This window comes from Chiloscyllium punctatum, chromosome 22 (genome assembly GCF_047496795.1).
Source record: "Chiloscyllium punctatum isolate Juve2018m chromosome 22, sChiPun1.3, whole genome shotgun sequence".
In the NCBI taxonomy this organism is placed as follows: domain Eukaryota; kingdom Metazoa; phylum Chordata; class Chondrichthyes; order Orectolobiformes; family Hemiscylliidae; genus Chiloscyllium; species Chiloscyllium punctatum.
The window spans coordinates 45,629,524-45,701,612 of record NC_092760.1 but is presented as its reverse complement, the minus strand read 5'-3'; the positions used below and the strand labels follow the sequence as shown (position 1 = coordinate 45,701,612).

General features: G+C 40.1%; 1 protein-coding gene across 1 annotated transcript; it reads left to right on the top strand.

Moving 5' to 3' along the window:
* Window positions 1-28,882: 28,882 nt before the first annotated feature.
* Window positions 28,883-71,222, top strand: LOC140493362 (uncharacterized). Its single transcript, XM_072591760.1, has 4 exons — window positions 28,883-29,116; window positions 43,243-43,340; window positions 61,705-61,889; window positions 68,857-71,222. The coding sequence occupies exons 2-4, from the start codon at window positions 43,253-43,255 to the stop codon at window positions 69,703-69,705; spliced, it is 1,122 nt and encodes a 373-aa protein (XP_072447861.1). The 5' UTR covers window positions 28,883-29,116; window positions 43,243-43,252; the 3' UTR covers window positions 69,706-71,222.
* The last annotated feature ends 867 nt before the right edge of the window (window positions 71,223-72,089 follow it).

Genomic DNA, 72,089 nt, shown 5'->3' with positions numbered 1-72,089 from the left:
TGCTTGACCGGGAGGTCAATCCCAGGTGGTCAGAACAACCTTGAGGAAAACATACAGGGAGGCATCACTGAACCATGGGACCATTTATAGTCATAGCGTCAAATAACTGTAAGCACGGAAACAGAAGACCTTCCTTTTTGTAAGTAATCCTATTATTGTATTAAATTAAGCAACTGTTCCTTTGAAGACATTTTTAATATGTGCAGGTGAAGTATTTGCCCATTTAAAAGTTCTGCTGAAGGAACAAGTGATTCGCTAAGAGAAAAACATAAGTTGAAAGATCTGTTATTCTCTTGAGCACACTTCAGGATATAAGTCACAGCACAAGTTTGGTTTAGCTTCACTTTAGCTGATCTGCAACATCTTGAATTACTTTCAGCTCCATTAAAAGGAGATTTCCCAGGAGAATTATACATCCACTTTTGAAGTTGCTTGAAGATTTCATTTGGGAAGAGATCATAAAAGCAGGAGGTGAATTTAAGATTCCTCGTAATCTTTGGTGCTCCTTTCTGCCTTAACGTTTCAAAAATGTAAGGGTGATAGTGAACCTTGACTCTGTTGGGAAGTGTTTTACTTACCTTTTGGCTGGCTCAGACTGCTGAACGACACGACGCAAAGCTAACCCACACTTGCCTCATCCGTGAGATGACAAATTTATGTGAGGGCCCTTAGCAGGATTAAACTTCTAACTTATATATTCAAGCCTAACATCTTTTAGGGTGCATAACTGCGGTAGGGCACTGAGCAAAAGCTGAAGCACATCTATTTTGTTTTAATTCTTTCAAAACTTCAAGGTCTACAAATTTTTGTTTCTTTTTAATTGACTTTCAAGTTGATAATTTGAGACAACCATCTCCAATGCATAATGTGCGATTTACTTTAAAACTATTCTGTAAACATGCATAAATGTGGGATGTGTGGTATTTGAATGCCACAGGATCTTTTACATGTATTTGAAAGAACATATTTAATCTCGTTACCAAAGTTTGTTGCTCCAGTAGTACAATGCTGAACTGTCAACCTAAATTACATTCTCTTGGGTTGTGTGTAACCAATGAGCACCTGACGTAAAGCCAACATTGCTATTGTTAAGCCAAGTATGCCACATTGTATGATATCAATGTATTAGGTACCATTGAACACATTATCAGCTGTTTGGATGTGATATTTGAAGTGTATTCAAACTCAATAATGAAAACAAGCAATTTGTTGAAGGAGTTTTGAGTTATTACTGTAATGCATCTTTTAGATGATACACACCTGCTGCCATTGGTGGTGGACAAAATTAATGTTGAAGGTGGTAGATGTGGTACCAATCAAGTGGACTGCCTTGCCTTGGATTGTATAAAGTTACTTAATTATGATGGAGCTGCATTCATCCCAGCAAGTGAAAAGGAACACATCACACTCTTGACATGCACTTTATAGACAGTGGACGGGAATTAGGGAAACAAGAAATTAGTTAATTGCCACAGTGTTCCTAGCCCCTGTGACCTACTCTTGTGGCCATAATATTCATATAGCTTTTCCAGTTCAGTTTCCAGTTAATGGTAATCTCTGGGATATTGATAGTGGAGGAATCAGTGGTAATGCCATTGAAGATCAAGAGGGACAACAGTTAGATTCTCTCTTCTTGGAGATGGTCATTGTTTGGTATTTATGTGGTGTTACTGTCATACACCACTTATCAGCCTAAGCTGATATTTATCCAGGTTTTGCTGTAGAAGGACACAGGCTGAGAAGTCACCATTAATGCTGAACATTATGAAATCATTGGTGAATAAACCCACTTTTGACTTTATGATGGAGGGAAGACCATTGATGAAGTAGCTAAAGATTATTTTTAAACAACTGAAGTTCTGACAGAATGTCAGTAGATTGCCAATCAATGGTTTGCTTTCCATCTTCCTTTTTTATAGGTTTATGCTCTCTTAAAAATGCCAATATAAAGATCTATATTGCAGAGCAGTGCCTTACCTCTGTTTTTCTTGACTTATCTCTTTCTTCTCTTATTATCTGATGCTGTTGCTTTAAAAGCTGCTGCACCTTTAAAGATGGCAAGTCTGTACCTATGTTTGTTATTTGTGCTTAAAAACATGAGTTATGTCATAATATGCACCTTTCCTCTTCCACACCTTTTCTGAGGGTCAGGATGCAGAACCAACTGATAACTGAACAGGTAGGCTTTTTTACTGTAGAAAATTGATTTTTTTTCAGTATTCTTTTCTGTCTGTCTTTTGTTCAACTAACACTGTTTCTTTATCAGTCCCTTTTAACAGCCTTTTTGTTTAGAAATTGGATCATGAAACACCTCTCATTTTTGTTTCACTGTGCTTTAACACAAGCTTGTAGCCTTTTGGTTTAGTTATAGCATTTTGATTTGGTTGTAGCTATAACTTCAGCTCTGAACTTGACCTGATTGATGGATAAATGTTAGGTAAAGACTCTTTGCAATTGCTACACTGTTGTCAACTTCTCTGCCTTTAACATCAATTTACTGACAGTAAGTAGCTGTCATGACTGCTTTTAGCAATCACTTACTGCCACCATGATACATTTTGTGGTTTTCTATGCTAATCTGCTCAACACGTACCACAGAAACGCAAGTCCTTATTGAGGCAGGTGTCATGAAGCTTATTAAAAACACTATATACTTACATGGCTACAATATCACAGACTTACACACATTTTGTCTGGGCTCTGTGCAAACTTATATTACTGTACGTTACACACAGTTGACTGAATACACCATATTGACTCCATGACACACAGAACAACCAAAGGTGAGGCGGGTATCTTTTATCCTGGAATGTCACATGGTATGGCACCTTTAAAGGTACAGTGCCTGCGTGGTCTGGAATCTATGCAATAATACAACAAGCTACATCTCTGACACTTCCAGCGGATGGTAGGTAGGATCTTGAAAGAATATTCTGTTCTATCTCTGATCTGAGTGAGAGAAGGACAATTTTATAATCCTGGCCAGCTAAATCTGAGAATAATTTTAATATCTGAAATCTTCCAGTTTGATTTCAAAGGGTCTTGGCTGCATCAGAAGAAGTGGAGAACATTCAGTGTGAGGCAAACCGGGAAGACAATCGTTTAATGATAAGAGTGAAAGACCAGCAACAGACACAATAAAACCTTGTCTCTGTGTTTTAAAGTTACACACCAGAGAAGTTGACGATAAGACGAATGCCTCAGTATTTCAGGATTACACTGCATCAGGCATACTTGGCAAAGATAGGATTTGGATTTGCAGCTCAGTTTTTTTTTCTTTTTTTAGTGAAGTCTAACATTCTGTTGTAGGCGGACTGTTTGAGTCACTGAGTGCTGTTCAATCTAATTTGCTTAAAGATGTGAGTCATCTTCATACCAAATATTCCACGCACCGATAGCTTTCCACATCTTAGAGCAGGTGAGAACTGCTTGCCCTGGGCTGGAATTAAGTAATAGGACCAGAGGCAAAAAGGAGATTATGACCAACTGTATCACTCAGTTCAAAGGTTTTTTTTCTGGAATTTGTTGCTGTCAGCTGTTTTTAATGTAAATATATATGATTTGTTTGCTTGTTAGATGAAGGGTTTATGGACATAGGCAGAGCAAATATCTGATGTTCTGACCCAGCTTCTAATCTGGCTGTAATCAGGAGTGAAGGGCATGCCACTGTCAGTATTAATGGTGCTGAGGTGGAGATGGTCCAGAGCGTCAAGTTCCTGGGAGTGATGATCATCCATCCATGGTGACACTGTAGTCAAGAAAGCATAGCAATGCCTCTACTTCCTCAGGATTAGATTAGATTAGATTAGATTCCCTACAGTGTGGAAACAGGCCTTCGACCCAACAAGTCCACACCGACCCTCCAAAGAGTAACCCACCCAGACCCATTTCCCTCTGACGAACGCATCTAATTTAGCATGGCCAATTCACCTGACCTACACATCTTTGAACTGTGGGAGGAAACCGGAGCACCCAGAGGAAACCCACGCTGACACGGGGAAAATGTGCAAACTCCACACAGACAGTTGCCTGAGGCTGGAATTGACCCTGATGCTGAGGCAGCAGTGCCAACCACTGAGCCACTGTGCTAAGGAAATTTGGGACTCCCAGAGAGACTCTTACAAATTTTTATAGATGCATCATATCTGGATGTATCTCAGCATGGTATGGTAACTTCTCTTCCTAAGACTGAAAGAAAGTACAGAGAGTCATGAACACAGCCCAGTCCATCATGCAAACCAGCCTCCCCTCTATTGACTTCATCCAAAATTCCAACTGCTTTAGGAAAGCAACCAACATAATCAAAGACCCCCTCCCACTCTGGTTATACTCTCCACCACTTTCTTCTGTCAGACAGAAGATATAAAAGTTTGTATACATGTATGAACAGCTTCAAAAACAGCTTCTTCCCCACTGTTATTAAACTTTTCAATGGATCTCTTAAATGTTAATGCTGATCTCTCTCTGCACCTTCTCAGCAGCTGTAATACAGTATCTTGCACTTGTTTGTTACCCTGATGCACTTGAATAGAATGATCTGTCTGTAAAACATGTAAGAAAACACTTTTCATTGTATCTGGGTACACGTGAGAGTAATAAATTAAATCAAATATTTCTGCAAAGAATACAAGCTGTGAATTTGCCTCTTATTATATTGAAGGTACCTCCCCATGAATCTGATTGAGATTTTGAAATAGATTACAATTTTTCACAGCCATGCTTTTAACTCTAGAATCCAGGCTCCTATCCTTTCACAGGCTGTATTGTGTTGATGAAGCTGTTGGATTTTTTTTGTGGGTGGTACTAACATCATTGATAAAGGGGAGTTGGTGGGCATGGTGTAATTCGTTTTTAGAAGGCTTTTAGTAAGATCTTGCACAGGTGACTGGTTAGCAAAATTATAACACAATGGATAGGAATTTGATGTACTAGTTTGGATTAATAATGGACCAATAGGCATAAAAGGAAATAGGAATCAACTGGTCATTTGCAGGTTAGCAGGCTGTAACTTGTGGAATGCTGCAAGGATCAATACGTGGGTACTGGCGGTTCATTATTTCTATATGTATACATTCGCTATATCAGTATTATCATGACCATCTATATCCATTAGTTGGACAATGTAATACTTCCAAGTTTGCAGTCGACATTAAGTGAGGTGAGAATGTTGCAGTGAGACACCAGGCTAATTGAGTAGGGGCATGACAGATGTAGATGAATAATGTAGATGTAAGATTATCGACTTTAGTAGGAAGAACAGATGTGCAGAATACTTCTTACATTGTCAAATGTTAGAAAGTGTAGATGCACAAATGAACCTAGATTTCCTTGATATTACATTGCTGAAGGCCAGGTGCAGGTGCAGCAAACTGTTGGTAATGCTAATGGTGTGTTAACCTTTTATTGTAAGAAGATTTGAGTACTCAAGTAGCAATTGTATGGAATCTTGGTTAGATAAAACCTGGATTACTGTGTCCTGTTTTGTTCCCTTACTACCATTGAGGGAGTGCAATGAAAGGTACCAGGCGTATTCGTGCAATAGCAGGATCATCTTGTGAAGGAAGGTTGGGGAAGCTGGGTCTGTATTTTCCAGAGTTTCAAAGGCTGAGAGGTGGACTTGCACCCAAAATCCCTCAGTATATCAACGCTCCTAAAGGTCCTACCATTTCCTCTATACTTTTTCTCTTGCACTTGATGCCCCAAAATGTATCATCTGACACTTGGCCAGATTATACCCCATCTGCTATTTCTCCACCCAACTTTCCAACTGATCTATATCCTGCTGAATCCTTTGACAACCTTCCTCTCTAAACATAACTCCAATGATTTTTGTTTGGTATACAAACTTAATAAACAGACCACCTAATATCTTCATTCAAATTTAAATATATATTACAATAATAGAGGTTCCAGCACTCATCCTTGCAGAACGTCATTAGTCACAGGTATTCAGTCAAAAAAATCCCCTCCACAATTACCCTGTCCTCTATGACCAATCCAATTTTGTATCTAACTTACCAATTCATCATGGATCCCATGTGAATTAATCTTTTGGACCAGCCTACCATGTGGGACCTTGTCAAATGCTTTAGTAAAGTCCTTAAATGCTTCAGACAATGTCCACTGCCCTACCCTCCATCGTCTTCGTCACTTCCTCAAATACACTCAGTCAAGTTTGTGAGACAAGACTTTACTTGCATAAAGCCATGTTTCCCAATAATCATTCTTTTCCAAATACAAGTCAATCCTGTTTGTAAGAGTCTTTGCTAATAATTTCTTAACCACTGTTACAAAACTCGCCCATGTATAATTTCCTGGATTATCCCTGTTGCTTTTCTTAAATAAAGGAACAGTATCAGTAATTCTTTAGTCTTCTGGGACCTTTCCCATGGCTAAAGAAAATACCAAACTCTTTGCCCCAGCAACCTCCTTCCTTGCCTCTCTCAATATCCTGGGATAGACCCTATCAGACGCTGAGGATTTATGTGCCTTAATGTTTTTCAAGACACCCAACACTTCCCCCTTAATTACAACAAACTCTAGAAAATCACCATACCCCTCCCTAATCTCACCATTATCCATGTCCTACTCCTTGGTGAACATAGATGTGAAGTACTTAAAAAGGACCTAACCTACTTCTCTTCACTGCACACACAAATTCTCTTCTTTATCCTTGAGTGGACCTACCCTTTCTCTAGTTAACCTCTTGCTCCTAACCTACATATAAAATACCTTTTGGATTCACCTTCATCCTACTTGCCAAGGACATTTCATGGTTCCTTTTAGCCCTCCTTACTCATTGCTTAAGTTCATCACTGGTCTCATCCAGGGTTCCTGAATCTTGCAATCAGCAGGGATATCACTGCAGGAGTTCCTTAGGGTGGTGCCCTTGGCCCAACCATCTTCAGCTACTTCATAAATCACCTTCTCTCCACCATCAGATCAATTTGGGGATGTTTCCTGCTGATTACAAAATGTTCAGAACCATTTGAATCTCCTCAGATACTGATGGAGGCGATTCCATGTCCAAATACAACAAGATCTGGACAATATTTAGGCTTGGACTTGAAAAGTGACAAGTAACATTCATACAACACAAATTCCAGGCAATGACCAGAAACTGAACTGGGCTCACCATATAAATACTATTGCTACAAAAACAGGTATAAGGCCAGAAAACATGCAGAAAATAACTTCCCTTTTTACTTATCAAAGTCTGTTCACCAAGTCTAGTCCATTAAATTCACAAAAACAAATCTAACTGAGCCTATCACTAATGTTATCAATCTTCCATTATTTTCTGTAAAATGATGGATGAATTAATCAACAATATTTTAAAGTGACACCTACTCAATAATAACCAGATCACTGAACCAGGTACAGGAGCTCAACATAATAAGAGGGAAGGGTAGCTTGCCTTTAACATCAAGGTATTAATCAAATGAAGAAACATGAGTAAAATTTTTCATAACAGTCAAAGGACCAATCTTCAGGAGTTCATATTATAACTGTTTCAATCTTGTACTTCTGCAACAGTTTCTAAGGAAGATTTCCTCAGGCCAACCACTTACTGCCTTCAAGGCTCAGGAGAAGAGTGTGCAGTGAGTCTTGGTGCCATTGCAATAATGTTCAAAATACTCAAGGTTAAAAATCACATAAATCCAGGTTATAGTCCAAACAGGTTTAATTGGAAGCACACTAGCTTTCATCAGGTGATTGTGGAGGGCTCAATCGTAACACAGAATTTATAGCAAAAATTTGCAGTGTGATGTAACTGAAATTATACATTGAAAAATTGATTGTCTGTTAAGCCTTTCATCTGTTAGAATACTGTGACAGTTTCACTTCTTTCATGTGTAAATCACAAAATCCTTTTTTTTTAAAAGTTGCATTCTCAGGTTAGCTGTTAACATATTGTCTAGATATCACCATTGTTAACAGCTAACCTGAGAATGCAACTTTTTTTAAAAAAAGGATTTTGTGATTTACACATGAAAGAAGTGAAACTATCACTGTATTCTAATAGATGAAAGGCTTAACAGACAATCAATTTTTCAATGTATAATTTCAGTTACATCACACTGTAAATTTTTGCTATAAATTCTGTGTTATGATCCAGCCCTCCACTATCACCTGATGAAGGAGCGTCGCTCCGAAAGCTAGTGTGCTTCCAATTAAACCTGTTGGGCTATAACCTGGTGTTGTGTGATCTTTAACTTTTGTACACCCCAGTCCAACATCGGCAACTCCAAATCAAAATGCTCAAGTTCATGTCATTGGCATCAATGTCTACTCTCACTTCTCCACATGTAAATATTGCAGAGCATTTCTGTTTTAAGAAGAAAAAAACATAGCATGATGATGTTGAAAAACAGTTGAGCACAAACTACCAAAACCAGACAAGATGCTTTGGTAGTTTAGCTGACTAAACTGTATTGGTCAATCCTGGTGTGTGGTAAGACTACTTGTATATTGTTATCACCAGTCCCTAGGTGAGCTTATTTAGTTGTTTTGGTTCCAACTGGGATACTGTAAATCATTAAGGTCTTGGATGAGGAGATACAAACTGTCTATCTTTGGTTATTGACCCACCCCTTCAGTTGGTTACAACATGGTTAACTTCAAAAGGGTTTTTTCCATTGTGGATACATTTTTTTCCTGACCCAAATGAACCTAAGTTTAAAAGCAGACAATTTAACCAGCATTTTTTGTGTTGGCAAAAGAATGAGTTTATTAACTAAATGCAAGAAGAAATGCAACAGACATACGGTTGAAATAAGAGGTGACTATAAAGATAAAAATTAAAATAAATCAGCCTCTGAATTGTTCATGAACAGCAGATAAGACAATATTGTGACTGATATTGGGTGATACCAATTGCCTTGATTTTGACTGAGATTATTGTTTTAAGGTTGGTAGAAATTCTTTTGTTCTGATTCCTTTTGACAGTGGCTAAATTCAAGAATTTAGGATAAAATTACATTTCTTATAACCAACAGTGTAGGGGTCATAGAGTCATAGAGTTATAGAGATGAACAGTATGGACACATACTGTTTGGTCCAACCCGTCCATGCCGACCAGATATCCCAACCCAATCTAGTGTCACCTGCCAGCACCTGGCCCATATCCCTCCAAACCCTTCCTATTCATATACCCATCCAGATGCCTTTTAAATGTTGTAATTTTACCAGCCTCCACCACTTCCTCTGGCAGCTCATTCCATACACGTACCAATCTCTGTGCGAAAAAGTTGCCCTTTAGGTCGCTTTTATATCTTTCCCCTCTCACCCTAAACCTGTGCCCTCTAGTTCTGAACTCCCACACCCCAGGTAAAAGACTTTGTCTATTTATCCTAACCATGCCCCTCATACCTTTGGAAACCTCTATAAGGTCACCCCTCCGCCTCCGACGCTCCAGGGAAAACAGCCCCAGCCTGTTCAGCCTCTCCCTATAGATCAAACATCTTTCTGATAGGAAGTAGACCAGAATTCCACGCAATATTCCAACAGTGGTCTAACCGATGTTCTGTACAGCTGCAACATGACCTTCCCAACTCCTGTACTCAATACTCTGACCAATAAAGGAAAGCATAACAAATGCCTCCTTCACTATCCTATCGATCTGCAGCTCCACTTTCAAGGAGATATCAACCTGCACTCCAATGTCTCTTTGTTCAGCAACACTCCCTAGGAACTTACCATTAAGTGTATAAGTCCTGCTAAGATTGGCTTTCCCAAAATGCAGCACCTCACATTTATCTGAATTAAACTCCATCTGCCACTTCTCAGCTCATTTGGCCCATCTGGTCAAGATCCTGTTGTAATCTGAGGTAACCCTCTTGGCTGTCCACGACACCTCCAATTTTGGTGTCATCTGCGAACTTACTAACAATACCTCTTATGCTCACGTCCAAATCATTTATATAAATGACAAAAAGTAGTGGACCCAGCACCAATCCTTGTGGCACTCCACTGGTCACAGGCCTCCAGTCTGAAAAACAACCCTCCACCACCACCCTCTGTCTTCTATCTTTGTGCCAGTTCTGTATCCAAATGGCTAGTTCTCCCTGTATTCCATGAGATCTAACCTTGCTAACCAGTCTCCCATGGGGAACCTTGTCGAATGCCTGACTGAAGTCCATATAGATCATACCTACCATTCTGCCCTTACAATCCTCTTTGTTACTTCTTCAAAAAACTCAATCAAGTTTGTGAGGCATGATTTCTCACGCACAATACCATGTTGACTATCCCTAATCAGTCCTTGCCTTGACAAATATATGTACATCCTATCCCTCAGGATTTTCTCCAACAACCTTCCCACCACCGACGTCAAATGCACCGGTCTATAGTTTCCTGGCTTGTCCTTATCACCTGCTTAAACAGTGGCACCACGTTAGCCAACCTCCAGTCTTCCGGCTCCTCACCTGTGACTATTGATGATACAAATATCTCAGCAAGAGGCTCAGCAGTCACTTCTCTAGCTTCCCACAGTGTTGTCTGGTGCCCCTGATCAGGTCCTGGAGATTTATCCACCTTTGTGTTTCAAGACATCCAGCACTTGCTCCACTGTAATATGGACATTTTTCAAGATGTCATCATCTATTCCCCTACATTCTATATCTTCCATGTCCTTTTCCACAGTAGAAACTGATGCAAAATACTTGTTTAGTATCTCTCCCATTTTCTGCGGCTCCACACAAAGGCCACCTTGCTGATCTTTGAGGGGCCCTATTCTCTCCCTTGTTACCCTTTTTGTCTTTAATGTATTTATAAAAATCCTTTACATTCTCCTTAGTTCTATTTGCCAAAGCAATCTCGTGTCCCCTTTTTGCCCTCCTGATTTCCCTCTTAAGTATATTCCTACTTCCTTTATACTCTTCTTAGGATTCACTCGATCTATCCTGCCTATATCTGACATATGCTTCCTTCTTTTCCTTAATTAAACCCTCAATGTCTTTAGTCATCCAGAATTCCCTGTACCTACCAGCCTTTCCTTTCACCCTAACAGGAATATACTTTCTCTGGATTCTCATTATCTTATTTCTGAAGGCTTCCCATTTTCCAGCCGTCCCTTTACCTGTAAACATTTGCCCCCAATCAGCTTTTGAAAGTTCTTGTTTAATACCGTCAAAATTGGCCTTTCTTCAATTGAGAGCTTCATCTTTTAGATCTTGTCTATCCTTTTCCATCACTATTTTAAATCTAATAGAATTATGGTCACTGGTCCCAAAGTGCTCCCCTATTGACACTTCAGTCACTTGCCCTGCCTTGTTTCCCAAGAGGAGATCAAGTTTTGCACCTTCTCTAGTAGATGCATCCATGTACTGAATCAGAAAATTTTCTTGTACACACTTAACAAATTGTTTAATATCTTCTCAAAACTCTGGGCCTCCCAATATTCTAGTCCATACTTAAGGACATCTGGTCAATAACAAACACAGGCTAATGTTGCGATCTGTGTTTAATCCTTCTTTTGTATATTCCTGTAGGGCAAAACAGAAATGTCTGTTAGGTGGCTATCTGCTGAGTGTGGAACAGTCATCTCCCTTTATTATCTCTCCTTGTTAAGTTTCACCCTATTTGAAGTTTTCCTGACACATTATGGGATTGACATTCCATGGCCATCATGAAGGACTTTGTCAGCCAGTCATTGAATTTACATTCACGGTTTGTATTTTCTGTGGTAGCTCTTTTTTGTGAAAAAAACACACTTTGAAATGTAATGGAAAAAGAGTCTATAAATACGTTTGAATATTGATCCATCAATAATACACTTGCCTACAAGTCAAATGAAATTACAGAGAAGAAAAATAGAAACATTTGCATTCACTCACTTGTTCACTCACACGTCTTTAAGCCAGCCATGTGTGCACTCATGGTAGTACAGGTAACCCCCGTTATCTGACAGTAGAGAATTCTCAAGAAACTTTTCACAAGCTGAAAATGGTGTAAAGCAAAGGTGCATGATTTATATGGGAAAAATTATCGCCGTTTTTCATAAAAGCAAAAATCCTCTTCGGATTTGTGAAAACAGGTACTAATGTAGCAGTTTTGTAAAAACGAAATTGCATAAAGTGGGGGTTACCTGTATATTTGACTATTGCTTTTAAAGTCTGATGGTTCTAGCAACCCCTGTGATTGTGGATGACCCATTCAATACTTCCACTCAGTCACACTCAGATGATCCATGAATTCCTGGACTATTTTGGACATGAAATTTGAACTCCTGATCTAGCTGGATCTCAGTTGGCAGACTGTGCTGGGTGAAGAACTGATTCGATTCCCTGACCACTGTTTAGGCAGATATGGTTCTCAAAGGAACATCCTCTAGGAAACTGGTAGCCATATCCATAATGGAAATATCATTAGCTCCCTCTCTTGCTTTGGGCAGGGGTCCCCCACAGTCCACTAAAACCTTGCTGAATAATTCTTCAAAAGCCAGGAATGAAATCCTAAGTGCAGGAATGGCAGGTTCTCTAGAACCTTATTTCATCCTTGTGAAGCGTTGGTCAGTAAGACAAATTAAGACGGGAGTCCAAAATAGTGAGTAAAAAAACATCGGTCTCAATATTGCTCATGAAGACTAGATAAGAAGACACTGTAGCCATTATTGGATGACAGCGGTAGCTTTAGTGTTGACAGTTGAGCAGTCGGATTTGAGATTCTTGGTTTTGCAGGTTGCGAGAAATTCTGTTGATCTGATTCATATGGACAGTGAGTGAATTCGAACGTTCAGAATGTGACTGAGATTTTCTCTTTGGTCTTACCTGCAGTGTGAGCTGTTCATGATGGAGGTTCTCAAAACTACGACTTTACAGCACTCTAGACCATACTCTAGGATATCCAGCCAATAACTCACACACATTCAAGTGTCGTAGTAAGTTTTTAATCCCTATTTTTGTGTGTTCCTGGATAAGATAGTCATGTCTGCAAGAAATGAGATTTTACTGAAAGGGAGGATAGTTGCACCCCTCCATATCACATCTTGCTGAGATTCTCCCTGCTTGACGCTTCCCTAACATTCTTCAGGTGCGATGTTCCATGTGCCTGAAAAATGCACTGAATAAATCAGCAATTTCTTTGCAGTCACCATCTTTTGTGGAAAAAAAATTACAACTTATAAATATTTCTAAATCATTGTCATAACATTTAGACTGTACAGATTTCATTCAGATAAAAGTCAGAATTTAGAACAATGAGGATCAAGACATTGGAACCTGATTTTAACCTATTCAAACTTAACCACTTCTGTAGTGTTAAAGCAAAGCCCAACAATGTAATACAATAATGTTTGAGTCCCTTCAACATAAATATTTCTGTCAAAATCCTGGAACTCTTCCTAATTACTTCATAGGTTTATCTACAGAGCATGGACTTCTGTGCTTCATGAAGGTGGCTCGCCACCAACTCTAGGGCAATTGGAGATGAACAATAAATGTTGGCCCAGCCAGCAAAGCTTAACTTTTGCTGAACAGATAAATAAAGATGGAACCAGAGAGTATATTTTAAAAAATCACTCGATAACAACTGAATATCACCCACCTAAATAAAGTCTGATGGCAACAGATGAGATTTTTCACACTTCTTTTGCCCTAGCTTCACATCAGCGTAGCTTTTGACCTATCCTGAAACATGCCAGATAAATTACTTTTTATTAAATACACTAGAGTCATAGAGTCACAAAGACGTAAAGCATGGAAACAGACCCTTCAGTCCAACCCGTCCATGCCGACCAGATATTCCAACCCAATCTAGTCCCACCTGCCAGCACCCGGCCCATATCCCTCCAAACCTTTCCTATTCATATACCCATCCAAATGCCTTTTAAATGTTGTAATTGTACTAGCTTCCACTACTCCCTCTGGCAGCTCATTCCATACATGTACCACCCTCTGCGTGAAAAAGTTGCCCCTGAGGTCCCTTTTATATCTTTCCCCTCTTGCCCTAAACCTCTAGTTCTGGACTCCCCCACCCCAGGGAAAAGACTTTGTCTATTTATCCTATCCATGCCCCTCATAATTTTGTAAACCTCTATAAGGTCACCCCTCAGCCTCCGACACTCCAGGGAAAACAGCCCCAGCCAGTTCGGCCACTCCCCATAGTTCAAATCCTCCAACTCTGGCAACATCCTTGTAAATCTTTTCTAAACCCTTTCAAGTTTCACAACATCTTTCCAATAGAAAGAAGACCAGAATTGCATGTAATATTCCAACAGTGGCCTAATCAATGACCTGTACAACCGCAACATGATCTCCCAACTCTGTACTCAATATTCTGACCAATAAAAGAAAGCATACCAAATGCTATTCTATCTACCTGCAACTCCACTTTCAAGGAGTGATGAACCTGCACTCCAAGGTTTCCTTGTTCAGCAACACTCTCTAGGAGCTTACCATTACATGTATAAGTCCTGCTAAGATTTGCTTTCCCAAAATGCAGCACCTCACATTTATCTGAATTAAACTCCATCTGCCACTTCTCAGTCCATTGGCCCATCTGATCAAGATCTTGTTGTAATCTGAGGTAACCTTCTTCGCTGTCCACTGCACCTCCAATTTTGGTGTCATGTGCAAGCTTACTAACTGTACCTCTTACGCTCGCATCCAAATCATTTATATAAATGACAAAAACTAAAGGACCTAGCACCGATCCTTGTGGCACTCCACTGGTCACAGGCCTCATGTCTGAAAAATAACCCTCCACTACCACCCTCTGTCTTCTACCTTTGTGCCAGTTCTGGATCAAAATGGCTAGTTCTCCCTGTATTCTGTGAGATCTAACCTTGCTAAGCAGTTTTCCATGGGGAACCTGGTCGAACGCCTTATTGAAGTCCATATAGATCACATCTACTGCTCTGCCCACATCAATCCTCTTTGTTACTACTTCAAAAAGACTCAATCAAGTTTGTGAGATATGATTTGACTATCCCTAACCAGTCCTTGCCTTTCCAAATACATGTACATCCTGTCACTTAGGATTCCCTCCAACAACTAAGCTACCTGGATTTGTTTGATAGCTTTCAGGAAAGGCCTGTTTCATAATGGATCCATTTAATGAGTTTCAGATTAGATTTATAAATATTTAGGCACCATATAGTCAAATGAACCCCAAATATTTTCACTTTAAGCAGCAAATTCAAGCAGGTTCTGAATAATAGCCACAATTCAATAAATGTTCAAAGGAAGTAAACACAACCATATGATAATTTATCTTTTTCCTAACCATATTTAGAATTGTTTGTGTTGACAAAGAATAAGACAAAGCTTACTGTAATTTAAAAAAAAATACTGTGCACATATAACAAGGGGCATATTAACTATCAGATAAAGTCATTGAGTGTTTATTAGAAGGCATTTTGATTGGCTGCTCACAGTTTCCATAACAACCATTGCTGGACTGACTGCAATTGACAGTTGCCATGGAAAAGTTTGGAGCTGCCAGTGCCAAAACTCAGATAATAGAGATTTTAGATATTAAACATGTTGTTACCAACTATATTTAAAATCTTACACAGAAATGTTACTAGATCTTAAGGATCAGAAGAAGGAGGGGTGGAAAAAACTAAGCAGCAACGGAAGATTTTGACTGAAGAATTTCAGTCAACTGGACTGAAATTATTTTTGTAGAATTTACGACGTTTGTTTTTCAGCTATTTATATGGATTAGTTGTAGTGGATACTCTCCTTTTTTACCTTCTGCATGTTAAGTACTAATTTGAACTCTGGGTTGTAATTAGGTGGGCAAGTCCTGAGATTGACTACAAACTGTTCTCACTTTGCTAGGCCAAACAACAGAAGCAAATGTGCTGGACAGACAACCAACCTAATCCCACAACCAGTCCTGGCACAATCGATCTGTGAAGGGGTAGACAACTAAAGCACTAACAGGAGGAAGATGTTTCCTAAACAGCCTATTTGAGTACCACTCCATTTACTGCCTTCAATAATCCCTTCCTCTATCATCAATGTACAGCAGTGTGCACCAACTACAAGCTGCATTGCAATGATTCACAAAGGCTCCTTCAAACAAACCAAACATCTAACTTCTGCCACCTTGAAATGCCAGAGTGGCTGATACATTGGAACACCATCATCTGCAAACTCTCCTCCCAAGCCACACACCATCCTGACTTCCAATTATAGTGCTGTCATTTCACTGTCACTGGGTCAAAATACTGGAATCCTCTCCTTAACAGCACTATTGGTGTACCTACAATGGTTCAAGAAAGCTGCTCACTACTACCTTCACAAAGGAAATTAGAGTTGGGCAATAAATTTGGCTTGGCCCATCTCCCATGAACTAATAAAAGAAAAAGATGAAAATGGGAAGCAGTAACTAGTTACAAAGCAACAAGGTAATTTCTGTGTGGCTGTGCTGTCTGCCAATCATAGGAGGAAAGGCACCAATTTGCTGCAGATCCCAAAGGTCAAAATATTTTTAAAAATTAAACTTTACCTCTCTAGATATGGCTCCTCATCTTGCTTAGTGGATCTGGTAACTGACAATTAAGTATTCCCCCATTCGAGAGCCTTGGTCAATGTAGTGCACAGATCCTAAAGTTGTCATCAGATTCTGACCTGCATATTTGGAGAAGGCATCTGCTAGTTTTCAGCCAACGGTGACACCTGCTTATCTCCGTAAGCCACAGTCATAGCTGAGGATATCAGCAACCGAGTCCCACAGGAACCATTAAATGTCCAGCCACCCACTTAATGCCAAGTGGGCAAGATTGAAAACCTCTTATTATCGTGAATCTTAATCTCTACACCAGCAGAGACTGTGCCAGGAGCTGTTGAAACTCTAAGCTCTGGATCTTCCTTTGGTAGATTCTCTCATCATTGCTTAATGGTTCTCTTTAAAACCATTTTATGATCTAACATCCCTTGATATGACTCAATGTCAAATGTTTATTTTATAGCCTTCATGGTGGAGCACGTTGAAAATTTTCATATGTTAAAGATGCATTAAATACAAGTTATTGTTAATATCTTAATGAGGGGATGCATTGATACCTGTAAACTGGACTACTGAGTTGACATGGCATGAGCAAGGAAGAGACTTCCCTCATTTTTGTCAACACATCAAGAAAAGCAGAAGTGCAAATAAAAATGTAATACTTTTTATAAAAATGACCAATGTTTCAGCAATCATTGCTGTCAGAATTTGTTCCAATGAATTATCTTAAATCATTCTCAAAATAATTATCTTTTTTATCCTTTTAGATAAACTTATGCTTGTCATGTTGCACGTTTACAGCAATGTGAAACCTTTCCCCACTTAGTACATTGTGTCAATATTAAAGATTTTAAATCCAGTATTACTAGGTCTAGATGTAAGCCAAAACCACCTCTCTAAAATCTACTTTACTTCAAGCTCAATACAATTTCCAGCCCTTGCCAATTTGTTGTAATTATGGACAATTATGGGCTCATCAAAAAAAAGACTGACTGAACCTACTCCTGTTCAAAGGTTTATAACAATTGGTCTGAATTGCTTTTAAACTATGATCTAGGTGGTCAAAGGAGTTATCTTACACAACCAGTTGAATAACCTTGAATTCAGAATGAAAATCATTCATTATTTAGTAATAGAAAGATCTAGAGACAAGGGGTGTACAATGAATTCTAACCACATTTGTCTTTGTAATAGCCCACCATCAAATCACCCAATTGATAGTTTAAACAATTAAGAGCAGTGCAACAACAGCAACAAAAATCAGAGGAAGATAGGAAGACAGGGAGGGGGGCTAAATAAAAATGTGTGGAGGGGGAAATAATGTGCTCCAGCCCCTGTTGAATTTTAACTATTCAATAACCCAGCTGTTGCTTTTTTAAATTAATTACTAATTTAATATAATTTATTTGACAACATGGAGGTTTGCTCAAACTGAGGGAGGGCTTGAATGAAAAGGTGAGTGGAAACCATAGCAATATGTCAGCATGTGGAGAATTGAAGAGAAAGTAGAGATTAACTCAAGTAAATCTATTAGGAAGAACAGGCGAGGCCTGTGGGACTTGTGGTCTCAAGTGTATGCATTTAATGCAACAAGTATAACAGGTAGGGCAGGTAAGATTAGAGTCTGTATTAGTACATGGACCTATGATGTAGCTAATACAAAAATGTGGTTGAGAGAAGGGTAGGACTGGCAGCTCAACATTCCAGGATTTAGGTTTTCCAGGCATGACACAGGGCAATATAATGGGTGGGGGTGTTACATTACTGAGTAAGGGGGATGTCACAGTTGTAATAAGATAGGACATTTTGGAGGGGTCATTCAGCCATGCCGTATGGGTATAATTCAGGAATAACAAAGGTGTAATCACTATGATGGGGTCATAATACAGGCCTCCTAACAGCCTGCAGGAGATAGCAAAATAGATATGTGAGCAGATCGTGGAAACATGTAACAACAGAGTTGCTGAAATGAGTGATTTCAGTATTACTGAATATTAGCTAGCACTCTCTTTTAATGTCAGAGGTTTGGATAGGGCAGAACATGTTAGGTACCTCCAGGAAAGTTTTTTGAAACAAAATGTTGGTTCTTCAACTAGAGGAGGAGCCATGTATTAGGGAATGGGCTTGGCCAGGTGATCTGAACTTTTCATTGAGGAGCATTTTGGCAACAATGATCATAAGTCTGCAAAGTTTAACATCGCTATGCTGCTCCTTGGGTGAAAGTGCTAAATTAGGGTGAGATTAATTGAAACAATATTAGTCAGTAACTGGAGAAATTAGGTTGGGGGCCAATCTACATTTGATACGTGACAGCCATTTAAAGGCTAGCTGATCAAAGTTCAGAATCAGCATGTTCCTGTGAGGATGAAAGATAAAGATAAAAATGGCAAGGTTTAGGAATTTTGGATGGTGAGTGATTATTGAAAGTTTTTCTTTCAAAAACGAAAATGAAACATACATAAGGTTTAGGAAACTAAAATCACATAAGGCCCTTAAGGAACATAAGGTAACTGGGAAATAACTTAAGCTAGGAATTAGGAGAATCAAAAGTGACTGAGAGTGCCTTTGGCAAGTAAGAATAGGTGTATAAAATACCCTGTTAGGAGCAAGATGGTAACTAGGGCAAGGGTTGGTTCACTCAAGGCAAAGGAGGGAATTTATATGTGTAGTCTGAGGAGCTAGGTGAGGTCCTTTTTGAGTATTTCTCATCTGTAGGTGAAGGACATAGATACTAAGATTAGGGAGAAGTATGTTGCTATTCTAGGGCATGTCATTATTAAGAAGAGGTGGTATTGGGTGTGTTCAAAAACTTTAAGGTAGCTAAATCTCGAAGGCCTAATGGTATCCTGAGGACAGATCCTGAGAAGGCAATGGAGGAGATTGCTAGGGACTTGACAGATCTTTATATCCTCTTTAGCCATGGGTGAGGACCCAGAAAACTGGAGAATTACAAAGTGATCCTTTGTTTAAAAAGGGCAACAAGGATAATGCAGGAATGTATTGACTTGCGATTGTTACATCAGTGGTAAGGAAGTAGTGGAGAAGATTCTTATGGACAGGATTTACATTCATTTGGAAAAATAATCAACTTAGTCAGCATAGCTTCGTGTCGATAAAGTCTTGTGTCTAAAATTTTAATTGAGTTCCATTTTTATTTGAAGAGATGATTGCTGAGGGTAGGGCAGTGGACATTGTCTACATGGACTTTTACTAAAAGTATTTGGCAAGGTCCCCCATGTTAGGCTGGTCCAGACGATTAAATCACAGGATCCACAATGAATTGCTAAATTGAATACAAAATTGGTTTGGTCATTGAAAGCAGAGGGTAGTTGTGGAGGGGTATTTTTCTGACTGGAGTCTGTGACTGGTGGTGTTCCACAAGGTTAAGTGCTGTGACTTCTGTTGGTAAGATATACAAGTGATTTGGACGAAGGTGAGGGTGGTCTGATTAGTTGGATGAAGAAATAGCAGATAGTGTTTAATCTGGGCAAGTGATGTGATGCATTTTGGGAGGTCAAGTGCAAGAAAAGTAAATAATAAATGGCAGGAGCCTTGGGAACATTGATATACAGAGGGATTTGGGGATGTAAGTCCAGAGCTCTTTGAAAGTAGCAATGCAAGTGAATAAGGTGGTAAAGAAGGTGTATGGCATGCTAGTGTTCATTAGTCAGGCCATTGCAAGTCATGTTGCAGCTGAATAAAACTTTAGGAAGGCTACATTTGGCGTATTGTGTGCAATTCTGGTCACTATGCCAGAGGAAGGATGTGAAGGCTTTGAAAAGTGTGCAACATTAATTGGGGAGGGAAATATTTCACAGAATCTTGAGCAAAGACTTGTAACAGAGTAATAGATGGTACTTGAGCAGGGCATTGGCAAATAAAATGATTCATCCTCCAGTAGGGGGCATTCAGGCAGAAATGCAGCAATATTTAGCAAGCTTTCAACTTATTTCCCACACGTGCCCCAGATAAGTGACAGTACGCGTTATCCAAACAAGCAGATGCTCAATGTTGGAGCAGTATGACAGATCGTAGCTGACTCACAGGACCATCTGGGTTAGTGACATGCTGTACTAGACAATCAGCTGATTCACAAGCGTCTCAAATATTTTTAAAAAAACATTTTATTCCAGTTGTATGTATTTAAGAATAGTACTGTAGAAAGAACAAGATGTCCTGGAGTGTGGAGCACAAGGGAAGTCGACAGTGACACATCACGGTAAACGCATAACCGGTCAATCACTATTAGACAATGTTTTACGGTATTTTAAAGCAATATTTCTTTACAAATATATACATTGTAATTTCTGTACCTTTTTTAAAATTTCTTCTGGCTTGGAGGATTCATATTTCAGTTGGTAACAGACTGTGCTGAGCTCTTAGTTATCCTGATTGTCTTAATAAACATACTTGACACTCATTCTATCGAGCCTTTTGTCTTCATGTGGTGAGGGTACATTCCTTTCTATGCACGACCAGAAACCTTCACTAAATATATTTTTAAGTATGTGAACCTCCACCTGAATGAATATTGCAAAGATAACTTTTTAAAGTTTATTTTGCATGTTTTTGATAATTGTTTTATCAAGCAATTTGTAAGAAAGACATAAGCATGAAACAATAGCCCTATGTCAGTGAGCTAGTCACTGTTTTAACACAATCGTGTTCATGGTTGTTGGAAAAACCAGTTCATGCAACTCACATAAAGTCATTTCTATTCCCCTTTCACACACAGGCTTTGACTTGCTGAATTCATAGAAGCATCAAGTTTGTTTCCTTTAATTAGCAACTAACACTACACTACCCAGAACAAGGTAACCATTGAGATCGCACAAGTTAAATATAGATGAGAAAATTCTATTTTGGCCTCATGTGACATTTTAATTCACAAACAATTTACTGTCTTTTCATCAAATTTTGTCCTCCACTTCATCCATGTATTGAACACTCCATGCACAGAAGAACTAATTAAAATCAGTGATAGATTTCAAAGAACAGTAGGTAGATTATAGTTAGCTCAGTTCATGCTTGCAGCAGTTGAAGTATCTGAGATTTGGAAAATGTCAGCTGTTTTTGTACCTCAGCACTAATGCTGAAGAAATGTTTACTTAGAAATTACCAATGAAACTCCTATTATATTATGGATAAAGTAATAAAATTTATATTGTATGATACTAATGTGTAAGATACATAGGGACTTTGGAATGAATCAGCCAGCCCCCTATTCCTGAAAAAATTCACTCTGAGTGATCAATCAGAGAGAAGGTGTCCTCCTTTGATAGAATGGAAGGAGAAGTGTGAGAAGCTACACTTCCAACCATAGGCTGGATCATTAATGTGCTTCGCAACAGGCAAACAGATGTCTCCTGAGACAGAATTCCTGGACCCAGCAAAAGGCGATCTTCTGCATCCAGGGTACGGACATCATCCAGAAAAAGTTGGAGGAGGAGGTTACAGGAGGGTAAGAAGGCGTCAGAGGTGTAGGAGAGGGGGATAGAATGGAAAAGGAGGTTGTAAGGGAGCTGAAGGTGGAGAATCAGGTTGCAGAGAAAGAAGCTGTAAGGCTAAGTAGCAGGAAGGATGGAATTCAAGAGAGTTACGGAGGGAGAAGGGAAGGCAGCAGCAAGAAAGGTTTGGGATGGAAAGGTGGTCATAAAAAAGGGTAGATGGAAAAAGAGGTTGCAAGGGGAGCTGGGGGCAATGGCAGCTATAAGGGTGGGTGGAATGGAAGATGGATCAGTGTGTGATACAAGGAGATAGAAGTAGGTTGGACGAAGTATGTGGGATGAGAAGGAAGCTGCAAGCAGCAATGAGAAGAAGCTTCTGGCTGAGTACATGCAGAAAGAAATTGCAAGAGTAATATAGGGGGGAAGAAGGAGGTTGCATGAGAGGTGAGAAGAGAGTGCAAGAAGGAGGGCTGTGCGGAGTGAGGAGTGGTGAAAGAGTAGGCAGGTATAAGCAGCAAAGGAGAGAGAATAGTTTAAAACCCATTTACAGAGGAATACTCAACTCACTGGGACAAGAATACTTCAAATAACTGAGGGAATGAATTCTTTGCAAATGAATGTAGAAAGTCTAGTTAGGGCTAAAAAGGTTCAGGAGCTATTATATTTGGGAAAACAAGGTAGTAAACCCAAATATAATGAATACTGTTTATTGTTAAATGTAATTCTGTGATTGACACCCAAGATAAATAGAGTTGTAACTACTTGGTTAAAATGTTCCACTTTGTGCATGTATGGTGAAATGCATTATTGTGTCCTGACCAGTCTGTGGAAAGTCTGTTTAGGGTTATAGCTTCTCATGTACGGAAGTACATCAGTTACTTTAAAAACTAACTTTTATTAATATATGCATATTTGTTTGTATCTATTTACATTATTGTGCTTTTTTGTATGTTTTGGCTTTCAGTTTAATGGAGGGTTGATCATTATTAAAGATATTGATGCTAAGTTTGCTTCTGTGCAGGTTTGAATACTCCACATATCAACACAAATATTGAAGGTATTGTTACTACTTGATAACATCACTTAACAAGTGAGTTAATTAGAATGAAAAGTAACCACTTTTACATAAAGGTTAAGTAAAAGTTTAAATCTATATGCTGTCTGCTATTGCCATTAAGGGCATTCCAGCTCCTTCAGTGGAATAGATAATGTGCCTTCACTGCTCCTGTACTTTGTCAAGGCCTAACTAGTTTTCTATGATGGAACTTTCAATGAACAGTCATCATTGAAAGACTAGCTGTAAAATTCACAGACAAGTATTTCCAGTTGGCATCAAATGGAATTGTTCAAATACCAATCAGAACTTCTGGACCAATACCTGACCTGAAAGACAGCATCCCTGACAATGTAACCTCAGTAGTGCAGTGTATCCTCAGTACTGCACTGACAATCAGTCTAGCCTCAGTCAGTTTAGGTTCTTACAGCGAAAGTTTATACATATAATACTTTGACTTAAAAATGAAAGCTTTTTTTAAATAATGTGACTCTACTATTAGAAGGGAATATACATAATATACAGAACATATATAAAACTGGACAAAGTGTAAATGTCAAAATGATTAAATTCAGTGATGGAAACCATAATATTGTAAAACAATCCTCATTAATTTTCTGATGTAGGTCTGTGCCATAACCGCTAAAACAATACTGACTTGTAACTTCAGTGTGTGAGACATTTAAAATGTTCATGTTAATTCTTTGATTTGTGTTTTTGACAGAAATGGTGAACTACTTATTTTAAAATGAATGCATTTTCTCCGTTAACATTGAGTTATTTTAAGGCCTATATTAAACAACTTAAAGGAAGCCTAAAGTTATAAAATAAATTCTTTATAAACGTTCTCTGTAATTAAAAATATCTATATAAAGTTAACATATAGTTCACCGATTGTGTGGAGGTTTTTGGTATATGGCCAGGAATAGTGAACTGGCCATGCGTCACAAACACCTGGTTGTCCATTCCTTTGCTAGTGAGATATGAAGATTGTGGACATTGCTACTGACAGTTGGGGGATAATCTTTGATGGCATGACCTCTGGAGGATGACAGTCTAGAAGAGGTGAGCAGAAACAAAAGGGTTAGCTGGCTGAGAAGAGAACCAGAGAAAACAGAATTTTATTAGAAAACAGAACAATCAGTGAACTGTTTGTCTTTTCAGCCCACTATCTTTTCTATAAATGTGGCAGACACTGCCATGCCAGATTAGAGTTCCTATGTCATACTAAACACAGAGCTAACCACCACAGTGCAAATCATCATCTTATGAAACAAAAGCTCTCACCTCACAGTACAAACATGTGAAATATAATTCTTAACAGCTCCCATTTCTTTTCTTATTGAGTGGTTTGACGCATTCAAATTACCATCCCCAAACTTGACAGTTTGAAAATCAAACTGTTGAAAATCCATACTGATTTTTATTACATTCTTGTTCTTGAACAAATATGCTATTTAGGGAAGGTGAGATACAGCAATTTGCCTAAATCCAAAAGCTGTACGAGCAGATCGGCAAAAGCCTTGGTGTAAGAATCCCCTTTGTGCACTAAATTGTTAAAGTGATTTAATGAGTTATGGCATGGGTAATATGGACTATCAAGTTTTAGTTTCAATATCTAATTGTTATATCTAAGACAAATACCAATCTGAACTGCTGCTATGATCATCTGACCACAATCTGAAGTAAATCCAGGAAATCCCTATGGAATAAACAAACACATGTACCTTTAAATTACCATTTTTTCTAAAGTCATCAAAACCAGTTGACTGAGTCCGCATCAGAAATTTGTACCTTCTATTTTGATCCACACTTATATGATAATTTTGATTAATGGAAGCTGATAGGCCCATGGGCTAATTTGGCAGCTTGGAAGGACAATGGAGCCAGACTTAAATTTGCTAACAATATTTCAGTAGCTGGTCTGAACAATAATGAGAGAGGAGGTCAATGCATTTGTAAGCAAGAACGGGAATTCTCTCTCTCTGATTCTCTCATCATCTTGAAAGTTGTGCCCAGGAAAATGCAAATTGAGGAAATAACCAACATTCCCTGTAACTTTTTTGCTGCACAAAGCTCTGAGGTCCATGCACCCACTGTGATTTCCAGAAGCAGAAGCTATTCATTGGCATGCTGGTTAGCATGCAGAGCTTTTCAGCAGCATCACAGCTTAGAGGTGACCATCAGAAACAATCCTTAAACAGCTCTGGTCTCAGGTTAAAAATTTAACATCACAAGAACTCAGGATTTTTCAACCATGTAATCTTCATTCTCCTTGTCTGTCCCAGGCGTTCACCCTTTTAAACTTATTGCCTATGTTTGTGTGTGTGTGTTTGCTTTTTTTTCCATAAAATTAGTAAGTAATACAATTCCTCTTTCCATTACTCAAGAAAACTTTAGTTGGCTCCTTCACTTCAACCTAATTAACAACAATGTTAATTGACATGGGACATAGCTGTGAGCTAAAAGGAATCATGGGATTTTTTTGTATCCAAAAAGAGAGGCTATAAAAAGGGGAGAGTCAATTTCTCTTTCCTCACTGGTTGTAATACCAGCCAAAATCAAGTTGCCTACTGGCAGTTTGTACTTCCTGCAATAATTCCACATATGGCCATGTCACCTCGAAGAGGATACTACATTAGAGGATTCTAGTGAGAAAATACGCATTTCAAGCAATATCTCTACCCCATGAGATCATTTTCAATGTGTCAATCTATCAATTAATCAACAGTGTCCAACTGCACCTGTATCTCAACGGTAACAACAACTTGCATTTAGATAGTGCCTTTCATATAATAAAATGTATTGAGTGTGATTCACAGGATTGTTTCAAATAAAATTTGACAGTGGATCACAAAAGGAGCTGTCAGAATAGAGAGTGTCTAAAGGTGGACTGGGGAATCTTAAAGAAAGAAAATGAAGTAGAAATGAAAAAGATTATGAAAGGAATTCAAAAGCTTCGGACCTCAGTATCTGAAGGCAAAACCACTACTGGTGAAACAAGTAAAATCAAAGGTGTGTAGGAATGTCAAAATTGGAGGAGTGCATTGATCTCAAAGGATTGCAGTGTATGGAACATGGAATGATTTAAAAACAAGGATGAGAATTTTTAAATCAGACTTTTATTGGACTTGGAACCAATGTACATTAAAGGCTCTGAAATGAAGGTTTACAAGAGTGATCCTTGGGATGAAAGGTTTGACATATAAGAAACAGTGAGGGTTCTGAATCTGTACTTGATGGAATTTAAAAGGATGAAGGCGATCTCATTAAAATTTACAGAGTAATGAGAGCCTTGGTTACAGTGGACATGGCGATATTTCTACTGCTCGGAGAGACTAGGACACAAGGGCATAACCTCAGGTTGAAGGGATGACCCATTAGAAGTGAGATTTGGAGGACTTTCTTCAGCCTGAGGACGATGACACTGTGGAGCTCATTGTCACAGAAGGCTTCAAAGACCAAGTCATTGACTGTATATAAGACAGAGATTGATAGGTTCTTGATTAATAAAAGAATCAAAGGTTATGAGAGAAGGCAGGAGAACAGGCTTGAGAAACATATCACCCATGATGGATGATTGAAAGCAGACTCAAAAGAGCTCCTATATTATGGTCTTATGGTATATTGCCATCTTTGCCCTTTCCTCATTCATCTGCTGCTGCAACCTTACTCTGCTGGTCAATTTGCAACTCATGATTGGATATGGTTTGGCATGAATTCATTTGATTCCTTTATTAATCAAGAACCTACCAATCTCTGTCTTATATACAGTCAATGACTTGGTCTCTGAAGCCTTCTGTGACAATGAGCTCCACAGTGTCATCGTCCTCAGGCTGAAGAAATTCCTCCAAATCTCACTTCTAATGGGTCATCCCTTCAACCTGAGGTTATGCCCTTGTGTCCTAGTCTCTCCTAGCAGTGGAAATATCGCCATGTCCACTGTAACCAAGGCTCTGATTGAAATTTACAGAGTATTGGAATCGCCTTCTTTCTTTTAAATTCCATCAAGTACAGATCTAGAACCCTCACTGTTTCTTATATGTCAAACCCTTCATCGCGAGGATCACTCTTGTAAACCTTCTTTGGACTTCCTCCAAGATGGATTCAGAGGTAGGACTATAGGCCCCTGATGATGAAAAGGATCTGAAGTCAGAATCTAAACTCAGAGTCAAATAGGATACCAGGCTTTCAGTTGGTCTGGTTCAGTGTGGTCAGGTCGGTCAATGGAGTTCTTGGCTATAATGGCCAGTCAAGCAGCCTGAAATTCAGAAACAGTGAATGGATAGAGTAAGGTAGCAGTGAGATAGAATTGGCTGTCATCACTTTAGAGTTGGAATCTAAGATCATATTTTTGAATAATGTTGCTGAGGTACAGCAAGCAGATTAGAAATAAGAAGTATCCAGTAGGAAATTCCTTGGGAGATGCCAGAACTAAGGGTATGAAAATAGGAAAAGGATATGTTCATGTGATTCTTTGGCTATGACTTAGCAGACAGGAATGGAAATAGGAGATGTCAATCCAACTAAATGGAATAGAGGGAGTTTGTAGGAGGATGGCATGGGCAACTGTTTGGGATATAGGCTGTAAGCCATTGAGAAAGATGAGGATCTTACCACCATCGTAACCATATAGATTGCCACTTATGCACTGAGGGGCAGAATCACAATTAGAACAGTCAGTCGTGGAGTTGTCAGCAAGTTGAGTACCTTATTTCAGAGATAGTAGCACAATCAATGACTTGGCAGAGGAAATGGGGTTTTTTATTTATTTTTTCATGGAATGTGACCATCTTAGGTTAGGCCATTAATTGCCCAACTTACATTTTCCTGAAGAAGTTGAGTTGATATCTTGAGCCCTTGCAATCTCTATGGTACAAGTCGAAAAGGACTTCCATGGTTTAGACCCAGCAATAGTGAATAAACAGCAGTAAATTTCTAAGTTTGGATGCTGTGTGGCTTGGAGGGGAGCTTACAGATGGTGATGCTCTCATGCATCTCTTCAATGTTCTTGTCCTTCTACATGTCCAGCTTGCAGATTTGGAAAGTGCTATGAAGGATTGTTGAAATGTTGTTTCCATACATCTTGTGGGTGGCACACACTGCTGCCACTGTATGATGGTTGCAACTGGAGTAAATGTTAAAGGTGATGAATGGAACAAAAATCAAGCAGACTACTTTGTTCTGGAAGGTATTGGAATGTTGTTGAGCTGCAATCGGCCATGGAAGCATAGAGTTTTTCATCTCATTCCTGACTTGTGCATTGACTAGGATTGAGGGATGGGGTGCCAAGTTACTAGCCACAGAACCTCAAGACTCTGAGCCACTCATATAAAGGTTGTCGAGACATGGTAGTCCCCACTGAGTTTTTGATCAATCACACCCTCAGATTGTTGATTAGTGAGGGATTTCAATGTTAGGAGGACATGGTTGGATACATTGTTTCTAGAAGATTATTGCCTGGGACTTGTGAGGAACACATGTTATTTACCACTTCTCAGCCCAAGCCTGATGGCATGGAAAGTTATGCAATCATCAGTGATTATCCCCAATCCTGGCCTTCTGCTGGAGATCATTGATAAAGCTTGAGGATTGTTCAGTCAAGACACTACTCTGAGGAGCTCCTGAAGATTAAGTCTGGGCATATAAGGGCATATAAATTTCACACAGTAAGACCGATTTCCCATCAGTCTAGTGTCATGCTGAATCCAACTTGGGCATGAAGCGATCCTGTTTACTTTCGACCAGGGAAGCTTGATGGAAGGATTCATTGCAAGAGTTTACAAGATTAGTGATGTTCTGACGTGTCTTCCAGTGATGTAGAGTTTTCCGAGCGGGGGTGGTGGCGAGTTGGCGTTTGAGGATTACCCCAATTTGGCTCCTTAATGATTGGCTGTGGCAGCCAATCTGCAGGGAGGTTCCTCTCTCGGGATTTCGTCAATTACGTCTTAAAATTATCTTGCAAACTGTATCCAGGATACACCGAACTCCCTGGGAAAGCCAGCCAATGACAGCAGGGCGGCATCCGATTGCATAACCCAGGGAGATGAGGAGTCCGAGTTTTCAATAAGAGGCAGTCACCAGTCTCTCAGAAGGGCCGCTGGAAGAGAATGATGGATGGCTAACTGTGTTTTAACAGACTCCAGATCTCTACCAGGTAAGGCTGCTCCTTTTATTTCTAGCCAGTTTCTGACTGTACTGCAGTATCTCCACAAAGCGTCAGAACGGGAAAATACAAGGTAAGACGGCGCACTTTATATTTGTTTTTTTTTCCCCGTGCAGTGGGGACTTGAGGTGTGTTTTGGTCGTGGATTGCTGTCAATGTTGCTGGTGAAGAAGCCATTGAAATAATCAGTCTATCCCTGCTGCAAATAAATCCAGTGTTCTGGGTGACCCGCATGTACAGTACTGGCGGAGAGCAGGGATGATGAATCCCGAAGCAGCGCAAAAATATCGAGGAAATGTCATTAACCCCCATGAACGGATAGACCTATGGTCAATCATTGTTTTAACCTGTGATACATACCTTTATATTATACATTGGCATCAAATAATGATTATTCCGTTAACCTCTAAGGTGTTCCTGGGCGTTCGTTAAGTTTGCACGCCTCTGATTCCTACAGTGATTTCCCAAGGCATTGATAAACTGTTAAGACACGCTGAATGTCCCGAGATGTTTGAAAGGTCCTGCCAAGTGAAAATTCCCTCTTGCAATGCTCAGAGCATCAGAAAAAGATAAGCGGGTGGGGGGGAGAAAAAAACTCAACCTGCGCATTTCTAACTGAATGGCTTGTACTAAATCGCTGTCAGAATTGCATGCCAGCTCTGGGTCTGACAGAGTGGGCACCTCTGCAGAATCACGAATGAGAGTGGGCGGTGATCAGAGTACCGCAGGGGGGGGCACGGTGCCCGTGGGCTGGCCGAGGTGCAGCAGCCCGGCCGGGGGCTGCTTCCTGCGGGGGAGCGAGCTGCTATTTGGAGCAACCATCGCGGCCGCCCTCTGAAGTGCCCCCGGGGGCTGTGCCTTCACCGGAATAACCCCAACGGCTGAGATCTCCCGTCACTAACTCTGGGCGCGATTTGGTTCACTTGGAGCCATGAATGTTCAGGTCCCAAATGTGGCTCTGCTGTGCTGTCTGCACCCCGTGGAAGTGGTTATGTTTTAATGGTGGCAATGCGATATATCAGAATCCCTGCAGTGTGTGAAGGCAGGCCATTCGGCCCATCGACCATCGGAAGACCATCCCAGCCCCATCTCTGTAACCCTCTTTCCCATGGCTAACTCACCCAACCTGCACATCCCTTGGACACTATGGGTAATTTAGCGTGGCCAAAGCATCTAATCTGCACATCTTTTGGACTGTGGGATGAAACCCACACAGACGCAGCAAGAATGTGCAAACTCCACACAGCCAGTCACCCGAAGCCACACCGGGTTCCTGACACTGTGAGGCAGCAGTGCGAACCACTGAGCCACTCTTTGCAAGGGATCCTGACCAGATGGGCCAATGGGTCGAGGAGTGTCAGATTGAGTTTAATTCAGATAAATGCTAGGCTGCATTTTGGGAAAGCCAGTCTTAGCAGGATTTATATACTTAATGGTAAGGCCCTAGGGAGTATTGCTGAACAAAGAGATCTTGGAGTGCAGGTTCATAGCTCCTTGAAATTAGAGTCACAGGTTAGATATGATAGTGATGAAGGCTTTCCCTTTATTGGTCAGAGTATTGAGTATAGGAGTTGGGAGGTCATGTTGCGGCTGTATAGGACATTGGTTAGGCCAATATTGCGTGCAATTCTGGTCTCCTTCTTATCAGAAGGATGTTATGAAAGGGAGAGGCTGAACAGGCTGGGGCTATTTTCCCTGGAGCGTCAGAGGCTGAGGGGTGGCCTGATAGAGATTTGTAGAATCACAAAGGCCATGGTTAGGATAAATAGACAAAGTCTTTTCCCTGGGGTGGGGGAGCCCAGAACTAGAGGGCATAGATTTAAGGTGAGAGGGGAAAGATATAAAAGAGACCTAAGGGGCAACTTTTTCATGCAGAGGGTGGTACGTGTATGGAAGGAGCTGCCAGAGGAAGTGGTGGTGGCTGGTACAATTGCAGCATTTGAAAGGCATCTGGATGGATATACGAATAGGAAGGGTTTGGAGGGATATGGGCTGGGTGCTGGCAAGTGGGACTAGATTAGGTTGGGAATTCTGGTCAGCAAAGACAAGTTGGACTGAAGGGTCTGTTTCTGTGCTGTACATCTCTATGACTCTATAACCCAGTGATAATTGAGGCTTGTGGGATTTTGCTGGCGGTGTGTGCAAGCAGTGTATAGTTTTCCTTCAGTAGTGTCCTGCATTTTATTGTAATGCAATAGTTAACCTTATACCATGGAAAATTCCAAAAGGACTGATCATCCCACACAACATGAAGATGCAGCCCAAAAGCAGCTACTGCCCTGATGTAATGAGCATATTTGTGTGAGCTCCCCGTGTGTGCTGAAGCTGGAAAGGAGTCTCTCAGAGCACCTAGCAGCACAGAATAGCGTCAAGCCTGATGGATGTGATAGAGGAGACTGTGGCCCAGGGGTTTTGAAGGTGCAAAAGCACTATGTTCAGAACTCATTCTACTCAATGGACCGTAAGTACTGCTGTCAATCCACCAAGCTGGACCCCAGCAAAGGCTGCTGTCTAAGAAGACTGCTCTTCAATAGCAGAGCCATCACTGAAGTTTGTCAACTCCTAGAAACACATTTGGAGTAACAGCCGTGGTTTTATTGATAGAAACATGCCCCTGGAAACAATTTGGCTTTGGAAAATTGAAACATTGTTCATAACAATTATCATTAAAAACTGTTTGTATTTTCTCCTATCCTCATTCTGTGGGTTGGGCACAGACTTTCATTGGATTGAGCTACAGTTATGTACACACTACTACAGTGGATTCACGTTGCCAGCGTATAGAGCAAGTAACTGTCAGCCATCCTACAGAAGGCAATCAACCGGTTTTGCCTTGGTACAAACACCCCTTCCATAGAGAACATGTCCTTGGCTGAGACTTGAACCGAGAGCTTTGGGTGCCTACACTGCACTACAACATATCTGTTAGCATGATTATCAATGTAATGATACCTCTGTTATAACACGTTTGTAGAAATGAAGTTCCTCTGGACATGACGTGCAGCTGCAGAAGCAAGTTCAGGAGGGCTCTGGATAAACACTGGCAGTGCCCCTAGCATGTTTCATCTGCTCCAAAGATCACTATATGTTGATCAATCACTACTGGTTGATTTTGAAAGTATCAACACTACTTGGGCACAAGGCACTACTGGCTACTGACAGTGTTGTCTCTCTTAACACTAGATTGTCCATTTTTGTATCTTCACCAGCTTTTGCTTATACATAACATTATCAGCCTCCAGCCCTCCCTCAGCCTTGCAATTTCTCAAACTTGCACCCATGTCTTTGTTCGTCAGTGTCAAGTACTTATGTCCACATGCTGGGTTCTACCAGGTAGTCTATTCCATTTCTTTAAAATCCCTCAACAAAAGAAAAGCAAGAGAACTGTATCTGAGACAGCTAAAAAGCAGGATGGGAATGAAAGGAAATGTAGGAGAGAAAAAGGATAAAACAGACATGAAGAGGAGATGAGAGAACACAAATATAGAGAAAGAGGATTGGAAGAGAAGTGAAGGAGATACAAATCTCAATGGAGCTGGAAGAGTGAAACAGTAAAGAAGGAAATGAGTAGAAAAATGGAAAGAATGAGGATTGGGGACAGCACTGAAAAGCTTGCTTATTATTTAAAGTTGTTATCCAGAGGGGTAATACTTTTGTTGCATTCACAGCAGTGTGTTGGGGTGCTTTTCTGTGTAAAAACATAAGTACTGTGTATAAAATCAGGCTATCACAATGTCTAACTTGTGGCTGAATTGTTCTTTGCAAAGTACACTTCCAATCAGAATGCAACAAAACGCATACACATGAGACTGGGCTCAAGATTTTTTGGACAATAGAATTACATTTTGAAAAGTTTTTATTTTAGGTGCAATTTAAGAACATTAATTAAGAATATTAATGAATTAGCAGCTGGTGGAATTCACTGGATGCCCACCCCCTCTGTTAGGAGACAAAAAAACTGCAGATGCTGGGATCCAAGGTAAACAAGCAAGAAGAACATAGCAAGTCAGGCAGCATCAGGACGTGGAGATATCAACGTTTCAGGTGTAACCCTTCTTCAGGACTGGGCTTGGGTGTAAGGGAAGCTGCAGATAAAGTAGGGGGTGGGGTTTGGGTAGGGAGAGGGTCGGAGTGGTGAGGTAGTGATAGGTGAACACAGGTAGAGGGTATGACCAGGTTGGTCGATGGGAGGGATGAGTCCAGTTGGTAGCTGGAAGGAAGGGTCAGTCAGAGGAATGGAAAGGGTGAGATGGGGATAACAAGGGAGTCGGGGGATGGGAATGGAGGTTATTTGAAACTAGAGAACTCAATATCGAGTCCTCCAGGCTGTTGACTGCCCAGGCAGAAGATGAGATGTTGTTCCTCCAGTTTGTGGTCTGATTCACTGTGGCAATAGAGGAGGCCAAGGATGGTCATGTCAGAAAATGAATAGGAAGGACAATTAAAATGGGCAGTGACTGGGAAATCAGTTCAGCCCTTGAGGGCCTGGCTGAGGTGCTCAGTGAAACCTGCCCTGAGTTTAGGTTTGGTCTCACTGATGCAGAGAAGGCAATACTGAGAGCACTTGATGCAGAAAACTAGTTTGGAGGAGAGGCAGGTGAACCTTTGTCTCACCCAGAAGGACTATTTGGGGCCCTGGATGGAGGTGGGGGGGGGGGGGGGGTTGTGTGCCGGCAAGTTTTGCATCTTTTCTGGTTGCAGGGGAGGATACCTGGGGGTTCAGGGGATTGGTGGGGAGTGTGGCATGAACCAAGGATTGGCGAAGGAACGGTTCTTGTGGAAGGCAAAGAGGAGTGTTCAAAGTTTGGTAGAAGATTTGTAGCTCGGGTGCTCGTTGTTGTGGTTCTGTTCGCCGAGCTGGGAATTTGTCTTGCAAACGTTTCGTCCCCTGTCTAGGTGACATCCTCAGTGCTTGGGAGCCTCCTGTGAAGCGCTTCTGTGCTGTTTTCTCCGGTATTTATAGTGGCCTGTCTCTACCGCTTCCGGTTGTCAGTTCGAGCTGTCCACTGTAGTGACCGGTATATTGGGTCCAGGTCGATGTGTTTGTTGATATCAACAAACACATCGACCTGGACCCAATATACCGGTCACTACAGTGGACAGCTCGAACTGACAACCGGAAGCGGCAGAGACAGGCCACTATAAATACCGGAGAAAACAGCACAGAAGCGCTTCACAGGAGGCTCCCAAGCACTGAGGATGTCACCTAGACAGGAGACGAAACATTTGCAAGACAAATTCCCAGCTCGGCGAACAGAACCACAACAAAGAGGAGTGGGGTGGCAAAGATGTTCTTGGTGGTGGGGTCTAGTTGAAGTTGGCGGAAATATTTAAGAATGATGCATCAGACACAGACACTGGTGGGGTGGTAGGTAAGGCGACTCTGTCCTTATTGCATTTGGAGGGAGGGGGTTTAGAGCAGTGGAATGGAGAATGGAGCAGGTGCAGTGGAGAGCTGTCTGGATGACAGAGGGTCAGAAAGCACATTGTTCAAAATAGGTAGACAGTGTTATTGAAGCTTTGATTCAACTACCTTCACAGCTCCACAGCTTCACACTCTCTTTGCCTTGCCTTGACTATTATCTGCTTCACTTTATCAGTTGCTGATCTCCTTTTACACTGCCCTCCCCCTTATTTTCCCCTACGCAGTCTCCAACTTTCCAAATTCCTCTTGGCCAACTGTATCCTAATTTGTTTCCTCTCTCCTCCCCTACCTCTGCCTCTCTGTTAAACAACAAACAAAATGTATAATATAGACCATAAAGTAGTATAATCACTGAGCTCACACTTTAAAATGATTTAAAAGTTTAAATTTGTTTCACTTTTCAAATGAATTTAGTTAGATTAGGTGAGTGAACCAAAATTTTGCAGATGCAACTTGACATGGATAAGTTTTAGTGAGAGGAATAAAAAAGCAGTTTATTATTTAGATGAAGAGTACACTTCAATGCACTTTGATGCAGAGGGATCTGGGTGTCCCCTCACATGAATCACAGAAACTAACATGCAGGTTCAGCAGATAATAAGGAAGGCAAATGGAATTTTAGCATTTTATTGCTAAAGAAATAGAGTATGAAAGTCGGGAAGTGTTGCTGCAAGTGCACAATTTATTAGTGAGACTGCATCTTCAGTATTGTGTACTGGTTTGGTTCCTTTATTTAAGGATGGATATCGTTGCATTGGAGATATTTCAGAAGATTTTCATTTGACTGATTCCAGAGATGAGGGAGTTTTTCTTATGAAACTTGGTTGAGCAGTTGAAGTATATATGACGTCGAAGGGGATTAATAAAGTTCATGCAGAAAGGTTGTTTCCTCATGTGGAGCAATCTAGAATGAGAGGTTATAGTTTTAGTGTAATGGAGAGCAGATTTAAAATAGAAATGAGGAGAAATTGCTTCTTTCAAAGGGTGGTGACCTCGGGAATTCATGAGCCCAGAGTAAGGTAGAAACCTGGACTTCTGTAAATATAAGGGGGAGATGGATTTTTATTAAGGGTTACAGGATTATGGAGATCTGGTAGGACAGTGGAGTTGAGACCGAGATGACATCAACCATGTTCATATTAAATGGCGGAGCAGGCTCAAGGGGCTGAGTTGCCTACCCCTACTCTGGTTCTTATATTTTCTTATGATTTCAGGATTCTCACTAATATTTTCAATATTGCATTCTGAAATTTTGAATTTTAATTTTGTGAAAACCTTGCATAGGAAATGCAAATCAAAACAGTGAGATAAGTGCAACATAAGCTAATAGAATTTGATTCCACATTCAGATTGTGAGAGGCTCAAGTGAGTTGGCGTAGAATGTGGACTTTAAGAATGAAGGTTATTTTGCCTAAAAACTTTGAAATTTAGTGTGCATTAAAATACTGAGATGTAAACACGGTTCAAAACAAAGCAGAATAACTTTGGATAAAGAAAATACATTGATCGAAAAGTAGGCAGTGGCACTGAGGAAGATGGTGACACTAAAATGATTCCAAAAATTAGCTTAGAAGTTATAATAACACCTACTGATTCTTAAGAGTGCACATTTTAAATTAGGTTTGGCTCTGTTTTTAAACTTGTGCTTCCAAATCGCAGATATATTAATTTAATTGTGAGGTTTGGTAACCAATCTGTAGGAAAGGATATGATGATGCTTATATCATTAAAATTGTGTTGTTAATATCTTTGCTAATAAAAAAAATTAATATTTCTAGTCTGTTTGTATTGAACTTATTCAAGCCACCAGGAATTTAAGGAGATGTTTTAAAAAAAATGCGTGGTTTCTTTATGACTCAGATGTAAGAGAGGTGGTTCGAAAAGTTAATGCCACTAATGTAAGACAATCGTGTGAGTTTCGCCTACACTGTGACAGGCAGTTCTTAAAAAACAATAAATCAACTTAATGGTATTGGGATAGATGTTTGGCTGCCTGATGGACAGACTAATGTTACCCATTATGTTACCCATTTGTTTTTCTTGCCCTTGCATACTGACAGACCTACACCTCCTCCCTGATAGCACCTACAGTAAAGGAATTGGAGGAAATTCTGGAGATACCAGTGCTCTATCGTCAGTGGTGACCCACAGGAACTGGCGACGACAATATTGCCCTTTATGTTTTAATGATATTGATGTAGGCTTTGGGGGCATGATCTCCAGATTTACAGATTTTTGTGATTGAAGATGTTTCGGGCAAATATCCAGGTGTTGTGAGATTGGAGCCATGATTGCCAAATTACGTTTGATTTGGACAAGTGAAAAATCTCGTGATGCAGAGGGTAAATATGCAAGTACAGCAGTAATCAGGAGAGCTAATTGAGTGTTATGTTTTACTGCAAGTGGAATTGAATACAAAGTAGGGAGGTTATGATTTTGTTATACAAGACTACATCTGTAGAGGAAAGGATGTAAATGTATTGGAAACAGTTCAGAGGTTTATTAGACTAATTTTAGACTAAGACTAATAAAAAATTTTTCTTGAGCAGAGGTTGTACACATTTGGCTTGTATCTGCTGGAGTTTAAAAGTGTAACAGGCAACATGACCAACATACATAACACCCTGAGGGGTCTTAACAGGGGTGGATGTGGAAAGGATGTTTTCTCTTTTGGGAGAGTCAACAGCTATTTAAAAATAAGGGCTTAAGAAAGAAATTATGCAAAACGTGTTCTCACAGATGGCCATGAGTCATTGCTTTTTGAGTTGGGGGTGTGGTGGCAGGGAATACCTTATTTCTAGTCATGTGTAGACAGAGTAGTCAGTGTGATTCACTAGGTCAGTGTTTGGATGGTTACCCAGTTACAGTCAGAGCAGGTTTTAATCCTCCAATCTTTCCCGGGTAACTATTCAGACAAGTGAGTCAGAGCCATTAGAAGTCTTCAACTCTAACTCAGTTAATTCAATTGTGATTTTTGAAAAGGTATTTGATAAGCCCTTCTAGCGACTAGGAATTGCAAGGCGCAGTGAAAGTGGCAGAGTGTGACTACCTAAAGGGCTCTTGCAGATAGCTAACAGGGAAGAATGGCCTCTTGTACTGGAATCTATAAGACTATGTCAAGTGCTAAAAAATGGGTTAAATCAGTGTTTCAGTTTCATACACAATCTCAGCCATCTTTCAGACTCTTTAGTACCTAATGTACTGAGCAAAAATCACCTGAAAATAGACTTAGGCTCTTAATTATGACTTTAGTGGAAGGGCTTCAAAATAGCCATTATTGTACAAAACCAGCCATAGTAAATTTTGATATTCAGACAGATGGGGGAAGAGAGTAATAACTCACACCTAGTTAGTTATAATAGACTGACAATTCTTTAGCTTTCTATTGAGAGTGGATCTGGGATACTTCAAAATAAAATGTTCAGTGATGAACTTACTTATATTTTTAGGTGTGAAAAATCAATTTAATTAGTGATCTCTGAGTAACACTCCTAAGTTCATGACTTATCTACTATTAATCAAACTCACTCAGAGATTGAATGTGACTTTCAAGCCGGACTTGAGAACCTGATGCCTGAAAGAATTCTGGGTCATGATTCCATTTTACGATAGTATCCTTGATGTAAAGCTGTCTTGAAATGTAAATTGGGCTGGAGGTGAGTGCAGAGTCCATTGCTCGTCATTAGCAAACTGCAGGAGCTGCCTACTGAGCAAGAACAGCCAAGGGAGGTATCGGCTATGATGGGGCCTGTCGCTGCCTTTTGAAGAGAAAAGGCAGAATATCAGAAAGTTAGTAGCCTCACTTCTCAGAGAAATGGCCAACTGGAAAACGATTGACTAGGAGAAAGTGAGGACTGCAGATGTTGGCAATCGGAGTCAAGAAGTGTAGCGCTGGAAAAGCATAGCAGGTCAGGTAGCATCCGAGGAACAGGAGAGCTGAAATGTCAATTCTCCAGCTCCTCAGATGCTGCCTGACCTGCTGTGCTTTTTCGGTACCTCACTTTTTGGCTTTGGAATTCGAATATGATGTCACTTGAGATTGCCTAATCATTAAAATTTGTCATAATTGAAAAAAAATGTATGTGTTCTGTGTTATGGTTCTGAGGAAGGGTCACTGGACTTGAAACGTTAACTCTGATTTCTTTTCACAGAAGCTGCCAGACCTGCTGAGCTTTTCCAGCAATTTTTGTTTTTGTACATGTTCTCTGTATTAAATATAACATCTACGCACTTGACTGACAGGGTTTGACAATTTGTGATTTGAAATCTCTTTCTGGCCCTCCTGGTCCATTAGCAATATCTTCAAGGTGTTTAACAAGCTGATAATTAGAAGTGCGGATTCCTGGCTCCCCTAATTTACATGCCACCACCCAATCCATCCTGGATTCGCTGAGAGCCTGGTACATTATCTGGATCACCATCTCCTAATCCTACTGCTTTTTTTTCTTTTCTTCCCCATCAACTGCAGGTAACTGAAAATCTCACCCTGTGTATCACTTCATCCGATACACAGAGCAAAATCATTGTGAATCCTGAAGTGAAATTTGTTGAACTCAGAAAAAAAGCTTTATATTCCATTGGGACATTATTATTTCGAACAATTTTGCGGCACACAATAAGCATAATTAGTAATTAGATATAAAATGCCATTTGTTAGTGTGGTGTTTTCCTCCATATAGAATAGGAACTAAGGAGGTGAAATCTACCTTCCACAGCAATGAATCAACCACACTTTATACATCCCACACAATCTTCCATTCCATTGACTTTAATTGATAGGAAAGTAAACCTCTGTGTACAACAGGCAATCAATTTGTTATGGTCTATTTTGATTTGATCTCAAAGTTGAATGTCATAATTCTATATTTGCTATAATCTGATTGTTAAGGGTTATCTTATTGCACTTCCCACTCACTACATATTAAGTTGAACATTCAGTTCAAGCAAGCTCTCAGTGCTGGTCTTGGAAGCTGTTTTCTGTGAGTACAAGTGAAGGGCAATAGGAGCAAGCCTGAAAAGTAACAGCTGATAATGTTGAACATGATTCAAAGATATTTTTGTTCTACATGTGAAGTGAAATGCGTCCTGAGGAAATCAACAAAACAGGCAAAACGTAGTAAGGGAACCAGCTCATGTATCTTAAAATCTCCTGAAACCTAACATTATTTTACAAATTATATCATTATATAAAATTATATATAGTATATAATCTTCATATAAAACTTCATATTATATTGGATTGCATTAGAATAACATGCATAGCTTTGGTCTCCTTACTCTGTGGCCAATGTGATAACCTAAGCATGAGGAAGAAAGGTTATTGGAGCAGGCAAGAATCTGTAGTAATTAGATTAGCTGTGATCTTATTGAACGGCAGAGCAGCTGAAGGGCCTGAGTAACTTACTTCTGCTCCTAAATCTTGTTTGTACTCCAAAAGATTAAAAACTTATGATTGACTTGAGGTAATTATAGAATCTGTAGAGTGTGAAAGCAGGCCACTCAGCCCACTGAATCCACACCAACTCTCCTAAGAGCATCCCGCCCAGACTCAACACCCCCTTTCCACCACCCCCCCCACCTCCCCGGACATCCCTATAACTCTTACATTTCCCATGGCTAATCCAGCTAGCCTTCACATCTTTGGACTGAGGGAGGAAACCAGAACACCCAGGGGAAACCCATGCACACATAGGGAGAATGTGCAAACTCTACACAAACAGTCACCAGAGGGTGGAATCAAAACCCAGTCCCTGGTGCTAGTCAGCAGTGCTAACCACTGAGCCCCCATGCCAACCCAAGGAGTTGTTTATTTTCTATTCTGTCTCTGTGTTTGGCCAAAAGGAATAGAAAACTGTTAGCCAAATACTCCAAAGTGGAATTGGAATATTTGGTGGTTTTTGAATGGTGCAGATGTGATGGGCCAAAGGACCATCTGTACTGTAGGCCTCTATGACTCTAACTGTAACTCACTTATATCTATTTTTAATTTTTCTGAGTTTTTGATCTTGATATATACTCTGCTTTCCAAAGCACTATGATATTAGGTCTTGATATTTTACACCTATAATATGCTATTCCGTGACAACTGCCTTGGTTGTCTTGTGTTGAATTTAACTGAAATCTGCCAATTTTTGTTGGGGAATGATCATTGAATATAATCTACCATATAAAATGCCTGTAATTTTTTTGCATGTTCATATTCTCCCCACATTATGGTGTATATAAAGCATTTCTTGTGTACGTTAAATACACCAGTCTGTACAGAGCAACTTCATATTTTGCAAAGCATCTGGAAACTTCTCTTTATTCATCTTATGTCTTTCAATTCATCACCCTTTTTCAATCCTGTGTGAAATCTAAACAAGCTGCCATGTTTTATTATTGTTGAGCATCACTTACAAGACCAGTATTTGTTTCTCAACTCTAATTATCCTTGAACTGCATAGCTTATTGGCCAATCCGGAGGCAGTTAAAGTCAAGCACCTTGCTCTGGTTCTAGTGTTATATGTAGGCCCAACCAGGTAAGGATGGTAAATTTCCTTCCTCCAAAGGAGTATTAACAACCCAAATTGACTTTAGCAGCAATTGATAACAGCTTCATGATCACTATTATTGAGACCAGCTTTTCATTTCAAGCATTTTGATAATTCCACATGGTAGGGAAGGATTTGAGCCCATGTTCTCAGAGCATTAGCCGAGACGTCTGGATTACCAGTCCATAACATCACCACTAAGCCACCAGCTCTGCCCACTTAAATCTGTCCTCACATCAGTGACAAGATCATCTGATGTGTCTTGACTTTATCAAGTAATTGGGTTTCTAGGTCCTAGCACATGAGTGAATGAAGTGTACTTCAATCACAATTTTTAAAAATTTGTTTGTGGAATGTGGGCACCACTGGCTAGCCAGCATTTGTTGCCTATCTCTTGTTGTCCATAAGAAGGTGGTGATGAGCTGCCATCTTGAACCACTGCAGGCTACCTGTGAGTTGAACCACAATGCCATTAGGGACGGACTTCCAGGATTTTGACTCCACAATAGTGAAGGGACGGTAACATATTGCCAAGTCAGGATGGTGAGGGGAACGTGAAGGTGGTGCAGTTCCCATATATCTGCTGCCCTTGTTCTTCTTCTAGATGGAAATGGTCATGAGTTTGGAAGGTGCTGAAGAGTATCTTTGATACAGTTTGTAGATGCTGATTTCAACCAGACCAGCACAACTGCAAATTAGGTTTGGTATTTTTCCTATATCTACTATTTGCTAATCTTTCTTACTTGGGCCAGAGACCACCAACAACTGCTATGAAAGCAAACATACATTTCATCTCACTGAGTAGAAATGAACCCTGGAAGTTTGATAAGTCTTCTAAAGCATGTGGACATCAGCTCCTTTAAGTTTTGCATGTGAAAAGCACAGAATGTGCATCATTAGTTCATTCGTTAGAATGTCCATTAGGTTATTTAATTTTATGTACACTAGCATAATCTTCTCTCTGTCAGAGTTCCAAAACCAGTTCGAGTGCTATCTGGCTTGTGGAGTCTTCTCAGCTTTTGCATTATGATCATTTCAATTTTACTGTAAATCTAATGCACTTTCAAGAATATGCTAATAAAATAATTAAAACAATCCTCATTTTGAGAACATATATACTAACTGCCCAGATTTCGAAATGTTAATGATGGCAAAGTGTCAGTATTCACTGTCATTATCCAGAGGAAACAGTTTTTAAAAAAAAAACAGTGAAATTGGTAAGTGAATGTCTGGCAAGAATTTCATTTTCAGCCCCACAAGACAAACCAGACCGATTTGTATCATTTCCCAGTTTTATTTTTTTCCTTCTGACTGCAACGTTTGGAGCTCAAACACAGAATTCAAGGACTTATAGTTGGTGATTTCTGCACTTCTCCTTGAGGTATGCTGTGAGACACAATTAGAATTGAATTAGTAAAGACATACCACGTTATGCTATTGTTATGATGTTAAAAACCCTTGAAAAAGTTACATGTTTTTAAATGAGTTGTAACTGGGATAAGATTGTCCCTTTGTAACCGAGAGCCAACTATACCATCTGTTTGGTTGATGTGAGAGCTATTGCACTCTGAAATCCAGAAGTATACAATATCATGGTCAACACGTCATGCTAAAGTGTTTGACCGGGCTTTGGCCCATTCAATCATTAGGCTCAATAATAATGGGCAACTGGACGAGGTGGTTCAGTTCAGTTTGCTGGGTGGCTATTTTTTTTGACACAGAGCATTGATGCCAACAACATGGGTTCAATTCCTATTCTTGCCATGCCTTCTCAACCTCCCCTCTTGCCTGACGTATAGTGACCCTCAGGTTAAACTGTCACCAGTTGTCACTCCCTCTCTATTGCGGAAGTAGGACAATGCGGACTTTAAAGAGGAAAAATCCAATTTACCAATTACTTTAGAATGGTTACAGATTCTGCAATATTATGCCATGTCTTTGAAATGCCCAGCCAATGATACATTTGTTCAGAGAATGTTCTATGATACTTTAATGAAATTCTTAGCTGCCACTCTTTTGGTCTGGTACAACTAATAAGTTTAAGTTTAACCAAATCTGTTTATAGGAAAAATGCCTGTATTATAGACCTGGCACATCCTGTGTATCTTTGTGAGCTCCCCCATCAACTCCTGACATTTAGTCTCTTTGTAAAATTTCAGGAGGTCTAAAATGGAACCAGTGGAGAGATGGCACAAAGATTTGCTCATTCTCAAGGCTCTGGACAAAAAGTTGAACTCAAAGAAAAATGGGACTACAGGTATGGATGAAGAACATGGGTCTACAACAGCGACAAGCTTTAAATGTCCAGAGTTTTCTTTTGTTAAAATCATAAATATATAAAATATCTAGATATATATGATACACACTTCAAGTCCATGTATAACGTTTACATTCGAATTCTTTTTCACTCTTCCAAATTTCTTTCTGTTCATGAGGGTTGACTGTTGTTTGATGATGGGCTGATTGACAGGGGAGAGTGTACCCATCATTGTTTTGCCTTGGTTTGGAGAAAAACAAAACATTCTAATGAAGCTAATGTTAGAAGCAGTAGAGGAAGGAATGAACAAGAAAATGCCATGGTGAAATTGGCTCCATACCATACTAGGTGGTGCATTTCATCAGAGATCAGAGTGGGGCATGCAGTGTGGGAAGGGGTACTTAATTTCAGCAAAAGCTGACTGTATAAGTAGGTAGCATTTCTCCAGAGCTTGTATTGTTACTAGTAATGGGATTAGCAATAAATTTGGTGATGCAATCCTGTCAGGATTATACTGTTGCAGGTCATTGCATTGAACTACAAAGAATCTGGACGAGTTACAGGGTGAATAATCCAACTCAGGATCTTATGATTGGCATCTTGTTAGAAGGAAAATATTTATTTTTATTTGCAGTTTATTCCCTGCCTCCGATCAGACAGTAAGTCCTCACTCAGAGTTGTGCTTCGGTTCCCGAAAATCATGACTAGTTGAAGTGAAAAGATGTTTTTCCATTGCAAACTGGTAAAACTGGAGCTGATTTCTGTAGATTCTTCCTTATCACAAAACACAAAACATTGAAACATTATGCTGTGTAAGTTAGAACGTGTAACAGGCTAAATACCAACATTGGTAAATTAAGTAACTCTCTTATGAAGGTCTGAGGACTTCAATAGCCTAGATTGGGAAGCCCAGGGCCAGTAACATTCTGAAAAATTTAATTTGGAAGAACAAGTTTGTTAAATTTGTCACTATAATACTTTGGCATGTAAATCAAATGAACCTCACAAGGGAGGATACAAAGATGATTGTGATTCTTCACATGGCAAGATCTTCTTCTATTAAATAATAAAATTGCCTGAATATTACAGTCAGTGGTAAATGAATAGCACTACTACTGATATCAAAATGATGCCTATAATGTTTTAGCAGTCACTAGACCACCAACCTTCTCTGTTGCAGTGTTACTTTGAATTTGACATGTTCTACAGGGCATCTGTCATCCAACAAAAAACAATTTCATTAACTCATCAGATTGATTAATTCACACAGACTCTAAGACAGGAATTCTAAATTAGGGAATATAAATCATATTTAAATCATTAGGCAGGAAGTGAATTATAGATTGCGGCTTATGAGACAAACACATATGACAGAATACAGGCTTGCTAAATTTGCTTTATTGGGCCGGAAAAGTTGTATGTTAGTAATTATGACTTAATATACATTAAAACTTCAGTTACTCCTGATTGATCATGGCTTTTATGTTTTCATCACTCCTTACTGCTGAAGTAGCGTATAAATAGTTGAAGTTTGGAACAAGTAATGATTTAGTTGACAGTGCACCCTGTGGCAGAGCAGTCTATTGCTGACAACTTATCTATTCTTATGTATTTTCTACATCTTACTGCACAAATGCAGATGCCACAAATTGTCAGTTTTACAGTCATAATTTGAGCAATGCTGAAATAAAAATAACATTCTACTGAAGCTTTTCATCCCTGAACTTACCAGAGATAGGTGCAAGAATCACAAATTTTGACAGTGGTAAAAATGTATATAGTATTGGTGCTCCCTTTCAAATTTGTGTTTGTGCATCTGTCCTAATAAGTGCAAGAGGACAAACGTCAATTGTCTGTCTCCTTTCTTAGTAAAACTGTAATAACAGTCAGCAGTGACAATCTTACTGCTATTACTGCCACACATTCTGGGCCATTGAACTTTACTGGGAATTCCAGTTACATTTAAATGGTGCATGACACTTGCATAGTTGCTCACACAATGGAAAGATGTAGCATTTCATTCATTCCTTGTGCCTTTAATGACTTGGTATATTAATCACTACCAATATACAGGAATTTATTCTCACCTATAACAGCTTGATTGTGAGTTGCTTGTGCTTCATTGTCAGAGCTTATTCTCAGTAGCAAAGATAATGTTAAACAACATGGCAAAAAAAAAGCTGCAACACCTTCTCCTTCTCACTTTATTCTAGTGCTGAAACTCAAACATTTAGAATACAGCTAAAATGTGGGCTAATTTGGTTGATAACTGAATATAGTGAATTTAAATTCAGAAAGATAAATTATAATGAACTCCACCATTTACTTCAGTGCATCTTTCTTTTCAGGACTGATAGCTGAGCTCCAATAAAGATTTGACTGTTTGCAGTCCTCCATCACCCATTAAGAAATAGGTTTACATATGACCCCATACACCATTTGTTTTTGCAATAAAAAAAAGCTTCATAGTTTCTGTTTCTGGAAGATGACCGATATAACGATGTCACTTAGTGCACCATAGGCTGACAAGATTATTATAATTGAAGAAAGCTTTTTGATCATTTTGGAAAAATATAAGTATTTTTAGTCATGTCACTGAATTGCTTTCTAAATTTTCCCAACTTATTTTTCTTGCACTCTCCAACTGATGGGATGTGAGTTTCACCAGCTGGCCCAATATTTGTTGCCTGCCCCTAGCTGCTGTTGAGAGGATAACGTTGAGCTGCCTTCTTGAACTGCTCAACTCCAATTTGATGTAGGTAGGCCCACAGTGCTTTCAGGGAGGGGATTCCAGGACCTTGACCCAAGGACACTGAAGGAATGGTGATATATTTCCAAATCAGTATGTTGAGTTGGTTGGAGGGGAATTTACAGGTGGTGGGGTTCCCGTGTATCTGCTGCCCTTGACCTTCTAGATGTGGTTGTTCATTTGGAATTTGCTATCTAAGGAGCTTTGGTAAATTTCTAGAGTTGATTTTGAAGATGGTAAGCATTAGTACTACTGAGTGTCAGTGAATGAGAGAGTGAATGCAACACTAATCAAACAGACTGCTTTGTCCTGGCAGATATCAAGTATTTTGAATGTTGTTGGAGCTGCACTCATTCAGGCAAGTGAGAATCATTCCATCAGATTCCTCACGTGCCTTGTAGATGGTGGACAGGCTTTAGGGAGTTAAAAGGTGAGTTACTTACTGCAAGATTCCTGGCCTCTGACCTCTCTTATTTGTTAAACAAGTCCAGTTCAGTTTTTGGTCAATGGTAACCCCCCCACCAGGAGATTGACAGTGGGGCTTTCAATGGTAACTCCATTGAATGCCAAGGGTTAATAGTTATATTCTCTCTAGAGATCTCTCCAGAGATGGTCATCACTTGAGCTTGTGTGGTGTGGATCTTACTTGTCTACAGCTGAAGCCTGGACATTGTTCCAGTCTTGCAGCAGTTGGACATGGCCTGTTTCAGCAGCTGAGGAGTCATAAGTGATGCTGAAACATTATGCAGTCATCAGTAAACATCCTTTCTGACCTTATGATGGAAGAAGTAGCTGAATATGTGATACCAGCCTGAGGAACTCCTGCAGAGGTGTCCCAGAGTGGATATGATAGTCCTTCAACAAACAAAACCATCTTCCTTTGTGCCAAGTATGATTCCAACCAATAGAGAGTTTTGCTCCTGATTCTCATTGACTCCAGTTTAGCTGGGACTCCTTCATATGTGTGTGTGTTTACATATATAATATAGATATAAAACATCCTAATCTTGTTTATTCCAGTTTGAACCTTTGCCCTTTGTCATTTTATTCACGGTTGGCCTCATACTTAAATAGCGTTTCTGTACTCTTTAATTAACCTTGTGAAGGCTGAAAATACAATGACCTGAATTTTCCAATGGCCAGAAATCGATTGAAGTGTAGTTGCCAGTTGCAAATGGGGATTCTGCAGAATGGTCATTGTAGCAGACTCTGAAGGAGTTGTTCAGGGAAATTGAAGATTCTGCAAGGAAATTCCCCTGTGCCAGGAGCCCCCAGGAAAGTAACCATTCAATCAGAGAATTCAGAGGCTGAAGCTGAAGTTAAGTAAATCATTATTCAGGAAAAGTTAAACCGTTAAATACTTAGTCTAACTTCTGATTAACTATAAAACAGACCCCACCTCACATGCCCCCTCACCCCCACCCAATTACACCTTCCCATTACCAATTGAGTCCTCATCAACCCAGCCTTCTCCTGCTCCAAGCCTGACCACCACATAGCCCGCTTCGGACACCACCCTCGCTCTCCCTCTGCCAGAAATAATACCATATTCCCCTGCTCTGGACCTGACTCTCCTGCCACACCAATAAACCCAACCCTCTGGGACCTGACACTGTGCCCACTCTACCTCCCCAAACTTGACAACCTCCACACCCCAGATACCTCTCCTACCACACCATCTCGACCTACTGTAACACCTGGCATTCTAACCACTACCTAATTAAAACCCTACGCCAGCACCCTTTCCCATACCAACCTGGATCCCTACCATTCCTGCATCCTAATCTCACACTTACCTTATGTATTTAACTTTCGGCAATAGCTAACAAAGTGCTGTCTGTGATGCTGGGTACTTACATTTCAGAACATGTCCAGCTGACTCCTGTGAAAACATTTGCCTTCCTCCAACTGTCCTGTACAAGAGAGATCTGTCAGAAGGGAAGTACACCTCTGCATTATTGAATGAGCCCTGACCATTAGCTCCTGTCAGAAATTTTGTTACATTAAAAACAATATTGGTGCAGCAATTTATGTGAGATTGCCACTTCTTGGATACTCTGTCCCTGCGCTACTACAGTTTTCTTTTCTTAGAGTCAATCACCAAAACCTGGCAAACAATTGTGTCACTTTTCGGTGCTTTCTCTGACATGTATCCCGAAACCTTAGGGCTTCCTATAATCTGGTTTGAGACTGCGAGAGAGGTCCTGAGCTTAAAGTTTGGAGTTGTGTGATCTGACGCAGTGACATTGCAACTTAGTTGGTCATTGAATATTTTAGTGCAGAGTCCGATTACTGACTAACAAGCAAGTCAAAGGTTATTTGGGGTAGCAGGAATGTGGTGTTGAGGCATAATCGGATCAGACAGAGCAAACCAGAGGAGCTGAATAGCCTATTCTTGCTCCTAATTTGTATGTTCTTATATATTGTAGATTTGGTTATAAAGTAGAAACCAATTCCACCAGGAGCAAGGGAACGGCCTCCAAAGTTAAAGGCCCCTGAATGACTGAAGGTTTAGATGAAGGAGGAAGGTGAAGCTTGTGACAAATGCAAGATTCACCAAATCAAATTTCGAAAGCTCAGTGATGATCTGAGACAAGGAAGAGGCAGAGGAACATGATTGCATGAGGTTAAATTGGTGAATAAGATAAAAGGAAATCTGAGAGTATTATAACCCATATGCTTTAGTTTTGGAGTCAGCAGAGAAGTGAAAATACTCAATGTTGACATTGAATAAAATTGCCCACAAAGATATAGCAATCTCTATGCCATAGATCTCCCATTTTCCTTTGATTTTTTTTTCGATTCCGTCATTCAGACAAGGGATCTCCAAGCACCCAACAGTGATATCAACATGCTAATTCAGCAGTCAACTATTTAAAATATTCTCAAAGATAGCAAGTGAGGAAGTAAAAGCCACTAATTGTCTTCAACCTCAGATTTAAATTTCCAGGTCGTAAAATACCTGATCAGGGCATACATGGGATTATAGTAGGCTGATATATCGTAAATAAACGTTGAAAATATTATTTTCAATGTATGTGAACTTCTAAAAGTCATAATGGAGAGATTTGACATTCCACAAACTTAAAATTAATTTTCCAAGACCAATGAAGCAGTTCACATTAATTATGAATTAGGTACCTGGTTAAAAAACCAAGTTGTACCTCACCTTAACAAGATGTAATTTTTAAAGAGTTTTTAATGTGAAGGTAACAACATAGATGGCCAATTTGTCAGCAGTTCAGTGATTGAATTCTGGAATACTTCAGCAGTAACTTCTGTATTTCCATGTTTAAGCAAAAAAATTTAAATGCCTGTAACTCCTGCCACTTTCAGAAGACATTGACATTGACAGTGGAGACTGACAGTTTCAGTTTCATTGCTCCCACCAAATCTGGACCACAGATAATTAAATCATAGACAAAGGAATAATTGGGCTAAGCATTAAAAAGGGATCTCCCTGTTCAGGCAACTGATAAACTAAATGAGTGCTTCACATCAAGGAATGTTGCCAGTGTAGCATTATTAGATAGGATATAAATACAGCAAGCCAGGCAGCATCCAAGGAACAGGAAAATCGACGTTTCGGGCATAAGCCCTTCTTGCCCGAAACGTCGATTCTCCTGCTCCTTGGATGCTGCCTGACCTGCTGCGCTTTTCCAGCAACATTTTCAGCTCTGATCTCCAACATATGCAGTCCTCACTTTCTCCTCTATAAATACAGCAATACCACACTTGAACTTATGATTGCATTCCTGAAAATTGTGACTTTAAATGAAGCATGTTTTCCCTTAGGAATGAATATTAAAGCCAGAGTTATGTTCCTGTAGAATTTTCTTTCCTGGAAAATGGAAAGTACAGGTTGATTTGCCGTACTTCACTATGTATTCCTAACTGATGCAATTCGCAAAAGCGAAAATAAATAAAAATAGAAGAAGTGCTGTACAGTTAGGTACTTCAGAACCTTTATCAACAGCATATAAATTCCAACCATTATTAAAGTGAAACAGTGCATGTTCCTAAATGCCTACATTCATTGAAAAAAAACCCTTAAAGTAATATACATTTCAGCACAGGAGCTATACTATAAACATATATTTTCTAATCAACCTGTTACTACATATCCCTGGAGCAAGTGGGTCTTGAATCTGAGTTTTGTAGTCTAGAAGTAGGAATACTGCTATTACACCATATTGCCTTTTTAAACTAAATTCAAATTTAATCATGTACCTCAATTGGGATTTAAACTGGTGTCCCCAGAACACTAGGCTGGGAATTTGGATTTCAAAACTAGTGACATTTCTAATACACAAGCAGCTCCCCACTAACACGCCTCTGGCAATACAAGTTAAAATTTCCCTTAGGGGTTTAATTGACCAAGCTCCACCTAGTGGCAGAAGCTTCAGTGCAATGTTTAGAATGGAAGCCACAGGGCAGTAACAGCCCCCAAGACTTTCAAAGTGGGAATGGGAGCTGGGCTGGAGGTGTCTGAGTGCTGAAAAGAGACTGAGAGCAGAGGCTGGAATTGGAAGAAGGCTGGGTGAATTCACTATGACTGAAAGTGTTGCAAAATAGGTCTTGAGTGAGGCAAATTCAAAAAACAGTAAATCTGTGGAAAACATTAACCTAGCGCTCCAAATGTTAACTGGTTATATTGTCACTCACTATAGACAAAGGGAAGGTCTGTAAAACCTGGCCACTATTCAAAGAACAAAACACACTCCACTTAGTATGAAGGGATGAGGTTATTGGGGGAAGTAAGGATAGAAATTGTAAAGGCACTGGCCATAATTTTCCAATTATCTGTTAATCTGGAGCAAAACCAAAGGGCTGGATGATTGCAAATTTTGCAAATCCATTTTAGAAAGGGGAAGAGAGAAATCAGGCAAATACAAACTAGTCATGTTAGTATTAATGGTGGGAAGACTTTATAGACGATAGTCTAGTACAAAATTAACAGACGTTTGGAAAATATTGGGCTAATGAATGAAAGTCATCATAGAGTTGTTAAAAACAAATCATTTCTGTTTAACGTAATTAAACACTTTGATGAAATGAAGGAGAGTAATTTGATGCAGTTAGCATATTGATGTTGTGCATATAAGAACTTTCAAAAAATGCTTCGGTGCAATTTTACATTATAGACCTGTCAGATAAAGTCCATGGGTTGAAAAGAACAATGATGGAGTAGACAACATGCTGAGTGACAACAAGCAGGGAATAATGGTGAATGGTTAGTTTTCTGTAGTATATAGTTCCTTTTATAGATATCAAAGGCATAGACTTAAATACTCAGGACATCATTGCAAAATTTGCAAATGTCACAAAATTCAGAAATATAATGAACAACGAAGAAGCTTTTTCCAGCCTCAGGAGAAATTTGGCTGAAAAGGGCAGACAAAATTTAATGCAGAGAAGTGTGGAGTGATCAATCTTGTAGGAAAAGTGAGAACAAGTAATATAAACCACATTGCACAATTACAAGTGTGATTGCAGGAACAGATCAATGGGCCTTGGAGCTGAAATCTATGAAAATGGTAGAACAAATTGAAAAGGTTGTTAAAACGACAAGTGGGATCTATGGCTTTATTAGTAGAGTAATAGAGGCAATCTTCCTTCAAGCTCAAAAGAACTGGACCTGCACACTTTCATGTCCTTCCAATCTGCACACCTGGCCCATCATTTTCAACCTTTTACACCAGGTCAGGAAATTACTGCAGTTTGTAAACCATGAAGCAGTATTTTAAAACTCCCTGTACGTCACCTCATCCATTGAGTCCCTTGCACTCCACCACCATGTCTGAAGTTGGCTCTTAGATCATGAGTACCACTTCTCTCCCTCATATACCTTCCATGCTCTTTCAAATCCTCCAATGCCCTGTGTATCCTTCATAGCTGCTCACCCAGTACGCACCCTGCACAGTACTTAGACTTCATGCGATATAAAAAGGAACTTATTTTAAATACTTTAAGAAACAAAAAAAACTCTTACCAACTAATAAAAGCTTCTATATGATTCATTCTGAGAAAAACTGCCTTCTGCTGTATGAAATAGACCTTACATACTTGTAATCCTCAATAAGTTGTAACAACAACCCAGAAAACAAACAAAGACACAATCTGTTGTCACAAATTCTTGAATCTGCCATTCATAGATTAATTGAGCACCTAATATGCTGAAATGCTTTAACACTTGAAACTCCGCTCTCTGCACAATAGACTGCTCTCCAATAAGGAAGAGGTCTTCATTTAAATTTTTAGGCCGGGGTTCCTGATAATGGTGGAAAGCAGATGTCTAGATTTTTGTTTCAATATTTAAACATTCTTTTGTTTTGAGATAGTGGTATTTAAGTCACGGCAAAAAAGGGATAGCAAGAACTGATATTTTGAGATATTTTCTCTGCATTATGGTCCTTTCTCCATTAGAAGAAACGGGGCGGCACGGTGGCACAGTGGTTAGCACTGCTGCCTCACAGCGCCAGAGACCCGGGTTCAATTCCCGCCTCGGGCGACTGACTGTGTGGAGTTTGCACGTTCTCCCCGTGTCTGCGTGGGTTTCCTCCGGGTGCTCCGGTTTCCTCCCACAGTCCAAAGATGTGCAGGTCAGGTGAATTGGCCATGCTAAATTGCCCATAGCGTTAGGTAAGGGGTAAATGTAGATGTAGGGGTATGGGTGGATTACGCTTCGGCGGGGCAGTGTGGACTTGTTGGGCCGAAGGGCCTGTTTCCACACTGTAAGTAATCTAATCTAAAAAAGATGATGCCTATGAACAGCTGCACAAGTCTCATCGATATAAGGGGAGATCTACATAGTGAATGACTGTTAAAAAGACATCTGTGTTACAATGCCACATGTAATAGTGACACTTGAATGTGAGTGAATACTTTACACTTGCCCTTCAGACTCATCAGCAGACTTTTTGCTTTCTTCATGAATTGTAATTCCTGGCAAGCTTTTTAATGGGCTTTCAAAATCCCACTCTGCCAGGTGACAATGACATATGGGAAGAAATCTGGTGTTCATTCTGCATTTAAAATGAATCTGACCTCTGCAGGGGTTGGAATGGGGTGGGGGTGGGGGTGGGGGTGGAATGGGGGGGCGGATGGTGTCTGTGTTTTGCACACTAGGCATACTTGACCCACTAAAGGATCAAAGGAAAATGTTTTGAAGAAAGAACGCAGTGCCATTTCCTCCAAAGATAAACAAGTATGACCATTTGCCACTGAAATGTGCCTCTGAATCCTGAAAAAAAGATTCAAGACAGAGGTTAAAAATGGAAGGAAAAGATGCTAAACTTCAATTACAATACTGGTTAGGCCTTGGCTGTTGAATTATGTTCAAGTCAGCACCCCAAACTTTGTGAAGGTTGTTAAGACCCTGTCATAGTCCTCTTGACAAGACATTCACCAGAGTGGTCCCAGTAATGAGGACCTACCATTATAAGGAGAGACTGGATATGATGGAGCTATCCCCGTCCAAACAGACAAGACTAAGGGAAAATTTGACAGTTATTCAAACTTATGAAGGGTTTTAATAGATTAACTAATAAGAAACTATTCTGGCATTGGACTAGTCAATAACCGGAGGAAGTAAACTTGTGACAAAAAAGTGGTGAAAAGATGATGTTTTTATATGGTGATCTGAGATTTTGTGACGTAAAGCAGGTGGATATCTGTTACTTACAGGATAGTTCTGACATACTGTAACTCCATGTAAAGTTTATATAGTGAGCAGACAGGTTTTTTTAGCATGTGGGACTGTAGGAGTCCCAACATGTATAACTACTTCCCTGAAAGGACCTATACCCACACCTTTGGCCCTGACCAGTGCCCCACTGTACCACAGATTATCCTGGAAGGGAAAGGTGTCACAAACACTGTGGGAATGCAGTAAATCCATGAATAATTTGTGCAAACCTCAGAAATTTATTCAGCAGTAGATGTGATTCTGCAACTGGAAATCATTTATGAGACAATGACAAGAGTTACACTGAAAACTAATTTATGCTCAACAATCAGCCTCACAGTGTGATGCTTTTCTGCATGTTAGAAGCAACATATAAATACACAGGACCCTGTTTTATGTAGGCAAAAGGAAGTTGTACATTATTGTTCCTTTTTCATGTAAAAGATCTCATGGAAATCATTCCGATCTCTACTACATCCCCATGGCAACTCTTTGGTTTGGGAATTAAGATTGACAGTTAACTGCTATTGCTGCAGCTCCATGACAATGATGGTACAACCAATCAGCATCCTCTTCTCATGCTGTACAAAACTTCTCAACTTTTTTTGTGTCCAAGATGAAAAATTTTAACTACTTGCCTTCTTTTAGCAATTTTTTGACATTATCTAAAGATCAGAATATCCAAATTATTTTAATACATTTGTTACTCCAAGTAAAATTCACTGACAATATGTAAATAGAGACATAGGAACAACAGTGGGTCATTCAATCTGTTGAGCTTGTGCTGCCATTTATTATCTTAATGATCGAACACTTCAGTGCCTTTTACTGACACAATCCCAATAACTCTTTCTGCCAATGATAATCCAAGATGTATCAATATCTACTTAAAACACACTCAAAGACTGGATTGGAGGGTTTGAAACATAGGAAGAGGCTAAATAGGCTGGGGCTGTTTTCCCTGGAGCAGTGGAGGCTGAGAGGTGACCCTTATAGAAGTTTATAAAATTGTCTACAGGAATAGTGTTGGAGGATAGCAAATGTTGTTCCCTTGTTCAAGAAGGGCAGTAGAGATAACCCTGGTAATTATTAACTAGTGAGCCTTACTTTTGTTGTGGTTAAAGTGTTAGAAAAGGTTCTAAGAGGTAGGATTTATAATCATGTGCAAAGGAATAAGTTGATTAGGGATTGTCAACACGGTTTTGAGAAGGGTAGGTCGTGCCTCACAAACCTTATTGAGTTCTTTGAGAAGGTGACAAAACAGGTGGATGAGGGTAAAGCAGTTGGTTGTGGTGTATATGGATTTCAGTAAAGTGTTTGATAAGGGTCCCTATGGTAAAAAATATGGAGGCATGGGATTGAGGGTGATTTAGCAGTTTGGATCAGAAATTGGCAAGCTGAAAGGAGACAAAGGGTGGTGATTGATAGAAAATGTTCATCCTGGAGTTCAGTTGCTAGTGGTGTACTGCAAGGATCTGTTTTGGAGCCACTACTGTTTGTCATTTTTATAAATGACCTGGATGAGGGCATAGAAGGATGGGTTAGTAAATTTGCAGATAACACTAAGGTCAGTCGAGTTGTGGATAGTGCAGAAGGATGTTGTAGATTATAGAGGGACATAGATAAGCTGCAGAGCTGGGCTGAGAGGTGGCAAATGGAGTTTAATGCGGAAAAGTGTGAGGTGATTCACACTGGAAGGAGTAACAGGAATGCAGAGTACTGGACTAATGGTAAGATTCTTGGTAGGATAGATGAAATGAGAGATCTCAGTGTCCATGTACATAGATCCTTGAAAGTTGCCACCCAAGTTGATAGGGTTGTTAAGAAGGCATATGGTGTTAACATTTTTTGGTAGAAGGATTGAGTTTTGGAACCATGAGGTCATGTGCAGCTGTATTGCATACAGCTGTGGTCACCACATTTTAGGAAGGATGTGGAAGCTTTGGAAAGGGTTCAAAGGAGATTTACTCAGATGTTGCCTGGTATGGAGGGAAGGTCTTATGAGGAAAGGCTGAGGGTCTTGACGCTGTTTTAATTCAAGAGAAGAAGGTTGAGACGTGTAAATTAATCAGAGGGTTAGATAGGCTGGACAGGGAGAGCCATTTTCCTTGGATGGTGATGGCTAGTATGAGCGGGCATAGATTTAAATTGAGGGGTGATAGATACAGGACAGATGTCAGAGGTGGTTTCTTTACTCAGAGTAGTAAGGGCGTGGAATGGCCTGCCTGCAACAGTAGTAGATTTGCCAACTTTAAGGGCATTTAAGTGGTCATTGGATAAACATCTGAATGAAAATAGAATAGTGTAGGTTAGATGGGCTTCAAATTGGTTTTACAGGTTGGTGCAACATTGAGGGCTGAAGGGCCTGTACTGTGCTCTAATATTCTGTGTTCTATGTTCTAAAATCATGAGGGGCATGATTAGGGTAAGGTCCTTTCCCTGGGATGGAGGAGTCCAGATCTAGAGGGTGTAAATTTAGCGTGAGAGGGGCAATATTTAAAAGGGACCTAAGGAGCAATGTTTTCACTCAGAGGGTGGTACTTGTTTGGAATGAGCTGCCAGAGAAAGTGGTGGAGGCTGGTACAATGACAAAATTTAAATGGCATCTTGGTTGGGTGTATGAATAGGAAGAGTTTTGAGGGATTTGGGCCAAGTGCTGGCAAATAAGACTAGATTACTTTAGGATATCTAGTTGGCATGGATGAGTTGGACCAAAGAATCTGTATCCATGCTGTACATCTCTATAACTCTATGACTGAGCGCCTGGGTTAGAGAATTCCTCTGATTTAAAATATATATATATTTTCATCGTAAATAGCATCCCATTTATATTTTAAGTTATGCTCCCTGGTTCCAGACTCCTCAACAATGAGGAAACATGCCTATCCCTTTAGGTATTTCTAAATTTTCAATTAGATCACCTTCCAAACTTTCAAATTCTGGATAAAACAGATTCAGTTTGCCAATCTCTCTTCTTCGGACCGTCCTGCCATCCTGGGAACAAGTCTGATGAGCCTAATTTAAACTCTCTCCACTTTATCTGGGAAAAGGAGATAAAACTGCACACAGTATTCCCAATACAGTCTAACCAAGCTCCTATACATTTGAAGCAAGACTTCACCATTCCTTTATCAAATCTTCTTGTGATAAGGGCTAACATTCCATTCAGCTTCCTGCACCTGCATGTTACACTTTGACAAGGACACCAGCTCCCTTTGCACATTTACAGTTTCCAACCTCTCCCCATTTAAGAAGTACTCTGCACATCTGTTCTATCTGCCAAAGTGGATAACCTCACATTTTTCCACATTACATTTCATCTGAAAAAAAAAGTCTCTTGCCAATAACTACTAATTACAATTCACATTTCTGCTTAGCTTTGTATCATCTGCAAATTTGGTAACATTACATTTGGCCCTCCCATCCAAATCATTGATATATATTGTAACGAGATGGAGCCCAAATATTGATTCTCATGATATCCAAATCTTAATAATCTAGCAATGTGAAAAAGACACAATTATTCCTGCTCTCTGTTTTGCCAATTCTTCATCCATGCCAGTATGTCAACCCTATACCATGTGATTTAATATTGCTAATCAACCTCCTATGAGGGACCTTTTCAAAAGCCTTCTGAAAATACAAATCTACTACATTCATTGACTCTCTTTTGTCAATTTTGTGAATAACATGTTGAGAAAGTCCAACAAGTTTGTCAAACATGATTTTCCATTTATGCATCCATGCTGATTAAGCCGAATCAGATCATTTTTTATCCAAGTATACATTCATTATATCTTTTCTGATAGTTTCTAGCATTTTCCCAGTTATTGATGGAAGGTTTGACAGATCTGCAGTTCTGATTTTCTCCTTATTCCTTTCTGAAATAGTGGGGTGACATTTGCAAGCTTCTAATCTGAAGGAATCATTGCAGGACCTATAGAAAACATTGACTCTTCTCGAGCTCCCACCTTCAACATTCTGGGATACAGACCTTCGGTGCCAGGGACTTAACAGCTTACAGTCCCATTAATTTCTCCAGTGTGACATTCTTACTAATATTAATTTCCCTGCAACTTTTCATTTTCTCTAGTTACTTTGATTTCTAATTCTAGAAGTTTTCTGTATCTTCCTGAAGGAAAACAGATAAAGCAGATACATAATCATTTAGCTGTTCTGCCGTTTCTCTATTCTGCATTATCAATTCTCTCAATTCTGCTTTTCATTGTATTAGCTAGCCAATCTTCTTTTTATGCCCCTGTAAAAGTTTTTACAGTCCATTTTCCTTTTTTGCGACAATGTATCTATATTCTATTATTCTTATCATCAGTTTCTTGGTCCTCCTTTTACTGTATTTTGAAAACTTTCCAATCCTCAGATATATTAGTTTCTAGCCACTTTACAAGCCTTTTCGTTTAATCTTATACAATCCTCAACTTCCGCTGTCAACCCAATTATCTGCCGTTTTGTGATTTTTCACCTTTTTAAAGAATGTATAGTTGTTGTAAGCCATGTGATAATTCTTTAAACACTGTTCATCCTGTGTATAGTCTAGTCACTGCATTATAGATTAGATTCCCTTCAGTATGTAAACAGGCCCTTCAGCCCAACAAGTCTACACCAACCCTCCAAACAGTAACCCACCCAGACCCATTCCCCTACCCTATATTTACCCCTGACTAATAAATCTAATATTATGGGCAATTTAACATGACCAATTCACCTGAACTGCACATCTTTGGATTGTGGGAGGAAACTGGAGTAAACCCACATCGACACTGGGGGAATGTGCTAACTCCACACAGACAGTCGACTGAGGTGGGAATCAAACCCAGGTCCTTGGTGCTGTGAGGCAGCAGTGCTAACCACTGAGCCACATGCCTCCCATCACGCCATTTAGTGTACTTTCCTAATGTAGCTCTGCCAATTTATCCAAATTTAACATCCTTGCTTTAGATGCAGCTACCTCATTTTAAGCATAATGTAAAATGCTATCAGATTGTGCTTACTCATCCCTAAAGTTTCTATTGTAACAAGATTATTAATTAGCCTTTTTCAGTCCATAATACTAGATTAAAAATAGCCCATCTTCTAGTTGACTGTTCAATATACAGCTCTAGAAGACCATCCCTAAGACACTCCAAAAACTTGTCCTCCACAGCTTTAGAGTTTATTTGGTTTACCAGTCTATATGTAGATTGAAGTCCGCTATGATTACTGTATTACACATTCTACAACATTTCTAATCTCCTGATTAATGCATGCCCTACACTATTGCTACTATTTGTTGGCTTTTTTAAAGACTCCAACCAATATCTGCTGCCTCTTGCTGTTTCTTAGTTCCACCTGAACAAATTCCATGTATTGTTTTTTCTGATCTGAGGTCCACCCTTATTAATGGGTAAATGTACTGATCCCATCCATTATCATCAGTGCAACACCACATCCTTCTCCTTCTTGTTTGTCCTTCCTAAATATTAACAATACAAGAGTATTCAGTTCCCAGACCTGGTGACTATGCAGCCATGGTTTTGTCAAAGCAAATATATCATAACAATTTACCTCTATTTGTGGCTTTAGATCACCTATCTTGTTCTAATTCAGGTAGGATGGCCTTAATTTTACCTTTTTAGCATTATTCTGCATTCAAGGCTTACTTAATACTCAACATTTATTTCTTCTGTCTTCTAGTCCCCCTTATAGCCTTTTTACTTCCATTTAATATTGGTATTTGGGGTTACTGTTCACATTCCCATTTCCTTGACAAACTAGTTAAACAAACCACAATAGCACTGACAAATCTCTCTGTGACAATACCAGATGTAACCTGTTCATTTTTTTACAGGTGCCACCTGGCCCAAAAACAGTCCCAATACATCAGAAATCAGATAGTATCCCTCCTACATCAACCAAACGTTTTTAAATCATTCATGAGACATGGGTGTCATGGGCTGGCCTGTCCCTAGTTGCCCTTGAGAAGGTGGTTGTGAGCTGCCTTCTTGAATTGTTGCATTCGATCAGCTGAGGGTTGACCCACAATGCCATAAGGGAGGGAATTCCACAATCTTGACCCAGCAACAGTGAAAGAAAAGTGATGTATTTCTGCATCAGGATGGTGAGTGGTTTGGAGATGATCTTTCATGGAGTGGGGTTCTGATGTATCTGTATGATGAGATACCAACTCAGTAAGCTGCATATAAACAGTCCTCATCTTTCCCCTCCTCTTTACAATTTTAAAAATGTTATTGCTGTTCTATGTTGGCTTGTGTAATCTTCACTTGCTAGTCATAGTTTATTTTGTTCTTTGGAATAATGAAAGTTGACAAGGTCATATTTCATTGTCTATCTCTTATTGTTATGAGATATTGAAAGGCTGTCACGTAACTGGCACCAAAAGCAAACTACTTCCTTTTCTGTCCATCCAATTCTTCTAAAATGTTTAATCCTCATATATTCAGCTCCTTGCAGTCTTCACAGTTAGTCATATTTCAGGCATTTTTGATCCATCACAACTTCTGCTGCTTTAGCAGCTTCAAGTTCAGGCAACTTATTGCAGTCCTTGAACAGCCACGTTTACTATAGATTTGCCTCCACATTTTTTTTGCTTGTGATAGCATAACCCAAGGTTTGCTGTTGGGTTCTGAAGCCTTAAGAGAAATAATTATCTTCTGTTTCTTAAGAGGTGCAATATGTCTACTCCTCCTAGTCTTCTTCTCTTAATCCTGTATTCATCAATTGCAACAACTTCCTTGGTGGGAAGAACGTGACACCATGATGACCCAGAGTGTAGAAACACAGTCATGCTGAGCATAGATAAACTCTATCTTTTTACCAATTGAAATTGTATTTTTCGTCTCCCTCTGCTTCCATTTTCTTTACATGACCTGACTCCCCACTCCCACTTAAGTCTCTCTCTCGTCATTTTTCATTCATGTGCTTCTCTTTCCCTGTATTTTCCTTCCCGCTCACTGATGGAGGGTAGTTTTTGTTCTCTCTTTTGTTTTGTGCATGTCTCCCTGTTATCCAGTTCTTCTTCACTTTCCTCATTAGTGTGCCACCCTCTGTGACCCATTTCTCATTCTCCTCCTAGTGCACCTTGTTCTCTGTCTCAATAACACAGCTTTCATCTGTGGAAGCGAATGATGTACACAATGTATTAGATTGGCTTTGGGTACAGCCAGTTGAGTTACAGGCAGCAGATAGGGGCTGCTACCTTGCTGACGGAACCATTGAGAAGAACCTGGAAGTAAATGTGCACATATATGCCTGACCATTTTGATGTTTCTTCTGAGACCTGCAGTAGACCTTATATTAATGTTTAGCCAGGATCTTTGTTATACTATTTAACATGCACTGCAAGTTCTTAAAATGTAAGGAGAGCCTTTGAAACTTGAGTGCTATAAAGCTTGTGACAGTGGTTTTAAACTTCTTATATTATCACTGTTTAAAAAAAGCATATCCTTTACAAAACTTTGCATGTGAAGATCTGATCATCTGTCACTCCACCTTTCTCTGTCTCAGATTTCATCTTCCAAGTTTCCCTCCGTTTCAATAGTATGTTTGTGTCTTATTCAAATCTGTCACTACCCTCCGCACAATGCTTCCAATATTGACTTTGATGGTTCCTCCATAAACAATAGGTTTGCTGATAGTGTGAAGTTACACCTGTCAGGAATGGAAGAACAGGATGGGTCACTTTCCACTTGAAAAGGGAAATTGGAGTTGCAACATAGTACAGGTCTTTAAAGTTATGAAAAAGATTGATAGAATATGCACAGAGAGACAGTGGACATCAGTATAAGGTAGTCATCATGAATTCAAATCGGAAACAAAGAAGTACATTCTGAATTTCGGAAGTGATGTGTAGATTGCTTTTTGAAAGTACTTTTCATGAATATAAACCACTAATGTTCTCTTCTGTTTTGTAGGCTCATGCCCAAATTTGGTAATAAGTAGAAGCGATCAACCAGACTGCAAGCATATCACCATGACATCTAGTCCAAAGCTTCCAGTTCGATCACACAGGCCCCTCTGTTTGTCTGTCTCATCCGATGGCAATGGGAGATATGTGGCTTTGGAATCCCAGGATTTTAAAAGCAGCCTGAAATCCCAGGTATGAGCAATAAATAATCTACAAAGTGTATATTTTACGTTTGATGGAGGAAGCCATCATTGAAAATGACTGTCAGGCAAAATATGTAATGCTTGAGCAGATTTGGTATTTTGATGAGGTGTTGACTGGAGCTAACGGTGCTGGATTACTGCACAGATATTGAAAGACACTATACCTTTAAGACAACTGAATGACATCACAACATATGAAGCTGTAGTGTAAAAGTTTTCATGGTCGTCAGCCAGTCAGTTAGTCAACTATATCTATAACATAACGGTAATCTAAGTAAGGATATAACCCATGCTATAACTGTACATCTGAGACCTCATTGTTTGTTGTTAATTACTAATAATCTGATATCTGATTCAATGAGGCCCTAAATCTGTGTTATATTTCACGTGGGCTAACTTAAAAAAACCACAAAGGAGGTTTAAGGTAGCAACATCTTTGGAATTCAACTGATCAGAAATCAGTTCCATTTACAGGAGGAGAAGGATAGGTGAAGAAATTCAGACTAAAGGAATTTTTCAACCTTGACAGTGTGGAAAGATGCTGTTCGGCCCAGCAAGTCCTCACTGCCCTTCAGGACATCCCACCCAAACCCAGCTGCCAACCCTATCCCCATAATCCCACATTTACCATGGTTAGTCCACTTAGCCTGCATATCTCTGGATACTGCAGGATAATTTGGCATGGCCAATCCACCTACCTGCACATCTTTGGACAATGGGAGGAAACTGGAGCACCTGACAGAAGCCCACATAGATTTGGGGAGAACATGCTAGCTCTAGACAGAAAGAAAAGGCTGGAATTTATCCTGGGTCTCTGGCAGTATGCTGCAGTATGAGGCAGCAGTACTGACTACTGAGCTGTTAAGCTGCATCTGTAATTATTTCTTTGCTGGAAGTGGATATGCATTAATCACTTCACTCAGTGTCAAACTGACATGGTCATCAGCACTATTCGAGGATAGATTTCTTTTCAGTTTATAATCATTTTGACACCTTCGTTTTCTGTGGGCTGTTACTCATTCTATAACCCAGTTCCATTGCCTCTAGCAGCCGTGAGACACCTCACTCAAATAAGAACTTTTCAGATATTCTGTGAGCACCCTAAATGTCAGAGATGAGCAAGTGGCATTCTACAAAAATACTGTACTGTGGTTTACAAGACCATGATCAGGAGTAAGGAGAGAGTGAGGACTGCAGATGCTGGAGCTCAGAGTTGAGAGTCTGGTGCTGGAAAAGCATAGCTGGTCAGGCAGCATCCGAGGAGCAGGAGAATCGACGTTTCGGGCTGCCTGACCTGCTGTGCTTTTCCAGCACACTCTCAACCATGATCAGGAATAAGAAGGCTGGCAGTTTATTACGGTATCGTTTCTACACCAAATTCATTTGTAAAAATTGATCTTTGGCTAAGTCGCTATTTAATGTCGCTTGATCATGTTTGTAGAAGTTGTCACATAAACCAGCTATGGTTTCAAGCATGTAAAAGCATGTTTGCTTTCTTCTTTCATTGCATTGTGATACACGTGCAGCCTCACTAAATTCAACAGCACAGTGCTGTTCATCCTAAACAAAACAGGAATTTGTTGAACATTTGTGCAGACAGCCTTATGAAGAGAGAAGAAATATTCAGGGCATTTCACAATATTTGAAAAGGTAAAGAAGCACAGGAAAATGGTCTCCATGGAGACACTTTACCCAAACTGTTCAAAGGAGGCAGAACATGTAAATGAAATATTATTATTGTGTCTGGGTGGGCTCATTTTGATCCATTATAGGTCTCTCAGTTTTTGTTTTTGTTGAAGGCAAAATCATCCCTGTTGTGCATTTTGAGAATGCTTTGTGTTTTTCTTTTCAACTTCCACCAGTAAGGACAGGGCCACTTTAAGTTCATGCACATTTAAGTTATACACATTTTCTTCAAGACAACAGTTTATAATGTGTCTCAGTCAAACAGAAAAAAAGCCAAGGGAAAGTAAATTTTGTTAAACAGGGAGGTTTTTGAATGAAGTGTACCCCATTTTGTGGTGCAAATAAAACATACATTCAAGCATCCTCAATAAATTCTGGCCTGGATATCCCGATGACCAGATAGTCATTGGAATATCAAAGACCGGAGTTCCATGTTGGGACCATGTGGAATCCCGGACTTAGCAGAATCTGTGGGTAGGTCCCAGAAAGTGGAAGACAGTGATGGGCAATTCCTCCTCATCTCGAATTTCCTGGGAAAAATCCTTAATGTTGGAGAATTCAGTGGTTTCCTTGTCAGTTCAGTTCGCAGTTACTCAGGAAAAGTTAGACAATTTCTATTCTAATTCCTGGGGAACAATAAGGCTGACCCCTCATGGTGGCGTACAGCCAGCCCCTCACTGCACACCCTGCTAAAGTACACTTGCCCCACCAGACCATTGACAATATCCCAATACCCCTTCAACCAGGCCAGACACTCACACCCGCCCACCCCCAACTAACAACACAACCTGATTCTATAATCTGGCTCCAAAGGAGCCAACAGCACTATCTCCCTTTTGGATCCTAAACTCACCCTTCATCAGTCCCAGCCATGTCCCTTCACCTTCAACTACCAGATCTTACACACCTGATGGCAGATTCCACCACCACGTGTATTGGCCTTCCAAACTATTTTGTTCACTGGCCCTGATACCCCCTCTGTCTCTACCACCTTGTTGGATCCATGCCGCCCTCCCTGTCAGCTTGATATCGCTTGGGAAGACCACTGACACTGTCCAACATTAACGGAACCAGCCCCTATCTCTTACCACTGGACATGACCCCCACCCCTCCTGCTGTTGACCCATTTCCCTGTGCCCCTCAAGACACTGCCAACTCCACTAGCTGACTCCCTATCCACTCTTCCTTGCCTCACTAAAACCCTCCACTGTCCTTCATTGGACATGATGCCAGCCTCCCCTTCCACCACCAAATCCAATGCACCTACCCCACCCTTCTACACAGATACTGACCTACCCTAAGAATCTGACACCCAGGCACCTGCCTCAGTTAGCCTCCTGGGCCATACCAATCTGGTGCCCTATTCCCTGGCACCCTCCCATCCCTGAAACCCCACCTGTATTGCATCCTGGTACCCTACCGACTGGCACCCTATTCCCACTCTTACATCACACATATATTCTCTCACAATATTTGTTGAAATGCCTGGCTGTGCTGCTGGATATTTAAATCTCAGGACACATCATACTGACTGCTGCAGAAAGAGATATGGTTTGACTTCTTCTGACCAATTCTACATCCCTGAAGGAACCAATATCAAATTTTCTGGAAAGAGACGCAGAACACAGTCCTTTTGGGAAAAGAAAGAAGAAGAGTGGCAATCTGACAATGATTGCCACCGCTCGGAAAGTCCAAATGCTTTCTGTGGGATTATTACTCTGCCTATTTTCACCATTAAATTAATGCTTTGAGAAGCATTCCCTGTGGGCTGTGTCCCTTTTCAAAAGTGAAGTATTAATAGCAGTGTGGTGCTGAAACCCTGTGAATCAGACTGACTTGTTGATCTGTATATCCTGTTCAAAACTAATTATCTTGTGATATGTGTGCCAGATGAGAATCTTTCCTAGATTAAAAGCACGACTTATATCCAAGAAAGTGTGAGTTGAGATACACCCCAAGTTGCTCCAATTCTCTGAGCTAAGGCCATTCTGTTATGGTGTACAACTTGTTTAGTGGGGATTTAATCAAACACTTTCAAGCTGGACTTCTGTAAGTGAAGTTATAATCAACAAATCAATGCTTTGCTACAGAGATTTAGATTAGATTAGATTAGATTAGATTAGATTGCTTACAGTGTGGAAACAGGCCCTTCGGCCCAACAAGTCCACACCGCCCCGCCGAAGCGCAACCCACCCATACCCCTACATTTACCCCTTACCTAACACTATGTGCCATTTAACATGGCCAATTCACCTAACCTGCACATCTTTGGACTGTGGGAGGAAACCAGAGCACCCGGAGGAAACCCACGCAGACACGGGGAGAACGTGCAAACTCCACACAGTCAGTCGCCTGAGGCGGGAATTGAATCCAGGTCTCTGGCGCTGTGAGGCAGCAGTGCTAACCACTGTGCCACCGTGCCACCCTATTTATTTTATTTTAAGCTGCATCCAAAAATGTGCAGATGATGCGAATTGGTCATGATAGGTTGCCCCATTGTGTCCAGCAATGTGCAGGCTGGGTGGGTTAGCCATGGGAAATGAGGTTATGGGCATAGGGCAGGGGACTGGGTCTGGGTGGGGTGCTGTTTGGAAGATTAGTGCAGACTTGATGGGCTGAGTGGCCTCTTACTGCATTGAAGGGATTCTAAATAAAATACAATAATCCTACATATCAAGATAAGAGACATATAGCAAGGCTACTTCATTTTCTTACCTGTAAGAATGCTGCTTGCTAGCACGCTACAGCTTTAATGTCACCAAGCCAAGCACAGCTTTCAGAGAACTTCATGTTCCTAATCAGCAAGAGGAGTGCTATTGTACCAAACTGCTAATGAAATCTCATTGCTGAAAATAGGTCACTAGTTAAGGAAAGAGATTGAGATTCTCATGTCTCTTATTAAAACAGCAGCTTGAGATTAAATTGCACTATGAAAACACAAAGCTTGATTTTCTTAAAACAGGATTGATTATTTGATCCCTCACATTATTGGCACAATTTAGCGGCTTGGTAGCTTATATTCCTGGCTGGCAGTAGAATATCATTGCTTTCAGAGAGGATAGTGGTTATGTACAGATGTGGCCCATTTGTAAATAAGTTGAATAAATGCAGTATGTAAAAACTGCTGTGTTGATGGGTGCACTTCCACTGCGATGAGCTGCTCATTCTGTTGTTGTTGTTACTATCCAAATAATATTCTCTTGCTACCCTGAAGATGAGGTTCTTTAGTGTTTGGGTGTGAATACCTGAAAATGAACGATATTGTTTTTCCCATTTTTTATGTGAGAACCTAAAGGTTGAAGAATAACCTTAACAGTCGGTTACTCTGCATGCCAAGATTGGTCTTGCCTTAGCTTTGCATGTAGCTTTCAGCAGAAATCACTGGTAACTGAGGGCAATGTTAGTGTCCTCACTTTCCCTGTATTTCTGACCAGTTAACTCAGTGTGGACCAGGGATCGAAAATGAAAAATTATTGTTTTCTACGGCTTATTACCACCTATTACAATGCAGCGTCTTTATCCAATAAAGCATGGAGTAAGTCTATCCTGTTTAGTTATATTCCAACCCAAAAGTTGTGGATGTTTGAGGAAATCCAACACCTTTCTTCCTCCCAGATACTGATGAGTCAAGTCTTTGGATTGATAACTGATCACTGATATTAGATGTAATATTGGAGTGTAGTTGGTATGGGAATATAGTCAGGCCTTTAAAGAAATCAAGCATTAGATGTCAGATTTTCAGGTATGGTGACCTGGCATATTACCAGAGTAGCAGCCCAGACGTTCTCATTATAGATCCATGATGAACATTGGCAAACAAAAGTCAATACAACTTGAGTATTGCTTAGAATAGACACATTTTGTTGAAGCATTTCATCTTATATTCATCAGATCCTTTGCAAGCTTACCCTTGTAAAGAGGAGCAATATTTGTTGCTGCATGAGAACTGAATGCAAAACTCAAAAGCACAGTATCCAATGTTAGATGTGGTTCTGCAATTGGATAGTATTTACTAAGTCCTGAGTTTGTAAAGATTTACTCTGACAACTAACCTAAAGTTATCAGTCAGGTTCACAGTGTGGCGTATCTGAGCATTCTGGAAGTTAAATAAGCAGAATATATTAATACACTGGGCCCCATTCTTTGCAGACAGAAAGATCATGTAAACACATTGTATTTGTTTCAATTTAACACAATTGACAACAGTCATTCTCTGCTTCATTCATCAGGGCAATGTCTTGACCATTGAAGGTCCACCTTCCTGGTTTACACTTAAACAGTGCTTTAACTGTCAGTCATCATCTAGCTAGTCCAATCTCCATGGCAATGTCTTTACCAACCACAGTCTACTTGACAACAGTTTTACACAATATAAACTGCCCCTTTACCTTGGTATTCTTGAAAATCTCCTAATGAGTGCAGAATGAAAACAAAAAAAAAGTTTTTTTTTACCAATACTCAATGAAATGTGAGTTTATCTGTGGCCCAGCTGGAGAAAATGACAATGACATCTGGAAGATTAAAGTAAAAGGCCTCTTAGTTTCAATAATAATTTCAAGAAAAGATTCAATATATCATATCAATTACATGCATGACACTGTGATCATTTGCTATAAACTCTGTCTTATGATCCTGCTCCACTAGCAGGATTGTGTGATTGTTAACTTTGTCCACCCCAGTCCAACACAGACATCTCCACTTCAATAAAAGGAACATGCCAGTTCCTTCTTGGTTTAATCTACACATGCCTACTGTTTCAAACCATACAGTTGGCTCTGGATGGCCTGAGGGCACTTAGGAATGGATGACAGATATAGTCTTGATAAGTTTACTCACATCCCAACTACAAATATTTTTAAAAACCGTACTTTATTAATGCTTTGTGTGAAAAACACTTGGAGTTGCAATTATTGGTGTGAACATCGTGCAGGGTTTATGGGATCTAACTTAAGGATGTAGCCTGAATCTGACTACTGAGTCCAGACATAAATTGGTGTCCATGTACAATGACTATGGTTTTCGGCCCATTGGCTAGCTTTTTGAAGCTGAATGATTTAAAGCACTAATGATGTATGAAAAGGCATGAATGTTCAAAGTTCAAAATGGAAAATGTGGCATAGAAATCAATCATTAAGAAGCATACTGTCAAAGAATACTCAAAATCTCTCAATGCACAATTTAAGAAAAAAAATTGAGATTCCTGTTAAGTTTGGGGATATTGTTTATTATATTGATCCTTTTCCTAATGATGTTATTAAAACCTTTTTCAGATGGTAAAGGCTGATACCACTAGAGCTTGTAGCAGCACTGGTTCTCTGGAGAGAGCTTCCCTCTTTTGCGCTTCTGGGTCAAACACATCCACCTCAAATTTATCAGGTTCCAATGAAACACTGGCTAAAACAAAGTCATCCAGCAGGTTCTCCTTATTTTCACCCCCTTGGAACAGCAGCTCAGAATCTGACTCCAACCCTCCTTCGAGATCTGGGTCCAAAAAGCTCAAGAACCACAGCCGCAGATCCTTAAGCAAAACAGACAGTCCGAAGGACTGCAAACGGGGCATTCCTGAGCAGCTGCAGTACACTGAACCAGTCATCGCCAAGGTAACGGACTACATTTATGTGGGGAACCTCAATGCGGCCTACAGTGGGCGTATCCTGTGCAAGAACAACATAGACAGCATCATCGATATGAGCAATCTCCCTGGAGAGCTGAACATGTGTTTAATTCCATGCACCTGCTCCAGGAATGTAAAACACAGTTGGTCCCGTCTCAAGGTCGACATCAGTGACTTTTCAAATGACGACGTTTTCCCTTTGAAACAACAATGCTTTGAAGACATTAATGAATGCATCAATGCATCGACGGAGAAACAGAAACGTGTCCTGATTCACTGCCGGGATGGGTATTCTCTGGCACCAACTTGTATTATACAGTACCTCATGCAGAAGCAGAACATGCAACTTATGACTGCATATGAGTTTGTCAGAGCCAAATATCCACTTAATATCAAGGAATGTCACCAAAATCTTTTGGTAATGCTTGAGAAGTCATTGAGGCCTGGGAACATGAACCCTGAGTGTTTTAAACAAGCCCTGTCCCGAAAGATGGCTTGGACCTAATTTGATGGCTTTCATCACCATTAAAATAAATGCCTTAAGATTTTGCTCGCAATTTCCATTAGTTAAAACTGAGAAACCGTCAGAAAGTGTGCTCTGCTTGAATATGCTATTTGAGATACAAACCCAGAGCAAACTATTTCCTCCCTGAACATTTCTGTACATTTTTATAACCCTATCATTTTGCTTTCTGCATTAAATTCTTGTATTAATGTTTTGCTTGATTTTCCAAATAGTAAACTGTATCAGTAAGAGATTTCTTTGTATTAAATATAAGATTAAACTTGAGATAACATGAGGAAGCTGCAGCATTGAAGCATTGAAGTATTGGGAAATGAAAACTATATATTTTGTTTTCAACATGTTTTGGTATCATTAAAATACAGGTTTTGGTTGTGAACCAGTAATTATTGAATGTGATGCATATTCACAGGCTAAATTTACATTGCTGGCTGTGCATCATGTTCTACTCAGGAACATAGGAATTTGGAATGTGAGATTCACAGAAATATAGAATGCAATATTATAAGCTGGAATGCAACTCTATGATGATATAAGACTGTGTTGTCTCTGAATTTTGCACTGTTCTGGAGTTGTAATGCATCTTGAACAATATCTAAGCTATGTCAGACTATCTCCAAGAGTTGGTCACAGAATGTATGAGCTTAATACAACTTGGAGTCAAATTGTTGGCCCTAATGCCACCCCTTCATTGTTATGCATCTGAAGCCTTTGGTTTAAAATGATATGCCATCACAATACAATTTAGATTTACATAAGGCTGAATTTCCTTTGAACATCATCTCTAGGTGGCTCAAAGAGTATAAGAAGAATGACATTATTCTCCAAGTGATGGGAAGTAGCTGCCAGATAAAAGATGTAAAATAAAGGTGGCTGCACAACAGAATAAAGTCAATCTACTTTTTTCCCCCCCTGGCACCTCACTCTTTAGATGAGATTAGATTTGATTAGATTACTTACAGTGTGGAAACAGGCCCTTCGGCCCAACAAGTCCACACCGCCCCGCCGAAGCGTAACCCACCCATACCCCTACATCTACCCCTTACCTAACACTACAGGCAATTTAGCATGGCCAATTCACCTGACCCGCACATCTTTGGACTGTGGGAGGAAACCGGAGCACCCGGAGGAAACCCAAGCAGACACGGGGAGAACGTGCAAACTCCACACAGTCAGTCGCCTGAGGAGCTCCTAATCTTTCCCCAGCCTTCACTTCACTCCCAGTGCAGATTTCTCTCCCCCTCCTCCCCATGCAGATTTCCCTCACCCTTCCCCAGCGCAGATTTCCCTCACCCTCCACCATGCAGATTTCCCTCACCCTCCCTCCAGCGCAAATTTTTCTCGCCCTCCCCCAATGCAGATTTCCCTCACCCTCCTCCCAGCGCAGATTTCCCTCACCCTCCTCCCAGCGCAGGTTTCCCTCACCCTCCTCCCAGTGCAGATTTCCCTCCCCCTTCCCCCAGTGCAGATTTCCCTCCCCCTCCCCCAGCGCAGATTTCCCTCACCCTCCCCCATGCAGATTTACCTCACCCTCCCCCCAGCGCAGATTTTCTTCACCCTCCCCTCAGTGCAGATTTCCTTCATCGTCCTCCCAGCGCAGATTTCCATCACCCTCTCCCCAGTGCAGATTTCCCTCACCCTCCCCCAGCACAGATTTCCCTCACCCTCCCCCAGTGCAGATTTCCCTCACCCTCCCCTCAGTGCAGATTCCCCTCACCCTTCCCCCAGTGCAGATTTCCCCATCCACCTCCCAGTACAGGCCTCCAGACCTAGCTCCCACTATGATGCCATTGGTCACCACTATGCATGCGTGCTGTCTACATAGCATTATGGATAATCACTCCAATTACATAAGGTGAATTCTACTCCATGACTGAAGCTTAACTGCAGAGGTATAATTGTACATCATTGGTGCCAAGTTACCTTATTCATGGGTGACTGGGTAACGTCTAGTGTTTTTTGTCATTCCACTGTAACTACAGTTTTTTTTCCTTTCCCATCAACCCAGGCACTGGGGCCTGTCAGTTTCCTTGCAGAGTGTGTCAAAACCACTTTTCAGTTTGCCAGGTTTCTCAATGCTGCATTTTATTGGGAGAATGATTAAAATATAACACTTCATTGTCGCACATCTCCACTGTGGGATGTTCAGATGTCCCATCATCTGCTATTGCATAAAGATATCAGGAATGGTCAGCAGTATTTCTGATACTTAACTCTTTAACCACCCTTGTTATCCTCTGCAGTCCACAGTAGGTGGCAGGTTGGCTAATATCAATTTATTTGAAAGACTTTATTTGAAAGTCTCTGGAATTCTTTGACCTTATGCTAACACATTTCCTCCCAATTATAGGTTTGGAATAAATAGC

What these genes read in the sequence shown, in the direction of transcription:
- LOC140493362 (XM_072591760.1), top strand. Translation starts at nt 43,253, where the DNA reads ATGGAACCAGTGGAGAGATGGCACAAAGATTTGCTCATTCTCAAGGCT. An exon ending in AAAGAAAAATGGGACTACAG is followed by an intron (nt 43,341 to 61,704) that starts GTATGGATGAAG and finishes TCTGTTTTGTAG; the next exon opens with GCTCATGCCCAAATTTGGTA. An exon ending in AAAGCAGCCTGAAATCCCAG is followed by an intron (nt 61,890 to 68,856) that starts GTATGAGCAATA and finishes AACCTTTTTCAG; the next exon opens with ATGGTAAAGGCTGATACCAC.